Here is a 72,089-nt window from a genome sequence, read left to right as displayed (position 1 = left end):
TGCCTACCTGAAATGAATTGTTGATCCGTGCCCAGATATGAATAGGCTGTTAATTTAATTACCTTCTCCATGTATCCTACACCTAACTGTTGAATAGCCGCAACTTTATTCTGTGGTAGAGGAGGAGTAAACTGGACTATTCCATTCTTCAATACTGCTAAAGGCAGGGTCACAATGACCTAAATAGAAAATATTTTTACTTGTGAAATACAGTATTAGCATGTTAAAGTAGATAGGGTGTCTTCCTCCATCTTGAATTTACACATACAAGAAAACAAGGTGTAGATCTTTAATAGAATGTGCAAATTTTGAGAGTAGTAAGAAAATTCATGTGTAAGAAATTTCATTTCAATATAGAAAATGACATGTTTTATCATATTTGTGGTTGTATTTTACAAATAACAGAAAACTTTTGTTTGGTATATTTTTTTCCAACTTTGCCTCATAAGGGGAAGCAACTCAAATGCAAGGGCAGATAATTCAGATAAAGGTGCTTTTAAAATAGAATGTGTTAGGAATTTACCTATTTCATTATGTAGCAAGAAAACAGGTCTGGTGACCCCATTTTTTCTTTTTCTAAACTGAAAGCATACTATTAAAGCTCATATGTGATCTCAAAATTCTATGTTGTAGTTTACACTTTATTGCAGAAAATTGGGTTTACATGCATAATCTATACAAAATCTGTCAATTTTGAACACCGTCTGCATAGCATGAAAATAAGCCCTGTGACCCATCCTTTATTTTATATTTTTTTTAAAAGCATGATATAAACTACATTTTGGCCAATTATTAAAAAATTCTATGAATTATAATTTAGACACCCCATCTATCTTACTAATTAGATATTATCTTATCTATGTTGTGGTAAAAGTTTGAGTGTTTAAGAAATAATTGATGCAATTACATCATTCCTGATTTATAGGACAATAAAGGAAATTTCTATGTCTGATGTGTAGAGAGTTTGTGTACACTCTTCCATGGACCTCCCTTTTTTGCTTGTTTACAAGCTAACGACTTGCAATGTGTTTTTCCAGAGCAGGGGTTTTGAACAGCCAGCATGAGTGTTGTCGTATCTAGGTCAAATATGTCAATTGTAAATTGTAACACATTGTAGTCATAATATTACATGTCTGTATTAGTAATTACATGTGCATCATTTAAGAGTTTGAAAGTGTTTTAATGTATTGAAATATATTAAATGCATGCCAATTTGATGAATCATTTTTCTGCAGTAGTCAATACAGTGTAACTTGCCTAAAGTGACGGTACCCAAATTGCACCTATATTGACAGTTTTTTCAACTACGTTTTATTATGATAATGACAAAAAAAAAATCTTCAGATAATGTGTCTGGTTAAAGTTTTTGAAATTTTGATATTTTTGTCAAAGGGTCAAAGACAATATTTTGTAAATCTTTTTAAAATTAAATGAGTCGAAGTAATTTTAGTCAACGTTTTAGGTACCACCTTAAATGGTCTCTTATATCATATACAGCAGTATTTCATACCTACCTTATCCCCTGTCCAGCTTTGTCCATCTGATGATTTTACTACTACTTTATCACTGTAATCTATTGATGAGATCTACAAGATAAGAAGGGGATTTAGTTAATAGTAGTTTCATAGGATAATATTTCTTTTTTTAAAATTTACAATGACAACAGACACCAAGTCATGCAAGTGATGGAGGTAGCTGACTTGGTCAGCTAATTTTATATAATAACGTGAAAAAATACAAGCAACCAAGTCTGTTCTCTAGAAATCATGAAATTCTACTTCAGGAAAACACATTTTTGTTGGAAAAATTGGTTATATAGGGAATCACTGAAGCATGACTGGAGCTGGCCACCCCCCTTATAAAAGTTCTGGATCCGCTACTGATAAATAAAATCCTACCTCTGTGTTGTAAACAATGTCTAAATTTTCTGTTATTTTATCCAAAATGGTAGAAAATCCGTCTGCCATTAAAACATTCCTTCCTGAGAATTGTGGGTAATCTTCATTTTGATCCCAGTTCATGGATGATATATTAGATAAACTCGTACCACAAGCATATTCTAGATTTCCAAAATGAAAGTTAAGTAAAGTTTCTTGTTGTTTTGAGAAAGTTAATTGTGATTCGTCCATAAAGTGCTGATGTGTTTCACGAAATTTATCCATTAGATTTAAATCCTGAAGAATTTCTTTGTTTCGACGCCAGTCTGCAATAATGTCTAGAATAGCATTGAAATGAAAGTCCATCTGACTGTCAGTTTTTTCGTCCACTTTTTCTCCTCCTTTCTGTAGAAGACAACACTTCTCACTGAGCTCCTTGATATGCACACCAGTCTAAAATGGAAAAAAGTCTTACTGTAAATTCAAAAATTATTGCAAAGTTTAAATTATTAATGCAAATAACGTGACTGAGTGGGTATCACAAAAAAAAGAACTCACACTTTGGTATTTGTATGCAGATTTTTTTCTTAAATCGCAATAATTAATCTCGCATTTTGTCCATTTAAAAAAAATATCACAATAATAAATGCATGCAATAATTTCTGAATTAACAATTTATTGTAACCCTAATATATTCATTTTTTTCAAATATTTTTTGTGTTAAGTACCAGCTAGCTGACTCATTGAGATTTTGTAACTAGCTTTCATTATTTTATGTTAGAGCATTTTAATAGAACCTGTGAAGTATCAAAATATTCAACTTTGCAAGAATCCTATACAAGTTCTGCCTACAGGATAGCCAATGTATTATTGAGTTGCCTCCCTTAAAATTATTGTTTGTTTAAGCTCTAAATTCATTTAAAGTTTTGCCATATACTTCTGTGGATTATCACTATTTTCCTTTGATCTTGCTGACTGATAATTTCCTTTCTTCACGGAGTTGAGTGATAGGAAAAATTATTGCTAGAAACTAAGGGGGCACATGGCTAACTAATGAACTCTACTCGATTACTTTTCTCACTTTCACCATGTCGACTCAAGCGAGATAATCAATCTTGTTGAGTTGATCAACGATAATCTATAAAAAAAAATTTCATTGATACCAGTTTTGTTCATTGATATTTGTATTCATGATTTTGACAGGCTATATACATGATAAAGAAGCATAAAACAATTTGTACTACAATGAAAATTATAATCGTTGTATAAACGTACCTATAAAATATATACCCATAACATTATTAAAGGTGTACCCCTTTCTGCCCCAAAATATAGCAGTTTTACAAAATTGTTAAATGCAAATTGTCAGCTATTTATTGGAAAGTAATATACTTCTTTGTTAGTCATTATTTTAATTTTAGTTTCTTGTGTACAATTTAGAGTTTAGAATGGCGTTCATTATCACTGAACTAGTATATATTTGTTTTGGGGCCAGCTGAAGGTTGCCTCCGGGTGCGGGAATTTCTTGCTACATTGAAGACCTGTTGGTGACCTTCTGCTGTTGTTTTTTCTATGGTCGGGTTGTTGTCTCTTTGACACATTCCCCATTTCCATTCTCAATTTAATTCTGTTACATAAATATGTGTTGTTTTTGACATACAAATTTGTACATTGTATCAAGTACTAGCATTATTAATTCATGCTAAATTACTGAAATCTTTAAAATTTTAGAGGGTTTCCATCTCAAATGGAAGTGGCCGCATTTGAGTTCAGTCTAAATATTTAAATGTATGCTGCATTTGATGATAATACTTAACATATATATAAAGAATGAAACTATTTTCATTTTGACAAAAACATCTGAAAAAATGACATTATTTTATGGCATATTTGATAAATTTTTCATATTTAAGCTTGGTTTCTGTAATGACTAAATCAGTTCAAATCTTTGACATCAACTAATTGAATCGACTGAAGAAGACACTGAAGTGTTTTAAAAATAGTGTCCCAAATTGAGGTCAAACCTAAGGAACAGTTGTCATGGATTACAGTAAAACCTATTTACCTGATGACTGAGTACAATCAGTGGATTATTATCACAACCATTGATGATCTGGGCTCCTTTACCTACAGTCAAACCTAAAGAACAGTTGTCATGGATTACAGTAAAACCCATTTTCCTGATGACTGAGTACAATCAGTGGATTATTATCACAACCATTGATGGTCTGGGCTCCTTTACCTACAGTCAAACCTAAGGAACAGTCATCATGGATTACAGTAAAACCTATTTACCCGATGACTGAGTCCAATCAGTGGATTATTATCACAACCATTGATGATCTGAGCTCCTTTACCTAAGGTCAAACCTAAGGAACAGTCATCATGGATTACAGTAAAACCTATTTACCTGATGACTGAGTACTATCAGTGGATTATTATCACAACCATTGATGATCTGGGCTCCTTTACCTACAGTCAAACCTAAGGAACAGTCGTCATGGATTCTGCCCCCAATTCTGTCCTTAGCTTCTAATATTGTTGTCTGAAATATAACCAAGTTTCATAAGTTCACTTGACCACACACTTTATCTGAAAATTTTCCTTAGACATATAGTTGTTTGACTTTTTTGACCATTGAGAAGCTTAATATTTCTTTTACAATAGAAAGTAAATAAAACCTTCAGGTTGCATTTCTGTAAATATTGACAATGCAATTTCGCTTTTACGGCTAAAACTGTACCACTTTTACTATGAAGTTTTGAAAAAAAATCTTATCCTAGAATTGAAAGTTCATTTAATTTGTATCACAATTTTTTCCATAGGTCAAAATATAGGGCTTTGCAGCATATTTTCAACGATTATATGCCCTGAACTTCTCCGAGTTTAAACTAACACTAATTTTCTTAACTACCACTACCACGAATGAAAGGTTACCACAGATTTCAATGTAAACAATATGCACATGATTATTTACTGGTAACATTCCAAAGTTATGTCTCTGTGAGATGGAACACAGAGAGCATAACTAGGGCAGAATGTAAACAAAATTAATTTTCTATGAATATTCAAGATCTACCCAAAAGAGGCGTGTTTTGAGAAATAGCTGTATTTACAAAGTGCAACTTTCAACTGACTTTTACAGAGATATCCTATTGTAGTGTTATGTACCACATTTCAGGATTTAGAAATATTTAATTCATGTCATGCTCTGTGCACATTTAAACATGGGTAGGCATTATATTTGTCCATATTTTACATTAAGTGTTTATGTAAGCTGCTAAAATGTATATCTTTTATTGATATAAAAATGAAAATAACGAAAATATAAACAGTAAATTTGTGTCAAACATATTTTGTGCTAATTAGAATGTAGAACACGGCTTTGTTTAAAAAGCATACTAAGGACGGCATATTAGAATACAATTCATGAAATAAGAAAGAGCTTTCACCTCTGAATATTGATATCATATATAAAACCATTTATATTATCATAAAAGTACCTTTACACCAAAATGATTAAGTTGATGTGCCGCTGATAGACCAGAAACTCCTGCTCCTATAATTAATACATGATTGTCCTGAAAAATATAATGGTACATTTAGACTAGTCTAAAAATTAAGTGTACATAGAATGCTTATATCTTTTTATTAGGGCTATGCAATCAAAATGTATGTGGGAGGGTAGGAAAGGAAGTTTAATTAATGAATGTGGGGTCATGGGTCTTTTTTCAGTATGTATCTATTGTTACCATTTTTAAAAATTAAACTAAAAAATGATTCTTGGTTGTTGGGATGTTTTGAATGTCTCTTCCTTACCTCCCACATACATTTATAATGAACAAGTTAATCATTAGAAAACGTATATGTTTCAGATACCAACACTATGCATAAAACCAATGGCAGATCCAGGGGAGGTTGCTGCGGTTCCAACACACCTTTTTATTTTTTTGGACGATCAATGCATTTGAATGGGGACATATAGTTGGACCCTCCCCCTTTTTTTTCAATGGCTGGATTTGCCCCTAAAGACATGATTGTCAGAGGTTGTCATTTCTACTATTTTATGTTTTTTGTTGTTGTTTATAAAATTTACTGTTTTATTATGATCTGTGCTTGTCTCTTTAATCATTATTTTTTTTTAAAACTTTTTGACAAGAACTCAATTATAAATCAACATATTGCATAGAATCTTTGTATTGCTGAAGACCAAATTTCAGACTCCTGGATGTCTTTCGTTATATTTTATCAATTGGTTTCAGTCTTTTTGTTGATTGATGTATGTAAAACATTTACAGCTAACTGTTAATTCTAAAAATTTTGCCATGTTAACATCATTGCTAGATATGTGACAGGAAAAGTCTAGCAAAAATAGATTTACATTTTACATTAATTTGACATCATTGCCTGACACATTTCTTGATCAATCCTTAAATAATCAACTTGCATTTTTGTCAATTACTGTAAACCAACTTATTTTTGTGTTTTGACCTCTCTATACCATTTTGCTGTGATTTAATTTAGCGATTTTTCTCATTTATTTGATGCAGTTTAATTAAAAAAAAAGATCCAAGTTTTACATATTAGCGACGATTTATATTCGTGTTATTTTTCTACTCACCAAAGTAAATCGCTCATGAAAAATAAGGGGTTTACAGTATTCAACAATTCCAATTGAAATCAATACAAAAAGTCTGAATTTTTGGTAATACTATGATACGGCTTAAACCATTTTGCTTGTTTTTTAACAAAAGATCAGACAAAAGCATAAGAAAAAAGGCAAAATTATTATTTCAGTCTTATTTTGTAAACCAAACCTGAGGTAGTATATCTTTGGGCATAAAGTCTATTTCTCTTGGTAACGACAACAGACCAAAGTTGATGAGGCCTCGTCTTGTCAGATGCCATAATACGTTACTCAGGCTATTTATACACCAGATACGTGTCATCCCACGGCAAATGATAAAAGGTCCACATCTCTCATGCGATAACCATTTCTGTAAACATACAAAATATGTATTTTTAAAAGCAAGTGAGTGTTATTCCATTATATTTGTAGTAGCTAGGAAGGGAAACTAAATTTTTGGACATGTATAGTTGTATATGTCCATTTGATGTTTACAAAAAAAAAATCATAGATATTTTCCAGGATTGAAATTTTGTATTTGCGCAAGACGAGCGATTAGTCTACAAAAACTCATCATCAATATAACGCTCGATAAATTGAAATCCAAAAAAAGTATGAAGTTGAAGAGCATTGTGTAGGTTTTAGAGGGGGGGTCAGATTCCTTTCTACTCCCCCTCTACATCCACCCTAGGATATGTAACTGAAAAGTTTAACACACAAACTCCTCTAATATACCAAAGTTTGTAGGCAAACAAGGACATTTTTTATTCATCATCTGCTCAATAATCAAGAATTAAATTCAAGTTACTAAAAGCTTTATACCTTTATCTTTGGGTCGTTACATAAGCCAAAGGCTTCTACTGACCCCTCATCTTGGATTGTCGTATATGATTTCTTATCTATATAATATATTAAACTTATCAAAAATTACTTATTTAGGTGTGCGCAGCTGAAACACTTAACACGAACATATGAATTTATATGGGTTCCAATTTTCACAATTTAATGCAGACTTAAAATTATTCAGAGTCTTTGCCGTCACCGTTAAATCCGACAGGTTATTCCACTGATCCACTACTCTTATTGAAAAAGTATTTAGTCTATGTGTGGTCTTACACTGTTTTTTTAAAAAGATTTAATGAGTGACCTTTAGTATTGTTAGATGGTGCTAAAGTAAACAGGCTCATCCAGTCGATGTCATCTATACCATGCAACTCTTTGTAGACTTGTATCATATCATTCATATCCCTACGATATTCCAAGGTTGGCAAACCCAATGAACGTAGCCTGTCTTCATGATTAAGATGACAAATATGTTTTACCAGTTTTGTGGCCCTTCTTTGTACATATTCCAGTTTGCAGATGTCTTTTTTAAGATACGGTGACCATGCCCAGTCAAACACAAAATGTGACAAGCTTTTTGAATAAAACAAAATTCAAAAGCTGCTTTTGATGTAGTCTTTCCTACCTTATATAAGCCTACAAAACTATGAAATTGTTTCCATGAATATCACTAATGATTTTATAAATGTATAAAAGAAGTGTTATATCTTCATTTAAAGAAAAAAAATAGAACTTGTTATGTTTCTACCTTTGGATTCAAGTTCCACAAAGTCACACAAATATTTCTGATAGCTAAATAAAGTGTGGGAATTTTAGAAAACTCAGGAAACTCTGCTTGTTCTAATTCATCCATAGCTCCTGGCTGAAAACATCTGGCTGGTTCAGACTGGTCACTGGTTACAAAGGGAGATAAATAGGCTGGCATATCTGAAATTATACAAAAGTTACAAAGGGAGATAAATAGGCTGGCATATCTGAAATTATACAAAAGTTATAAAGGGAGATAAATAGGCTGGCATATCTGAAATTATGGGTGCTATAAACAGTTTCGTACTAAAAACTAGGGGTATTTCCCCAGTGAGATTTACATACTGATGGAATTCCCTGCTATTTATATACCACTAAATGAAAAAGTTGATTGTTTTTTATGTTCAATGTGAAAAACATATATTGAAGTTCAATTAAAATGCCACTTTTGTCAAGATTTAAAAAAAAAAAAATGTTTTTGTGACTTCCTACTATATGGGAGGCAACTCCATAAACAGCTGATTTTCACCTGTTGCAAAAAGCACTTTGATTTGTCAGGTAAGATAGCTCCTTTCGGAGCAGGCGAACGTAGGCTGAAACTACATTTTCTTAAATCAGCCGGATAAGCTCTTCGAAATTCATATTATAAGAAATCTCAAATATATGCACAGGTTACTGATCCGCGTGTCCAAAGGTGGTCTGTTTTTAAGGTTTTTTAGGGGGAAAATGCCTAATTTCCAGCTGATAACTTGTACCAATTTGCATGTTTAAACAAGAGATGTTGGATTTTTTTTTATTTATTCAGAAAGTTCATAGAATTATCTTTCCATTGATGTATAGATATCTATATAACTATGAATATCTGACTTCTGCATGATGGGTCCACTATTACATGCCCTGTTACAGAATGACGTCACGTAAAAAACTGTTGATTGCACCCTTAAACAAAAGTTATAAAGGGAGATAAATAGACTGGCATATCTGAAATTATACAAAAGTTATAAAGGGAGATAAATAAACTGGCATATCAGAAATTATACAAAAGTTATAAAGGGAGATAAATAGGCTGGCATATCTGAAATTATACAAAAGTTATAAAGGGAGATAAATAAACTGGCATATCAGAAATTATACAAAAGTTATAAAGGGAGATAAATAGGCTGGCATATCTGAAATTATACAAAAGTAACGAAGGGAGATAAATAGGCTGACATATCTGAAATTATACAAAAGTTATAAAGGGAGATAAATAGGCTGGCATATCTGAAATTATACAAAAGTTATAAAGGGAGATAAATAGACTGGCATATCTGAAATTACACAAAAGTTATAAAGGGAGATAAATAGGCTGGCATATCTGAAATTATACAAAAGTTACAAAGGGAGATAAATAGGCTGGCATATCTGAAATTATACAAAAGTTACAAAGGGAGATAAATAGGCCGACATATCTGAAATTATACAAAAGTTATAAAGGGAGATAAATAGGCTGGCATATCTGAAATTACACAAAAGTTATAAAGGGAGATAAATAGGCTGGCATATCTGAAATTATACAAAAGTTACAAAGGGAGATAAATAGGCTGGCATATCTGAAATTATACAAAAGTTACAAAGGGAGATAAATAGGCCGACATATCTGAAATTATACAAAAGTTACAAAGGGAGATAAATAGACTGGTATATCTGGAATTATACAAAAGTTACAGAGATAAATAGGCTTGCATATCTGGAATTATACAAAAGTTACAGAGATAAATAAGTTGGCATATCTGAAATTATACAAAAGTTACAAAGGGAGATAAAAAGGCTGGCATATCTGAAATTATACAAAAGTTACAGAGATAAATAAGTTGGCATATCTGAAATTATACAAAAGTTACAAAGGGAGATAAATAGGCTGGCATATCTGAAATTATACAAAAGTTACAAAGGGAGATATATAGGCTTGTAAATCTGAAATTATACAAAAGTTACAAAGGAAATTGAATAGGCTGGATTATCTGAAATTATACAAAAGTTACAAAGGGAGATAAATAGGCTGACATATCTGAAATTATACAAAAGTTACAAAGGGAGATAAATAGGCCGACATATCTGAAATTATACAAAAGTTACAAAGGGAGATAAAGTAGCTGGCATATCTGAAATTATACAAAAGTTAGAGATAAATAAGTTGGCATATCTGAAGTTATACAAAAGTTACAAAGGGAGATAAAAAGGCTTGCATATCTGGAATTATACAAAAGTTACAAAGGGAGATAAAAAGGCTTGCATATCTGGAATTATACAAAAGTTACAAAGGGAGATAAATAGTCTGGCATATCTGAAATTGTACAAAAGTTACAAAGGGAGATAAATAGGCTGGCATATCTGAAATTACACAAAAGTTACAAAGGGAGATAAATAGGCTGGCATATCTGAAATTATACAAAAGTTACAAAGGGAGATAAATAGGCTGGCATATCTGAAATTATAAAAAAGTTACAAAGGGAAATAAATAGGCTGGCATATCTGAAATTATACAAAAGTTATAAAGGGAGATAAATAGGCTGGCATATCTGAAATTATACAAAAGTTATAAAGGGAAATAAATAGGCTGGCATATCTAAAATTATACAAAAATTATGAAGGGAGATAAATAGGCTGGCATATCTGAAATTATACAAAAGTTACAAAGGGAGATAAATAGACTGGTATATCTGAAATTATACAAAAGTTATAAAGGGAGATAAATAGGCTGGCATATCTAAAATTATACAAAAGTTATGAAGGGAAATAAATAGGCTGGCATATCTAAAATTATACAAAAGTTATGAAGGGAGATAAATAGGCTGGCATATCTGAAATTATACAAAAGTTACAAAGGGAGATAAATAGACTGGCATATCTAAAATTATACAAAAGTTATGAAGGGAAATAAATAGGCTGGCATATCTAAAATTATACAAAAGTTATGAAGGGAGATAAATAGGCTGGCATATCTAAAATTATACAAAAGTTACAAAGGGAGATAAATAGACTGGCATATCTAAAATTATACAAAAGTTATGAAGGGGAATAAATAGGCTGGCATATCTAAAATTATACAAAAGTTATGAAGGGAGATAAATAGGCTGGCATATCTGAAATTATACAAAAGTTACAAAGGGAAATAAATAGACTGGTATATCTGAAATTATACAAAAGTTATAAAGGGAGATAAATAGGCTGGCATATCTAAAATTATACAAAAGTTATGAAGGGAAATAAATAGGCTGGCATATCTAAAATTATACAAAAGTTATGAAGGGAGATAAATAGGCTGGCATATCTGAAATTATACAACAGTTACAAAGGGAAATAAATAGGCTGGCATATCTAAAATTATACAAAAGTTATGAAGGGAGATAAATAGGCTGGCATATCTGAAATTATACAAAAGTTACAAAGGGAGATAAATAGGCTGGCATATCTGAAATTATACAAAAGTTACAAAGGGAGATAAAAAGGCTGGCATATCTGAAATTATACAAAAGTTACAAAGGGAGATAAATAGGCTGGCATATCTGAAATTATACAAAAGTTACAAAGGGAGATAAATAGGCTGGCATATCTGAAATTATAAAAAAGTTACAAAGGGAGATAAATAGGCCGACATATCTGAAATTATACAAAAGTTACAAAGGGAGATAAATAGGCTGGCATATCTGAAATTATACAAAAGTTACAAAGGGAGATAAATAGGCTGGCATATCTGAAATTATACAAAAGTTACAAAGGGAGATAAAAAGGCTGGCATATCTGAAATTATACAAAAGTTACAAAGGGAGATAAATAGGCCGACATATCTGAAATTATACAAAAGTTACAAAGGAAGATAAATAGGCTGGCATATCTGAAATTATACAAAAGTTACAAAGGGAGATAAATAGGCTGGCATATCTGAAATTATACAAAAGTTACAAAGGGAGATAAATAGGCCGACATATCTGAAATTATACAAAAGTTACAAAGGGAGATAAAGTAGCTGGCATATCTGAAATTATACAAAAGTTATAAAGGGAAATAAATAGGCTGGCATATCTAAAATTATACAAAAGTTATGAAGGGAAATAAATAGGCTGGCATATCTGAAATTATACAAAAGTTACAAAGGGAGATAAATAGACTGGCATATCTGAAATTATACAAAAGTTATAAAGGGAGATAAATAGACTAGCATATCTGAAATTATACAAAAGTTACAAAGGGAGATAAATAGGCTGGCATATCTGAAATTATACAAAAGTTACAAAGGGAGATAAATCTGCTGGCATATCTGAAATTATACAAAAGTTACAAAGAGAGATAAATAGACTAGCATATCTAAAATTATACAAAAGTTACAAAGGGAGATAAATAGACTGGCATATCTGAAATTATACAAAAGTTTTGAAGGGAAATAAATAGGCTGGCATATCTGAAATTATACAAAAGTTACAAAGGGAGATAAATAGGCTGGCATATCTGATATTATACAAAAGTTACAAAGGGAGATAAATAGGCTGGCATATCTGAAATTATACAAAAGTTACAAAGGGAGATAAATAGGCTAGCATATCTGAAATTACACAAAAGTTACAAAGGGAGATAAATAGGATGGCATATCTGAAATTATACAAAAGTTATAAAGGGAGATAAATAGGCTGGCATATCTAAAATTATACAAAAGTTACAAAGGGAGATAAATAGGCTGGCATATCTGAAATTATACAAAAGTTACAAAGGGAGATAAATAGACTGGCATATCTGAAATTATACAAAAGTTACAAAGGCAGATAAATAGGCTGGCATATCTGAAATTATACAAAAGTTATAAAGGGAGATAAATAGGCTGGCATATCTGAAATTAAACAAAAGTTATAAAGGGAGATAAATAGACAGACATATCTGAAATTATACAAAAGTTACAAAGGGGGATAAATAGGCTGACATATTTAAAACAAGTGAAACTGCGAGCTACTGCTCACTGATGATACCCCCGCCGCAAGTGGATAATATTAATAGTGTAAAAATATGCAAGTGTTCGGTAAACAGGAAGTAGTCGAGTGATGAATCTGAAAACGCATCACACGGTATAGCTGAGTTATATAAATCCTGAAACCAAATTTCAGAAATCCTTGTATTGTAGTTCCTGAGAAAAATGTGACGAAATTTTCAACTTGGCTATCATGTGTAGAATCATACAAGTGTTCGGTAAACAGGAAGTAGTCGAGTGATGAATCTGAAAACGCATCACACGGTATAGCTGACTTATATAAATCCTGAAACCAAATTTCAGAAATCCTTGTATTGTAGTTCCTGAGAAAAATGTGACGAAAATTTTCAACTTGGCTATCATGTGTAAAATCATACAAGTGATGAATCTGAAAACGCATCACACGGTATAGCTGACTTATAAAAATCCTGAAACCAAATTTCAGAAATCCTTGTATTGTAGTTCCTGAGAAAAATGTGACGAAAATTTTTAACTTGGTTATCATGTGTAGAATCATACAAGTGTTCGGTAAACAGGAAGTAGTCGAGTGATGAATCTGAAAACACATCACACGGTATAGCTGAGTTATATAAATCCTGAAACCAAATTTCAGAAATCCTTGTATTGTAGTTCCTGAGAAAAATATGACGAAATTTTCAACTTGGCTATCATGTGTAGAATCATACAAGTGTTCGGTAAACAGGAAGTAGTCGAGTGATGAATCTGAAAACGCATCACACGGTATAGCTGACTTATATAAATCCTGAAACCAAATTTCAGAAATCCTTGTATTGTAGTTCCTGAGAAAAATGTGACGAAAATTTTCAACTTGGCTATCATGTGTAAAATCATACAAGTGTTCGGTAAACAGGAAGTTGTCGAGTGATGAATCTGAAAACGCATCACACGGTATAGCTGACTTATATAAATCCTGAAACCAAATTTCAGAAATCCTTGTATTGTAGTTCCGTAGAAAAATGTGACGAAAATTTTCAACTTGGCTATCATGTGTAAAATCAGACAAGTGTTCGGTAAACAGGAAGTTGTCAAGTGATGAATCTGAAAACGCATCACACGGTGTGGCTGACATATATAAATGTTGATACCAAATTACAGAAAGGGTGGATGTGTAGTTCCTGAGAAAAATGTGACGAAAGTTTCATGGGACGGACTGACTGACGGACTGACTGACGGACTGACTGACGGACTGACTGACGGACGGACGGACTGACAGACAGAGGTAAAACAGTATACCCCCCTTTTTTAAAGCGGGGGTATAATTATACAAAAGTTACAAAGGGAGATAAATAGGCTGGCATATCTGAAATTATACAAAAGTTACAAAGGGAAATAAATAGGCTGGCATATCTGAAATTATACAAAAGTTACAAAGGGAGATAAATAGGCTGGCATATCTGAAATTATACAAAAGTTACAAAGGGAAATAAATAGGCAGGCATATCTGAAATTATACAAAAGTTACAAAGGGAGATAAATAGGCTGGCATATCTGAAATTATACAAAAGTTACAAAGGGAGATAAATAGGCTGACATATCTGAAATTATACAAAAGTTACAAAGGGAGATAAATAGACAGACATATCTGAAATTATACAAAAGTTACAAAGGGAGATAAATAGGCTGGCATATCTGAAATTATACAAAAGTTACAAAGGGAGATAAATAGGCTGGCATATCTGAAATTATACAAAAGTTACAAAGGGAGATAAATAGACAGACATATCTGAAATTATACAAAAGTTACAAAGGGAGATAAATAGACAGACATATCTGAAATTATACAAAAGTTACAAAGGGAGATAAATAGGCTGACATATTTAAAATTATACAAATGTTACAAAGGGAGATAAATAGGCTGGCATATTTAAAATTATACAAAAGTTACAAAGGGAGATAAATAGGCTGGCATATCTAAAATTATACAAAAGTTACAAAGGGAAATAAATAGGCTGGCATATCTAAAATTATATAAAAGTTACAAAGGGAGATAAATAGGCTGACATATCTAAAATTATACAAAAGTTACAAAGGGAGATAAATAGACTGGCATATCTGAAATTACACAAAAGTTATAAAGGGAGATAAATAGGCTGGCATATCTGAAATTAAACAAAAGTTACAAAGGGAGATAAATAGACTGGCATATCTGAAATTACACAAAAGTTATAAAGGGAGATAGATAGGCTGGCATATCTGAAATTAAACAAAAGTTATAAAGGGAGATAAATAGGCTGGCATATCTGAAATTATACAAAAGTTATAAAGGGAGATAAATAGGCTGGCATATCTGAAATTAAACAAAAGTTACAAAGGGAGATAAATAGGCTGGCATATCTTTAATAGAGGGTAGGTAGGGAAATAGGAAACCCAAATACTTTTTTTATTTGGCCTAACCTGGAGCTTTAGATTGGCTGAAGACTTCCATGTCAGTGGCAGACATTCCTACACAATCAGGGAAATAAGATGACAGGAACGGGAAAGCTGGGGAGTTCTTCAAGTATGGTGGTGCTATCAACTGTGATATCCAATTATAATCTTTGGTATACTCTATTCTCTACAAAAACAAATAGAATGTTAGCAAGATCAACCTTATCATATATAGTGTCCTTAGTCAGGAATCTGATGTACAGTAGTTGTCATTTGTTTATGTAATTTATACGTGTTTCTCGTTTCTCGTTTTTTTTTATATAGATTAGACCGTTGGTTTTCCCGTTTGATTGGTTTTACACTAGTAATTTTGAGGCCCTTTATAGCTTGTTGTTCGGTGTGAGCCAAGACTCTGTGTTGAAGGCTGTACATTGACCTATAATGGTTTACTTTTTCTAAAATTGTTATTTGGATTGAGAGTTGACACCACATCTTCCTATATCTATATACTCTACTCTCTAACAAAACCAAATAGAAAGTTAGCCAGATCAACCTAACAAAAACAAATAGAAAGAATTATCTAGTTAAAAAAATCTAATATTTTTATCTAGAAACAAAAAAAATATTTTTTATCTAGAAACAAAAAATTATATTGTTTATCTAAAACTGTGACATGTGTTCTCTTCATCTTGTTCATAGCTTTACTTGCTAGTGTATTGTGTTTTGGGTGACATGTGTTCCCTTCATAGCTTAAAATTTACTTACATAATCCTCTGGACTGTCACAGGAATTTGTCTGGCTGGATTTCTGTAGGAAAAAAATAAATTAGAAAAGAAAACTTTACATTTTGTTCAATGAATGTACTTTGTTTTATTGATTATTCATCATGGTACATGTTCATTATAATCAATTTTCATTTTAATGATTAACTTAAACATTTTAAAGATACTTCATTTTTTATTAAACATATTCAAAATAAATGGTACTCTTTTCACAATTATGTAGCTGTAGAAACTATTGTCAAAGAGCATTTTAGAGCTTTAAGTATGTATACAGTTAATTTTGTTTTTTTGGAGGTCTAGCAACGTTTAAGATGTTTAACTGTGTCATATTCTGTAAGGGCCTGTCAGAAGCTTGTATTTTAACAGTTATCATTTTTTGCTGATTATATTTATTTTTTTATTATTTCGTACATAAATCATGCCAATAGTTTTCTTGGTAATTTTTTTCATTTTTCAAGGCCTCTTAAACCTCACTATACGGTATTGGGTTTCTTCATTGTTGAAGGCTGTACACTGAACTGTGTATAAGATTCTACATGATTTGGTCTTGCGTGGAGAGTTAGCAATCATACCACATCTTATTTTTACAAAGGCAGTCGTTGATAATACTTAAATAGTTTATCTATATACTTGATATGTAACTAATATTTACTAGTAAAAATGTACATTACTGTTAACTTCAATAAGGCCACACTTAAATATATTTTGGTTTTCACTAACCCTACCCAAAGGTAGAGATATTAAGTAGGTAGGGAGACATTTTCTTTTTCTCTCCAGTAAAGAGAAATTGAAGTGTCAAATGTTTATTAGTCTTCATGCCTATCTGATTAAAAAAAGTTTTTCACATCAGGTCAATAAACAAGATAAAGGATTTTGAGTAGGCTGATATTTTCGCAGGTAGGTAGGGTTAGGGAAAACTAAAAATTCTATTTTTTAGGGCCTAATGTACCGTAATACCACTAGTAGACATGCCACAAACATATTTTTTAAGGAAGTCAGGTGATATGTTAGAATCTTTAGACATCTGTCTCCATTTCTGACACTGTGTACACTGAGCCCAGTAAGGTAACATAGTGTCCATCATGAAAGCCTTTATATTAGGGTCTGTCGTCCCGTACGTACTCCATTTTCTTTTCCATAGAGCAAACACAGCATATCCATCTTTGTGGCTGAAATGATAAAATGTGGAATAAACAACAATAAATCTGAAAACACATGAAAACAAGGAACTGCCATGAGATTTCTATTCCAGGGCTCACCCTACTTCAGATTTATAGGGAGAAGTGACTTCTCTTTTTGAAACTGATAGGGAGAAGTGGTGAGATTTGAAAGAGAAGTGCTCATTCAAGCGGTGCGCTACAATGTTTGGATTTTACAATAGTATAAAGGGCCATATGTAAATAATGTTCTTTTTATATTGTTCAATTCATATCTGAGTAAAAAAATTACAATAAAAAAAAAAATATCTAGCACTAAAAAAAAAAAAAAATTATTTTAAAAAAAGTAAAGAAATTATAATATTTCAAATACAATTTAATTAAAAATTATCTTGTGTCTGAAATTCAGTGTTTCTCATAAAAAAAATATAAAAGTTATTAAGCTGGGCCATAATATATTGATATTAGTATAATAGTCTCAGAGTTGAGCAATTTTAATCAAAAGTTTGAAACAATCCATAAAAAATATAGGGAATTATATACACCAATCAATAAGATGTAACCAAAAGTCTCTTAATGCGTGTGGAATGCGTAATTTTTCCCTTTGGGATCAATATTCTTCTGTCAGCTGTTCCATCCGTGCGTCCGTAGTAATTATTGTAAAAGAACGGATTTCGGTCATAGCTGGTCCGGTTCAGATCCGTAGTTTAGAAATCGGTCAATGGCAGACGAATGCAAGAAAATTTACAAAAATAAACGATGTTTGACAAGTTATTTGGAAAGGAACATGACGTTTTTAATGCAATAAATGGATTAAACATTTACTGGAAGCAACTTTTATCACGTTTAAATGAAGTAACAAACTTATTTTGCCGCCGAAATTTAGGTTGATGTACGTTTTCGAGTAACAAGCACCGGAACTTGCGGAAATGCACGAAGTGATAAAAAGTTGTGTTTTTTATCAAATAACCTGCTACTCACTGCAAAGACAATGCTTCAACCTCTTTTCTAAAGATAATGAATCCTTTATGTCTGAATTTCTTTAATTATCAATATAAAATTGATGCTTCATCAACTTGGTAAAAATTGAAAATGTCCGATGACGGAAGCGACTGAAAGCGAGTATCGCCAAGAACAGGGCGACTTGTTTTCCCTTTTAGGGGTCGGGGAAAGCGAAGTGACGGTTGGGAAGGCGACTTCTTTGCCCAAGTCGCCTGGTAGCATGAGCCCTGTATTCTATAATTTTGGTTGCAGCTGATCTTTAAATGATATTTTAGAATATTATCAACAAGAATGTGTCCCCAGTAATGCAGTACACAGATGCCCAACTATCATTTTCTATGTTCAGTGGACTGTGTTTGGCATTAAAATTAGAAAGATCATATCTTGTGGAACATGTGTACTAAGTTTGAAGTTGATTGGACTTCAACTTCATCAATAACTACCTTGACCATAAACTTTAACCTGAAGCAAACAGCCAGATTAATGGACGAAAGACAGACCCACAGATCAGAAAACATAACGCCCCTTTACTATATTGTAGGTGGGGCATAAACACATTTTTTCCCAAATTTTCATTTTGAGATGGGGATTATCGACCAATAGGGGATTTCAACAACATGGACAATTGAATTTAGAGACAAATAATACTTCATTTAAGGAAATATGGGGGTCTTTTGTCATCTTGGATTGTAAACTGGTAAATAACCTACAGTCCAGATTTTTAATCAAATAAGCAAAATTTTAAGAGGAATTCAAATAAAAATAGTGAATTTTCATTTAAAAGAATAAATTTATAAGATTAAAATATATTTTTTTATATCAATATTTAACAAGCAAAGTTTATTTTTGCTTGATTTTTAATTGTTTTAAATTGGCTTTTTAATGGGAGGTAACTCTGAAATAGTGTATGTTTTATATAAGATACCTTCTGTAGTGGTGATCAAAGCATTCATTACAGTAATGTTCTGACTGCGACATGTGATACCATCGTGAAGTGTAACCATTCCCAACACATCTGAAAACAAAAATATATATTAATGTTTATTGTTGTTTGAAGAATTTGGTGTTTAATAATATCAGAGTTTCTTAGTTTCATTTAAATTTCAAACTATGTTTTTGGACTAAGGTCAATTATTTTTTTATAAAGTAAGACTTTCTTTGAAGACAATTAATAATGATGCATTAATTGTCTGATTATTTCTTCACAAAAAATTGAATTATCACACCCAAACTTTAAAAAGGCTCATAATACAATATAGATAAAAATATAAAGTCATTTTTTCTTCTCCAGAATGTCCTGTCAGTAGTTTAAGAAAATAATATATGAAGAAAAACATTGCATGTGTTTGTGAAAGTTAAACGCACAAAAAAGAGAAAAATATATTAAACTTTTTCTTGCCCGCAGACCCTTTAAAATATTCATGTGTAAGCATAGTAAAGGAGAAGCAACTTTCAATTTCCATTGGCATTAAGGGTTATAAAATGTCTAGCTATCTGTTAACTACATAGAGCTCTAGTTATGTGCAATTTCTTTAAATCTCGTCTGAAAGACAAAAATAAGAACAATAAACATACCTTTCTGAAGATGAAGCAAAACATATTGGTGCTTTAGCCGGACATCCTGTACGCTCGCACTTCCTTACTTGTTTAGCTGATGAACTGTCAGCATCTCCTGGAGCTGTAGACTTTCTCTTGGAAGGCCTCCTAAACAAAGAGCACCATTTAAATCTTTTGGCTTAAATTGGCTTACTGATTAAGGGTTAACATATAAGGTTTTTTCATTGGTTTCTGTTCAATATATGAAACAATTTTTTAACATTTAAATTAAGTTGTAAAAAAAATAGGTAGGTAACTAGAACCACACATATATTTCTATTTGGCCTTACCATTGTAGTAATTATTCTGTATTGTTTTAAATAGATACCTTGAGGAATCAGAAGCCATAATCTGTTGTCAATTCAATAGCATTTCTGTCTGTTACTCTGTAATAAAACATATAAAAAGAGTTAGTCAATTATGAATTCACTTATCAGTCAGGGGACTTACTAAAATGAGTGATTTTTAAACTTATTTAAGTAGCAAATTAGAAATTTTGTCATAAATTGTGATTTTGTAGTTTTACTAAAATTTTGAGGCGTGACTGGAGGGGGGTATCGGGACCGTTCGCCCTAATAACATGTTCGCCCTAGATCCGTTCGCTCTGAGTTCGTTCGCCCTACTTTAAAAATATTAGTATTGAGGTCATTGAGGGCAGGGGCGGAACCAGCCATTTTAAAAAGGGGGGTGTTCCCGGGTGTTCCAACTATATGCTCCCATTCAAATACATTGATCGTCAAAACCCCCCGGACCCCCCTCTGGAGGGCATTTCATGAAGTTGAATGAACTTATTCAGATATTTCTATGGTAAATTATATCATGTATATTCTTGAAATTTATGGATTTGTTTAGGATCATAAATTGTTCAATGACAAAATAATTTGAATCCCTGGTTTTGTTTTGATAAAATATTCAGCTTGAAATTAATAAAAACAATGATGTAGTACGAACTGTAAATTATGAAACGGATAAAATTTACAAGTTCATTTATTTATACTCTAGTCTAAGACTAGTCATAGTGCATACATTCGTGATTGACTGAATACAATTATTTTGTTAACAAATATCAATAAAGATAAATACATTGTATTCCAGTATTCTACTCTGCAAATTAAAGGGAAAAATTAATGATAAATTAATTGCGGCAATATAAATATTCTGTTAATTTTTCAACAAACTTTAACATATTTTCTTCAAATACAGTACGGGTAGGGACTTATTTTTTATGGATGTCTTAATCCGTCTAGTCGGATATGAATAATCCGACATTTTTATGGTAGGTAGTATGGTCATTAATCAACAGATCCAGGTGTGAATGGTCCTTTCATCTTAATCCGTGTTGCTAGAATTACGGTTCACTGATTTCAGAATCAGATTACCTGTAATTTTAACCTCTCAGTCACTTTATTGATTATATTAGTTCTACATCGTATTTGACATAACATATTGTTACAGGTGAAGTACTGGAGAAAACTTTGTTTTAATAAAAATAGCCTATTTTTGTTAATTATGGTTTTTATATTTCAACTGCTATTTATTTTCTTTGTTCCTAAAAATTAGTTTTATTTTATGTTCCTTTTCGTTTTTTTTTTTTTTTTTTTTTTTTTTAATCTTTTTCTAATTTGTTTGCATACATTTTTTAATTAAATACATTTTTACATGTATTCTATTTCTTTAAGCTTACGGTTATTTTTGTTTTACTGATTTATTTTCCACGTAAATCCATTGATTAGCAGAATGCTGTCTCAAGTGCTGCTGCATACGTTTTAGTTTGACGCCGTCACATGCAAAATATTTCTATAATTGGTATTTTAATATTCAGTCTGTTTTGGGTCAGTTCCGAGATAAAAAATAATTTCAGTGAGCAATACTTGTATATTATTAGTAGCTTGATGATTCTTTGCAGTTTTTACTTTTTACTGTAAACAAATATTGTCCGAAAGTTGAACATGTATAACTAAAATAGAATGCAAATAATAACACTAGAAGAAAATATTGATTCTTCCCGGGCATAAGTTTATTTTAAGATTTCCGTGTTTGTTCATTATGCTAAATTAATATAATTTATCTGCATTTGGGGGTAGGGGGTAAAAGGGGTCCGGATCTCGAAATCCCGGTCTTAAAAACACGAAGTCCAAAGGTCCCGAATTCCCAGATCCCGAAAGTGTTAATCCCGAAATCCCAAACTTAATTGCATAATATTAATTTACGCAGAATCCATGTCAAAAAGGAAACTTATATGTTATATTTTTTATAGCAATCTAAAAGAAAAAATTGCCGTGAAAAGACAATTCCATGATACACATTTCAGTGATCAACAGCGTGTGCACGTGGTTGAACTTTAACTTGACTCCACTCACAATAATATTGAATGCTAATAAAAGATATTAAAGATCGATTTTGTCCACTGCACGAGATTGTTATATGGCGGGAAATGTCGTAACAGTAAACACAGGTGACCTTACTGAACGACCGTGGAAAAATCCATTCATGATTAAATTTGATGTGGAATGATTGACAGTATTAGTTTTGAGGCTCTTGGTCGATTTACCAGAATAGAAAATTAACCGATTTTTATACATGTATAATCAAAACAAGATTTAGTCTTCTTTAACTATTTTTTGTTTTATTTTTATCAGTCATTTCCCGGATTCCCGGAAATAATACAACATTGATTTAAAAAATCATACTGACTTGCGTGAGCTTTAGAATGACTAGAAGTACGACGAAAAAGTAAAGACAGCTGATCACGACTATTACGACTAGCCTTCAGTCTGCACGGTTAGCCACTAGTCCGATGCCCCAGACTAGTAAAATGTCATTCGGACTAGTAAGGTTTTGCAAAACTTTGTTTGGCCCAATAAGAAAAATGTCAGAATATTGGTCTTCGGACTAGTAGTTGAAAAAGTTTTTGGTGCAGACTGAGCCTTCAACCCCATTGGGGTATAAATGTGCATTTATTCAATAAACTATATACGGTTCAACTTTGATTTTCGTGTATCGATTTGATACAATTTGTAACATATATTTATAACACCGGCGATTTTCATAAAAAATTTCAGACATGAAAATAGAAAGGCATTATCTCGAGTGTCAACAATTTTAAAGAAAATAAAAAAAAATAGGAATCGAAATATGATCTCAGCGTTATAAATATTGTATTAAAAGAAACCAATTGTTTGACTTTCAAAGAGATTAACGGGAAATATGTCAAAATAGAAAGCACGAGTGATCTGACAAAAATTTTTCGCTTGCGAGAAATGATTGACAGGTGTGAATAGATGTAGAGGCTCCGACGGGAAAAGTTGTATCAAAAGGAAAATAACTTAATTCACAATGCCTATACATATTTTATAAATACGATATGTTGGCCTTATATTTAAAATTGAGTTTCTAATAATAACATATAAAGGAACAGGACGTTAAAAGGGGGAAATAATATAACCATCAACGAAAACTCGTATAATTTACGGGATTTAAGTCTCAACAATTTGATTTAAACTTCTATTGAAAACAGTCTTGGTTGTTATTAGGGCTTATTATTTTGAATTAGATGAAATATTTACGGATTACAAATACAAATACAAAATAGTTTATTGGCACAAAAAAAATCGTCTTTATTTCATTTTCAAATTATAAAAAAAATAAAATTATATTTAATTTTAATTTTAATTTTAATTTTAATTCTTATATTTAATTTTAATTTAAATTCTTAAATTTAATTTTAATTTTAATTCTTTCTCTTTGAATACAAAACAATATTTTACATTTATCTATCCTCCATAAATACTAATATCTGTACAGGTAAAATTTAATTCTAATCAAGCTGGTACAGATTGATTTACGACCTTCCACTTGGATATTGCACAGCAGGTGTTTATTACACTGGGACAACTGTCCGACCAGTCTGACATCTAGACGGATTAAGACATCCATAAAAATAAGTCCCTACCCCTACTGTACTTAAAATAATGCGACTAGACAACAATTAGAATAAAAATAAAAATCAGGGCAAATGGACCCTGGGCGAACAGGTATCAGGGCGAACAGGTACTAGGGCGAACATGAATCAGGGCGAACGGACCCGGATTCCTGGAGGGGGCCCCTCTTAGTCAGTCAGTGGGCCCCATTTATAAAAATTTCTGAGTCTGCCATTCTGTAGTATATTACATATCAATCATCATTTGTAAATTGAACCTGTATTAAAAGACCACCTGTCTTAAGAGACCGCTTTTTTGCTTTCCATAAAGTGGTCTCTTAAAACAAGTTTGACAGTCGATATTAAATGTTTAAGTAACTTTTGAGTTGAGCTTCAATGGTTTTTTTTTTTGTTGTTTCTCTTTATTGAAGTTGAGGTTATTAGTCTAATGGAACATTGTAAGGCAGCTTAAGAGAAGTACCAATAAACATGATAAAGATGTGCATATTGGTTTAATTTAGAATAAACAATAGAAAGTAGAAATTCATTTGCTGAGTAACCAAATGTCATAGTAACATTGATATCTTCGTGGCACGTGAATTGCTTTTAGTACACGTATATATGCCACAATGCATCAACTTTCATAGTATTGTACAATGTACATAAATTAGAGCATTATTGATGTAATAACATGTGTGCCTTGAATGGAGTACAAATGCATATATGTAGTATGGTGAAGGAACAGTTCCCTGTACGTGTATAATTCCTTTAATGATACTAGTGCCTAAAGTTTTTTATTGAGCACCAAGCTTGGATAGCATCATTAGCTTGTTATTGGATGAGACAACTGCTGTTTTGTTTTTCATCTCGCCTCTTGGTGGTGGGTACGCCAGGCAGTGTTGATATCCTTTGTTTCAGTATCTTTAACAATTGAGGTGAAATTATACTGGTTAGTCATGTTTATGCAGAGATTATATTCACAGTAAATTATTCCTGCTGTAAATCATTTTTAAGTTATCAAATAAACTTTTAATATAATATTATTTGATAATCAATGTATAAAAGTCACAAATATGTGCTAATGTTAAAATTTCAAGTGTTATTCGGTTATTACACGTGTTATTTGGACAATAACAGTGTTATTTGGTAATTTGTGTAACCCGTTATAATACATCTTTGTAAAATTGTGTGAAATATTTAGGCCTTAATATAGATAATTCTCTTTCTGGAGAAAAAATTTTAAACAATATTATTCAAAAGATAAATTCAAGATTGAAGTTCCTATACAGACAGGCAAAATGTTTATCAGAACAATCAAGAAAGACTTTAGTAACAGCTTTAATTCAATGTCATTTTGACTATGCCTGTTCTGCATGGTATGCTGGTGTCAGCAAAAAATATAAAGATAAGTTACAAGTATTACAAAACAAATGTGTTAGATTTATAAAAAACACTGGATATAGATCAAAAGTTGACCATAATGTATTGAATAGTATTGGTTATGTTAACATTGAAAATCGTGTTAAACAATTGAGATTAAACCATGTACATAATATTTATTACCACCATTATCCAAATTATATGTATTCAAATTTTACAAAGGTGAGACATTTACATCACTATTTCACACAAAATAGTGAATATAACTTCTGGGTTCCTCCAGTAAAAAGTCAACAAAAAGACACATTTTATTTTAATGGCTTACAAGATTGGAAGATAAGGTTAAAAAAATAAAGAAAATAAAAGATTTCAAAATTAGCGTCAAAGAGCACTTAACCAAAAGTTATAGTGTGGTTTCATCAGACTCCTTTTTATATTATTAATCATATTTTTATATAAATTTCTTTTTATATGAATTTTTATGTCATATTAATTTGTGTATTATCTTTTTTTGTATGCCGAACACTATAAGCCGTTTACATGAAGGGACCCCATTGGAAACAAGCTTTAGAGCTTTCATGGGTTATCCCTGATAAAATATCAGCAAATTGTTTCATACACTTAAAGACATACATGTGATGGACTGTAAAATTCAGATCAGGAGATTTGGAAATTTTGGTCAGGAGATTGGACCTCAGATCAGGAGGTTTTTTATCGACATATTTTTCGTCGTAAAACTAACCGTATGATGTTTTTTTTTCTTCAATCTTCCTTGTGAATGACATTAGTTAAAGTCTGCATATATTAAGGAATAATTGAGAAGAATCTTTTTTTCTTTTATTTTACGATGAGAATTTTTTTTCTTTTGTTTTACATTGTTGATTGCTGATGAGAATCTTTTTTTTTCTTTTGTTTTACATTGTTGATTGCTGATGAGAATCTTTTTTTATTTGTTTTTCATTGGCATTGGCTTGAGATATAAGAGAGATTTATGCTATACATTTATTACATAATAAATAAATAATAAATTAACAAACATTGTTGATCTTTGTCAAATATTTCTGTTGTTTTGAAACTGGTGTCTTTGAAGACGGAGATAACTGTCGTTTTGGCATTTTGAACACATAATGGTGTACAAAATAATGAATTTGCTTATATAATTTTTCAGTCAGCTTGTGTAGCAAACAGCTCACATTGAGCTGAAACCATTCCTTTTTCCAGTATTTTCATCTCGAGATTTTCATATACAATAAGTGTTTTTCTTGGCATCAAAAAACTTCCGATAAATTTTTGGACAACAACATTCCATTTTCCATCAATGCCGGTATTTATCGGTATTTGCCTTTAATCATCCTTGGCGTGTGCCATAAACAGAAGCCACATCGAGTAATTGATATACAAACACCTTATGATTGTTCAATCAAACTATTATCACTTGTTAATTAGCATGATTATTTAGCCTTTAGCGAGAAATAAAATCTCCACATGTTGCGTAATCAGGTAATGTCAGTTACACCGGATACGTTCGATAAACCTCCTGTTTTTACGACTTAAAAAATCTCGGGTTTTTACGATCTCAATGATAAATTTTGTAAACAAAATAGTAAAAATGGCGACTGAAAATTATCATTCATGAAATTTTTTCTACACGGGATTTTTTTCTCTTCGACGGGAGGACGGGAGGGGACCCCTGAAAACGGGAGTTTTGTACTCCCGTCGGGAGGTTCACATGTATGTAAAGATACTGGACTCATAAAATGCCAGTATATTTTACCATATTATGTGTTAGTATTGTCTATGTATCGTATATATATATATTGTGTATTGTAATTATAAATATGCTTGATATTTTATTGAATAAAATATAATTATTATTATTATTATTATCTTATCGCTATTTGTCCGACATTACTGGATATCACACAGGTTCCCGTAAAATCTTGATGTCATAAAACAAAATATCTGACGCCACAATGGAAAAGTGATTGTTGTATGCGTCAAAAGTTCAAGAGGCCGGGTCAGCCGGGATTAGCGATAAGGTGTATTTCAAGACCTGTCCAGTGGTGGAAAAAATAAAGAAGCAGAATGCTAAAAAATGAATGCTGAAATATTTCTAAATATAATTTAAAACAAAACAAATATGATAGACATGAACTAATGACAACCACTGAACTCCAGGCTCCTGAATATTGGGATAGACACACATGTTTATAATATGTCCGTTTGTTATGGATGTGCAGAGCAAATATCTACAAATAAAGATTTCTATAAATTTTCATTTTATCCTCGCACTATTTCGGACTGGAACTCACTACCTGAAGCAATAGGTATGTTTGACACCCTGGAATCCTTCAAAAGTGGCATATCCACTCTAACACTTGAAGGATCCACAACAACTTATTAAACTACAAAGCCACTGTACATAATGTATATATGTTATTGTTAATGATTTTTCTTTGTCATATTATTTTTAAATTAAGTCCATATGTACATAGCACACAAGTTCCGGGAAGTTTTACACTCCTACCTAGGAGTCTACTCCCGTATTCGGAAGAAGAAGAAGAAGAAACTTACAAAGTGTTGTATACCTGGAGATATAAAGGTAGTCTAACTAGTTGAGTTAGGGAAGATCTTCTTTGGCTCAATTTGTTAGAGCGCTGCCTTTAGATCCCGAGATTGAGGGTTCGAATCCCGCTGGTACCATCCAGGGATTTTCACAATAATGGCGCTGCGAGCATATGCTACTGTTACACAAATTTGTACATATAATAATGTCTGGCAGTGAGATGTTAGAATTGGTCATGAGGTTTGACCAGCCGGTCATAGGATACCATGACAATTCTAGGTGACATCTAAGGAACTGGCCAGAGGGTTTCCGAGTAGAAGTCTCGGGGTTGTACAGTAGTGGACCTGTGAGTTGCTCGGATGGATGGTACGCAGCCCGAAAAAAGAAAAGGGGGAAGAGTGTTGTATACCTGGAGATATAAAGGTAGTCTAACTAGTTGAGTTAGGGAAGATCTTCTTTGGCTCAATTTGTTAGAGCGCTGCCTTTAGATCCCGAGATTGAGGGTTCGAATCCCGCTGGTACCATCCAGGGATTTTCACAATAAAAATAATTTGAGACAAGTCTCTGTCTCTTGCTCGGTCAAAATAATTTGAAAGTAAATTTCCTACACCTTACACTTGAACTCAATTTAAGTGTAAAGATGTATTTGTATATCAGTGGAAGGAGAACGACAACGCTAACTCATTTTTTTAACATGATTTTTGCTCTGTTTACATTTTTCACGCTGTCCATTGCCTCATTTTCGCGGGGAATATTTACTTCCGGTTCATTTAAAAAACTAATAATTAGAACAAATCAGTTACAGATTTGACTATCCGTGATCAACTAAGATGGTTTCTTCTTTTCTTCTTTTGTCTTTTGTTACAGAAAATCATCAACGTACTGATGTTTACTTTCCGGCGCATGCCTGGTAAATGTTTTTAAAATAAATTTATCTGAATATTTTTTGTCAAAACATAAATTAACAAAATATTTCTTGTTCAAAGTTGTTTTTGGTCATATATTTTCGTATTTTCAATTTTTACAATTTTTTGTCAAAACTTAAATTAACAAAATATTTCTTGTTCAAAGTTGTTTTTGGTCATATATTTTCGTATTTTCAATTTTTCTTAGTTTTTAATTTATACAATTTTCTAAGCGATGGAATGGCTATATTTTCCGCGATTTACAATTTTGTGGAACATTATAAGCCTTGTTCGTAGTCGGGTAGTCTTGTAAGGTTTGCCATTTCATGGTGTCTAGCATCTCAGACACACTGCTGGTGTTGTGATGTCTATTGTACACGTACCTTGCTGCCCGTCTCTGTACTTGTTCTAGTGATTTTATATTTTCGTTTGTAAATGGGTCCCATACAGTACAAAAGTATTTTAACTTTGGTCTTATAAGTGTTTGGTACGCTCTTTCTTTAATTGTTTGCGATTGGAATAAGGTTTCTAAGCTTCTGATGAAACAAGGATTTATTTGCTTTTGCAGCGGTTTGTTGGATGTGGGTGTTCCATTTTAGGTCTGCTGAGATTGTGATAAGTATTTTGCATCATGTTTTACAGATTCTAAGATGTGTCCATAAAATGGATGGAATTTCTTTTTGTTGTTATATTCATAATGTTACACTTGTCTGGATGGAAAGTCTGGAAAGACATAAGCAAATCTTTTCCCCATTGTATGACAGCTTCAATGTCTTCATGAAGCTAGAGGCAGTCGTTTTGAGTTTTAATTTGTCGGTAGATTATACTGTCATCTGCAAAGAGTCTGATTTTGCAATGTTGGATGAATCTGGGAGGTCATTTATGTATTTTAAGAATAGTATTGTTCCTAGAACTGTACCCTGTGGGACTCCTGATGAGACTGGTATTTTTGAAGATGACATGTTTTCTAAAAGTACTGTTTGCGTTCTGTTTAAAAGAAAGAATACTACCCAGTTAATGATTTGAGCTGATATGCCAAAGTATTTCATTTTGTATATTAATCATTTGTGTGGTACCTTGTCGAAAGCTTTAGCAAAATCCATGATTATAAGATCTGTTTGTATGTTCTTGTCGTTGTTTTGGAATAGTTCATGTATCAGTGAGATGACTTGGGATTCACATGATCGTTTTGCCCTAAATTCACGTTGTAATTCATATAGAGTGTTGTTTTTTTCTAAGTGACTCATCATGCTGCTTGCAAAGATATGTTCGAGTAGTTTGCAAAAGAGGACGAAAGATACCAAAGGGACAGTCAAACTCATAAATCTAAGATAAACTGACAACGCCATGGCTAAAAATGAAAAAGACAAACAGACAAACAACAGTACACATGACACAACATAGAAAACTAAAGAATAAACAACACGAACCCCATGCAAGCTATGCATGTTAAAGATATATGCCTATAGTTGACTGGGTTGTGTTTATCCCCTTTTTTGATTACAGGTGTGACATTTGCATGGTTCCAGTCAGATGATACTTTGCCTGTTTGTAGTGATCTTGTAAATATTAAAGTGAGGATATCTTTACATATTTCGATGTTTTGTTTTAGTTCTTTGCCTGAGATGGTGTCAGGACCAGTTGCTTTATTCGGGTTTAGGTTTTTGATTAGTTTGTAAACACGGATGTCAAGTTGGTTCAATATTCAACGTTCAACATTCAACACTCAAATGTTTTTAATTTTTTTTTCTTGTATCCATTTTCAACATTCAACATTCGATTTCAACATTCAACATTCGATTACAATATTCAACATTCAACATTAAAAAAAATTTTTTTTTTCTTCTTGTATCGATTTTCAACATTCAACATTCGATTTTTAACATTCAACATTCGATTTCAATATTCAACATTGAACATTCAAAATTTATTTTTTCTTGTATCCATTTTTAATATTCAACATTCGATTTCAATATTCAACATTCGATTTCAACATTCAACATTCGATTTCAATATTCAAAATTCAACATTCAATTTTTTTTTCCTCCATTTTAACATTCAAAATTTGTTTTCAACATTCGATTTCAACTTTCAACATTCGTTTTTGTTGAATGTTGAAAAAGAATGTTGAAAGTTGAAAATCGAATGTTGAAAACGAATGTTGAAAGTTGAAAACGAATATTGAATATTGAAAACGAATGTTGAATGTTGAAAACGAATGTTTAATGTTGAAATCGAATGTTGAATGTTGAAAATGGATACAAAAAAAAACAAAAAAAAAACCAAACCAATTTGAAAGTTGAATGTTGAATATTGAATCAACTTGACATCCGTTTTGTAAACACCATCCCTAAATATTCTAATGGGTTCCATTAAGGGTGTTTACTAGGACCTTTGTCTGGAATGTTAGTGTTTGCTTCAGATATAAAAGCAGACTGAAATTGTTTGTTATCTATATTTGCCTTCTCAGATGAACTTGAGTGCAATGTACCTTTACCTCGCAGAGGAGCTATGCCGGTGTTTTCGTTTTTCTGGCTTTTAATGTAGATGTACAGTTTTGACAATAATTCTTTTTTGGTTAATTGTTCAACATCGAGTAACTGTGAATAAATATATACAGCTGCTTACATCCATGGCTTTTTGTATCTAGTGAAATTGTTATCCCGTTAAAACTACGTATGTTTATTTCTGTATAATTACATTGCATGTATGTTACATTATGAAACGTTATTTTGATTGGCTAACAGCAATCTCGTGTCCTTCTCAAATTTATCATTCATTACACCATGAAATGTAAAATTTATTATGACACGAGTTCTCTAAATAAGGTGCACAGGTAAATTAAAGAAAACTTTATAGAAATCGAGTTCTCATGATTCTAGCTAAAAATGTATTTATAAGTATTGAATAGATATAGGAAGATGTGGTGTGAGTGCCAATGAGACAACTCTCCATACAAATAACAATTTAAAAAGTAAACCATTATATGTTAAATGCTTCTTTTTGTAATTGCATAGGGTTGTAAAAGCGTTGATCGTGCGCACATTTTTAGAATGAAGCAGTATCGACTTACAACAAATGATCGACTTAAGAATGTACATGTTTTTTACGTTAATTTTACAGAGCTATTATAATTAACATATTTTGAATATGCTGACACACCTTGATTTGAATTGAATTGATAAAAAAAGGTAGATTGATCAAATGTTATATTTCAAAATAAATTGAAATTTGACATCATTTACTTAAAAACGAATATGAAATTATGACTTTACATTTCATAACTAATCTTTTAGAATGTTCTTTCTCATATATTGGTATCTGTTTTGTCTAATTTTTTAATTAATTAAAAATTCTTTTAAGAATAAAAAAGAAGGCGGTTCTCTCCTAAACGTAACTTGCCGTTGGTATATATCCGCTGATTTAAGATACTAATATTTTGTTTTGGAAATGGGAAAAATAATGAGAAAAATCACTAGTTGCATCCCTTCCTTTTTAAAATAGTTAAAAATTTACAAATGAACATAAGAACATACTGTACCAATAGCTATAGATATAAAAGAGGGAAGAAATAAACCAGAGGAATAGTCAAACTCATGGACTGAAAATAAACTGACATAAATAAGGCCGTTAGTTTTCTCGTTTGAATTGTTTTACATTTAATTTGGTCATTTCGGGGCCTTTTATTGCTGACTAAGCGGTAAAGGCTTGCTCATTGATGAAGGCCGTACGGTGACCTATAGTTGTTAATTTCTGTGTCATTTTGTTCTCTTGTGTAGAGTTGTCTCATTGGCAATCATACCACATCTTCATTTTTATATTGACAACGCCATGTCTAAAATAAAAAGACAAACAGACAAATAATAGTACAGAAGACAAAACGTAGAAACTAAAGACTAAGCAACACGAACGCCACCAAAAACTGGGGGTGATCTCAGGTGCTTCGGAAGGGTAAGCAGATCTTGCTCCATATGGTGCACCCGTTGTGTTGCTTATGTTATTACAAATCCAGTAAATAGTTCTGCTACTTGCAATCCAGCTCAAAGACACTTGTCTTTTGACACAGGTAAGTATATGTATTTTCTTAGAGACCCAGGTGACTTTTAATCAATCTTGGTTTTGTAGACACTTCTATAAAAGAGACGCGAAAGATACCAGAAGGACATTTAAACTCATAGATAGAAAATGAATTGACAACGCCATGACTAAAAAAGAAAAAAGACAGACTAACAAGAGTTCACAAGACTCAACATAGACCACCGAAGACTCAACATAGACCGCTAAAGACTAAACATAGACCGCTGAAGACTAAACATAGACCGCTAAAGACTCAACATAGACCGCTAAAGACTCAACATAGACCACTGAAGACTCAACATAGACCGCTAAAGACTAAACATAGACCGCTAAAGACTCAACATAGACCGCTAAAGACTAAACATAGACCGCTAAAGACTAAACATAGACCGCTGAAGACTAAACATAGACCGCTAAAGACTCAACATAGACCGCTAAAGACTCAACATAGACCACTGAAGACTCAACATAGACCGCTAAAGACTAAACATAGACCGCTAAAGACTAAACATAGACCGCTGAAGACTAAACATAGACCGCTAAAGACTCAACATAGACCGCTAAAGACTCAACATAGACCACTGAAGACTCAACATAGACCTCTAAAGACTAAACATAGACCGCTAAAGACTCAACATAGACCGCTAAAGACTAAACATAGACCGCTAAAGACTCAACATAGACCGCTGAAGACTAAACATAGACCACTGAAGACTCAACATAGACCGCTAAAGACTCAACATAGACCGCTTAAGACGAAACATAGACCGCTAAAGACTAAACATAGACCGCTAAAGACTCAACATAGACCGCTTAAGACTAAACATAGACCGCTAAAGACTCAACATAGACCGCTAAAGACTAAACATAGACCGCTAAAGACTCAACATAGACCGCTGAAGACTCAACATAGACCGCTAAAGACTCAACATAGACCGCTAAAGACTAAACATAGACCGCTAAAGACTCAACATAGACCGCTAAAGACTCAACATAGACCACTAAAGACTCAACATAGACCGCTAAAGACTCAACATAGACCGCTGAAGACTCAACATAGACCGCTAAAGACTCAACATAGACCGCTGAAGACTCAACATAGACCGCTAAAGACTCAACATAGACCGCTAAAGACTAAACATAGACCGCTAAAGACTCAACATAGACCGCTAAAGACTCAACATAGACCGCTAAAGACTCAACATAGACCGCTAAAGACTAAACATAGACCGCTAAAGACTCAACATAGACCGCTAAAGACTAAACATAGACCGCTAAAGACTCAACATAGACCGCTTAAGACGAAACATAGACCGCTAAAGACTCAACATAGACCGCTAAAGACTCAACATAGACCGCTAAAGACTCAACATAGACCGCTAAAGACTCAACATAGACCGCTTAAGACGAAACATAGACCGCTAAAGACTAAACATAGACCGCTAAAGACTCAACATAGACCGCTAAAGACTCAACATAGACCGCTAAAGACTAAACATAGACCGCTAAAGACTAAACATAGACCGCTAAAGACTCAACATAGACCACTGAAGACTAAACATAGACCGCTAAAGACTAAACATAGACCGCTAAAGACTCAACATAGACCGCTAAAGACTCAACATAGACCGCTAAAGACTCAACATAGACCGCTAAAGACTCAACATAGACCGCTAAAGACTCAACATAGACCACTGAAGACTAAACATAGACCGCTAAAGACTAAACATAGACCGCTAAAGACTCAACATAGACCGCTAAAGACTCAACATAGACCGCTAAAGACTCAACATAGACCACTGAAGACTAAACATAGACCGCTAAAGACTCAACATAGACCGCTAAAGACTAAACATAGACCGCTAAAGACTCAACATAGACCGCTAAAGACTAAACATAGACCGCTAAAGACTCAACATAGACCGCTAAAGACTCAACATAGACCACTGAAGACTCAACATAGACCGCTACAGACTAAACATAGACCGCTAAAGACTAAACATAGACCGCTAAAGACTAAACATAGACCGCTAAAGACTCAACATAGACCGCTAAAGACTAAACATAGACCGCTAAAGACTCAACAAAGACCGCTAAAGACTCAACATAGACCGCTAAAGACTCAACATAGACCGCTAAAGACTCAACATAGACCACTAAAGACTCAACATAGACCGCTAAAGACTAAACATAGACCGCTTAAGACGAAACATAGACCGCTAAAGACTCAACATAGACCGCTAAAGACTCAACATAGACCACTAAAGACTCAACATAGACCGCTAAAGACTAAACATAGACCGCTAAAGACTAAACATAGACCGCTAAAGACTCAACATAGACCGCTAAAGACTCAACATAGACCGCTAAAGACTAAACATAGACCGCTAAAGACTAAACATAGACCGCTAAAGACTCAACATAGACCGCTAAAGACTAAACATAGACCGCTAAAGACTAAACATAGACCGCTAAAGACTAAACATAGACCGCTAAAGACTCAACATAGACCGCTAAAGACTAAACATAGACCGCTAAAGACTCAACATAGACCGCTAAAGACTCAACATAGACCGCTAAAGACTCAACATAGACCGCTGAAGACTAAACATAGACCGCTGAAGACTCAACATAGACCGCTAAAGACTCAACATAGACCGCTAAAGACTCAACATAGACCGCTAAAGACTCAACATAGACCGCTAAAGACTCAACATAGACCGCTAAAGACTCAACATAGACCGCTAAAGACTAAACATAGACCGCTAAAGCTAAAGACTAAACATAGACCGCTAAAGACTAAACATAGACCGCTAAAGACTAAACATAGACCGCTAAAGACTAAACATAGACCGCTAAAGACTCAACATAGACCGCTAAAGACTCAACATAGACCGCTAAAGACTCAACATAGACCGCTGAAGACTCAACATAGACCGCTAAAGACTCAACATAGACCGCTAAAGACTCAACATAGACCGCTAAAGACTCAACATAGACCGCTAAAGACTCAACATAGACCGCTAAAGACTCAACATAGACCGCTAAAGACTAAACATAGACCGCTAAAGCTAAAGACTCAACGTAGACCGCTAAAGACTCAACATAGACCGCTTAAGACGAAACATAGACCGCTAAAGACTCAACATAGACCGCTAAAGACTCAACATAGACCGCTAAAGACTCAACATAGACCGCTAAAGACTAAACATAGACCGCTTAAGACTAAACATAGACCGCTTAAGACGAAACATAGACCGCTAAAGACTAAACATAGACCGCTAAAGACTCAACATAGACCGCTAAAGACTAAACATAGACCGCTAAAGACTAAACATAGACCGCTAAAGACTAAACATAGACCGCTAAAGACTCAACATAGACCACTGAAGACTAAACATAGACCGCTAAAGACTCAACATAGACCGCTAAAGACTCAACATAGACCGCTAAAGACTCAACATAGACCGCTAAAGACTCAACATAGACCGCTAAAGACTCAACATAGACCGCTAAAGACTCAACATAGACCGCTAAAGACTCAACATAGACCGCTAAAGACTCAACATAGACCGCTAAAGACTCAACATAGACCACTGAAGACTCAACATAGACCACTGAAGACTCAACATAGACCGCTTAAGACGAAACATAGACCGCTAAAGACTCAACATAGACCGCTAAAGACTCAACGTAGACCGCTAAAGACTCAACGTAGACCGCTAAAGACTCAACATAGACCGCTAAAGACTCAACGTAGACCGCTAAAGACTCAACATAGACCGCTAAAGACTCAACGTAGACCGCTAAAGACTCAACATAGACCGCTTAAGACGAAACATAGACCGCTAAAGACTCAACATAGACCGCTAAAGACTAAGCAACACGAATCCCACCAAAAACTGGGTGTGATCTTAGGTGCCCCTGAAATTATATCAGCTTTGATTTGCTTCTTTGTTTGGTCTGTATCTTTGTACACGTGCAAAAAATAGATTGATAGTTATGTTTTTTAAACTTGAAATATTTAATAGACACGATAACTGTAGTTGTATGGTTTTACATAACAAAAATGATAGACATGATAAATATATAGTTATAATGTATATTGATATCTATAGTCTCTCATAATTCTTTATAGAATGGCACTTGTATTTTAATTTATAAATTTATTGTTTTATTCAATGTATATATTATGACCATTGTATTATGTATTACAAGTGGTGAGACTCTAATAAAATATTGAATCTGAATCTGAATCTGCAAAAAAAAAGAGATGATAAATATTTTGACATTATATATATTTAACACAATAAATGAAATAAACAGCTTTTCTGTGATACAATTTCATCTGTATGTTTAAAATGAATTTATACTGTTGATTGGTCGTTAATAATTGCGAAGCATTCCATAATAATTTTCCCCCATATTTTTGGCAATAGGCTGCATCATTTACGACTGCATGTACTTAATGTAAACACATTCTATTCATAGAGTTCAAGTGTAAATTATATACACAAGTTAGCAGTGGTTTAAATATTAATACAATTGAATAATTAGCATGACACAGAAATAAGCTGCTTACATATATCTATCCTTTTCCTGCATGTGCTTACTACAATGTAGATGATCTTTAACTTACTCATAACTTCACAGTTGCAACTTATAAATGAGTTAAATAATTGATTGCTCCTTTCTTCTTTAAAGTATTATAGGGTTGTAAAGGCGTTGATCGTGATAACAGTTTCAGTTAAAAGTTAAAGCAAATTCCAAAACTTCGAGTTTTTATTTTTGTACGTGTTGTATTCTAAACACATATTTGACTATTTGAAACAATGAAAAGCTTTAATTAACATATATTCTGCTTTCAAAGTTTGATAAATTTAGACATATAAAAATATATACAAATATACGGATTTTCTGGCAAACTTATTCTTCTCATCAATTAATGCTTTTCCTCGTATTTCACAAGGCAAATTTACTCTCTTAAGTGCGAGTGTTCGCGCAATTCTTTGGCCATTTTATCTTTATAAGGGCCATCATTTGCGACATAATATGTTAGAGGAATACTATTGGGGTTTCCTCGTCTTCTATCATTACAACTCTCCTGTATTCCTTTTTTTAAGAGAAACTTTTAACCGAATTTCTAGTTCTATTAGAGTTTATATCATTATAGTTCAATGTGTGTACTTGATGATTTTTATACCATAGAACGTTAATGGAAACTGTGAACTTATTATTATATCCCCCCTTTTTATGACAGACAAAAATTATTATAGATCATTCGAAGTTTTTTCTTTTTTTATATTCCTTTAATGTTACTCGTGGGGGTTGACGAAAAAGAAAACAATTTACAACAGAGTAAAATGTAGCATCGTATGCATAAAATTTGAAACATTATTTCGTTATTAGATTATTTTTTTCTTGCGGAAATGCTGTAACGGAGTTGTATAGATTAGACCGTTGTTTCCCCGTTTGAACGGTTACACACTAGTAATGTTTGGGGCCCTTTAGATGTTCGGTGTGAAACAAGGCTCCATGTTGAAGGCCGTACATTGACCTATAATGGTTTACTTTTTTTAAATTGTTATTTGGATGGAGAGTTGTCTCATTGGCACTCATACTACATCTTCCTATATCTATTGTAACTTATTTTGATCGTTTCGCGAAAACAAACTAAATACATTTAAAACTTGAAAAAATACAAATATTGAAAGACAAAAATACACATTGTACATTAAAAAAAAACCAAATAATTCATAGATCTGTCCCCAATTCTTCTGCAAATTATCCAATGTCACCACTGCCTTCGTCGTTAAAGTCTATCAGCGGCTGATCTGCCATTAAAAATTGTTGGTTACGCATTCTATACATAGGTCTACCGATTTTCTGCTTAAAATGTAATATGCCATGCTTGATGTACTTTGGTTGACCAAATTTGTGATTTTTAGCAGTGATACCTTTTGTCTTCTGTTTAACTAAATATGTTTGTGGTTTCTCTTCCGTTCTTATTATTTCATTCTTTTGTTTTTTGGAGGACGTTATTTTCCTATGGAAATTTTGTTTGTTTTCAAGTTTTTTAATTTGATTAGATTTAACAGTATCTTCTCTGTTTTCACTTTCCTGTGCGTGGTGTTCGTCAAAAATTTTATTCGATTCCTCTTCATAAGTTTCAAAGCATTCAGCATCCTTTTTACAATCTGGGCCACAAATCAGCCAACCATAATCACAACATTTACACAGGGCGTCATGATAGTAGCAGACGGACGATGCCCACGTGCAGCAGCCATCATAGTTTCCACAGCAACCCCAATCAGAACCATATAAGAACCAACCATCTTTATTGTTACATTTCAAATTCCTGAAAGACAAGATTGAAATATCCATGTGTGTTAATGTCACCCTAAATGCATTGCAAGGAGCACTCATATTTGATATAAATATATAAATATCAACCTTTACTGTTTGGTCCAGATGTGGTAATAAACCTTTATACATTCATCCATTGTGTTATTGTGCTATGGTAATTTTGTGTATTCTTTTCTTTTATTTTTTACTAGTATATACTTTTTATAGAGTGTCTATACGCATTTTTTGTTGTTGAAATTTTTGTTTTGTTTTCATTGTGGTAAGATAATAACTCAATGTTGTTGACTGCTGTCCATTAAATATTGACAATTGTACATATTATGCTTGTTTGTTTTGCTCACACATTATTGTCAATATAATAGAATTCTTAGCGACTGTCGTACAAGTGTGAGGTTTATTTAGCTATAAACCCAGATTTAATCCCCATTTTCTACATATGGAAATGCCTGTACCAGATCAGGAATATGACGGTTGTTAATTCAATTCATTTGATGTGAAAGAGGGACGAAAGATACCAAAGGAACAGTCAAACTCAATAATCTCAAACAAACTGACAACATCATGGCTAAAAATGAAAAAGACAAACAAACAACAGCACACACGACACAACATAGAAAACTAAAGAATAGTCAGCAAGTTGATGTACACCACATTCAACTGAGCTGCTAGATTGCTTTGCTGCATGCTTAGTTTGACATTGTTTGAATACCTACATGAGTAATTAAGATTGCATTTGCTTTAGTTGTTATTCACCCCTTAGTTTTCAAATAAACTCATTATAGGTACCAAGATTACAATTTTATATTTACGCGCGTTTCGTCTACAAAAGACTAATCAGTGATGCTTGAATAAAACAATGTTAAAAAGGCCAAATAAAGTACGAAGTTGAAGAGCAGTGAGGACCAAAAATTCATAAAAGTTGTGCCAAATACAGCTAAGGTAGAAAAGACTTAGTATTTCAAAAATTCAAAAGTTTTGTTAACAGTTAATTTATAATTATGAACATATCAATAATAACTCAAATCATCCGGAAATATCTGACTTCTTAGCTGGTGATATCAACGGGGAATTAAAATTCCACCAGCAGTGGCATATCGACCCAATGGTTGTAAATAAATAAACTCATCATAGATACCAGGATTACAATTTTATATTACGCCAGATGCATGTTTCGTCTACAAAAGACTCATCAGTGACGCTCGAATGAAAAAATATTTAAAAGGCCAAACAGAGTACAAAGTTAAAGAGGATTGAGGACAAAAAAAAATCCTAAACATTTTGCCAAATACAGCTAAAGTAATCTATTCCTGGGGTAGAAAAGCCTTAGTTTTTCAAAAAATCAAAGTTAAGTTTACAGTTTATTTAAGAAATAATTCATGGAAGCCATAGATTGTTGGAAATTTACACATGGCCTGGGCCGTGATATTGGAATTTTATCCTGAGCGTTAGCGAGGGATAAAATTAACGAATATCACGGCCCAGGCCATGTGTAAATTTCCAACAATTTATGGCTTCCATGAATTATTTCGATTCTAATAGGACAAATACGGTCATTAAAAAACTGAAGCGATGGTAGGTATGCTGTGTGTGTGGCTGTTCTTTTTTTACTCCCGGTTCGATAAAGATCAAATATTCATAAAATCTGTAGCTTGCATGGATTGTTTAGTGAATAACCGCTAGAACAAAAAATCTGTTTAATTCTTAAAATTCACAAACCAAACATTTGCCATTTTTAATTTACATGTTTTTCTCGTAAGCTACCGTCAAATCCAAAGTTGACATTTTGTAACTAAGGAGCCGCCATGTTGACTTGCTGAAATCAGTAAATATGCGAAAAATGCAATAGAATAGAAAATAAATTATACAATATTATACGAATTTCGATGGTTCACTTTTCAGAAAACGTTCAACTGTAGCGTTTTCATTTGTATGACGTCATGTTTTGAAATGACTTAAATGCGTCAAAAACATTAAAAGACTTTCGCGGAATTTTATTTTATTTTTATTTTGTTGATTTCTCCGAGCTCTTGTGCATTACTTCTTTTTATTATGCATCCGAATTAGGTTCCAATACATGTGGATTTACGTGGGAAGTATATTGTAACAGCCATTATTATGTATATCTCTAAGTCTGCGCTAAGTATAGATATATGAAGAATTTTATCACGGTGTTGTTTACAAAGCGAAAGCAGCACGTCATATTAGAATTATAATTATGAACATATCAATGATAACTCAAGTCAACACAGAAGTGCTGACTACTGGGCTGGTGATACCCTCGGGGAAATAAATCTCCATCAGCAGTGGCATCGACCCAGTGGTTGCAAATAAACTCCTCATAGATACCAGGATTAAAAATTTATATTTAAGCCAGAGTTCATCATAGATACCATAATTACAATTTTATATTTAGGCCAGACTTCAAAATAGATACCAGGATTAAAATTTTATACTTACGCCAGACGTGCGTTTCGTCTACAAAAGACTCATCAGTGACGCTCGAATAAAAAAATGCCAAAAAGGCCAAATAGAGTACGAAGTTTAAGAGCAGAGAGGACCAAAAATTTCTAAAAGTCCTAAGCATGCTATCTATGTCATTTAGTTTCCGATGGAGAGTTGTCTCACAAGCACTAACATCATATTTTCTTATTTTTATACTAGTTATATTTGGTGGTAACTATTTTATTGGCCCTCACACTAGCCACTTCACGCTTTTTTAATTATGATAACCGATTGTTCTGTTAATGTAACTTATAGTGAGATTATCGTTTTCTTCATGACGGTAGGTGTTGGATTTCTAGCCAGATATTATTTATATTGCGTTTTTATTCCCCTAGGCCGAGTTCCATCCTGCGTCACTGATTTATCTTTTGTTTAAGGAAGGTGCTTCTATCGTAAAACATTTCAATCCTGGTATATATGATGAGTTTATTTATCTCCAATGCATAGATAATAACACAATGTTGACTGCTGTACCCCTATTTTTGACATTTTCACCAATTATGTCTGTTTTTGTTTGTTTACACATCGTTGTCAATATTATGGAATTTTATCAGACTGTCATAAAATGAGAGGCTTATTTAGCTACAAAACCAGGTTTAATTCCCAATTTTCTACATATGGAAACGCTTATCAGGATATGACTTGTATTGAATTTTCATTTTTCTTTCAAGATCTGTATTTTTTGCTAATTTGTTTTTGCACATAGTTCTTTTTCTTGGCCTGTTTTTATAATCAAGCCTTAGTTACACAGTGAGATGAGGTGAGAATTTTGCTCTATTTTCAAAGACGAATGGAATAAATGAATGAATGAATCGCACTAGTAGATGTAATGTTGCTTAGCTTGTGGGTGTTGTTTTTTGCGTAGTGAATTTGTGTTGTCAACTTTGTTAAAGATAGATACTTACTGACATGTGTGAACGCTACATGCTCTTTTGAAAGCTCTTTGTCTTACTGATCTTTTGTGCCGAATCTTTCTTGTACCTTTTAATATTGAACAAATTATCAAGATAAATAGAGCCTCAAGAAAATAATAATTCAAAAATAGATATATAGGAACATACGCAGGCAAGACCCTTTTACATATATTTTTTTGAATCAGATACAACTTTGTGAAAATAAAAGCATTAAAAGGCAGCAAATGGGTATTCAGACTGTGTGAGTTTATTATTCAATTTTCATGTATCATATATTAAAGACGGGCGAAAGATACAAGAGGGACAGTCAAACTTTCAGTTGAAAATAAACTGACAACGCCATTGTTAAAAAAAACAAACCAAACAGACAGACAGACAGACAGACATATAATAGTTCACAAGATACAACCTAGAAAATTAAAGACTAAGCAACACGAGCCCCATCAAAAACTAGTGATGATCTCCATGCGTTCCATAAGATACACATCGCTATCAATATAATAGAATTGTATGCTACTGTCATACAAGTGAGAGGTTAAGCTAGCTATAAAACCAGGTACGATCCACCATTTTCTAAATAAGAAAATGTCTGTACCAAGTCAGGAATATGACAGTTGTTATCCATTTGTTTCATGTGCTTGAGCTTTTTGCCATTTGATGAGGGACTTTCCTTTTTGAATTTTTCTCGTGTTCAATTTTTTATTTTTTTATTTTACCTTATACAATAATGCAAGGGGTTCTGTATCCTTGCTAATTTATGAGTAAAACATTGATAAAACAAGCAGATTTGTTACTGGAGAGAATTTAAAAAGTGTCTTAAGCATTTTGCATTATCATATATATCGATCTGAAGTGATGTCGACAGTTTCTGGTATAACATGTTTTCTTATACACTGTTATATCAGATTCTTTAAATTATATAGTTACGTCAAAAAAAGTAAAATCAGAAAAATACTGAACTTTGAGGAAAATTGGAAACGGAAAGTCCCTAATGAAATGGCAAAATCAAAAGCAACAGTTTGTTACAATCAGATACATTGCTTGGTAATGACGTCAGTAGTTTATAACATCTGATGCATTGATCGTACGTAAACCAAGTATAACGATGACATATTTTATTGTAATTGTCTTCTTACCCATTAATAAATTGGTATCTTCACATTCTACGAGATACAGGAACCAAAGTAGAAACAGCGTCTGCAATGTGGAAAATGGGATATAATCAATACAGGATTTGATTTTATCTTCAATATTTCGACCGTCAGCATCTCGATTTTCACTGTTAAATGGTAAATGTGTGAACAACAGACATTAATGGATATGTATATATTTCTTCTTTCTTATTCTAATAATTGTTTACATGTTCTCGTTCGTAAGGTCGTTGTCCTTTTGTCTCAATTATTCCGCCAAAGCATGCAATTAGGAGTTTACATACTGCAGTATGCATACATGTATATCTTCGACTAATTTGTGCTTATTATGTTTACAAAGAAGTACATACACACTCGAATATAAGAATTGGAGAGGCTTATTATGTTTACAAAGAAGTACATACACACTCGAATATAAGAATTGGAGAGGCTTATTATGTTTACAAAGAAGTACATACACACTCGAATATAAGAATTGGAGAGGTAATTTGAAATACCAACGTGCCTTTAGTATTTAAAAGGAATGATCATTTCGAATAACCCTTCACGGAATAACTAGCTGATGGATAACGAAGTAAGTTTCATTCTTTTTCTAAATTCAGTGCTATAATTGTAATATAAAATTGTATTCTATTTTGTAAATATACAATCATTAAATATTTGTGATGAATTCTAAGGTATATATATAGGACTCTAAAGTGCGATTATCTCGCTAAAGTGCGATGATCTACGCTAAAGTACGATGGTGTCTCACGTTTAAGTATGATGGTTGTTTGTCTGCTAGAGTACGATGGTATAGCACGCTAAAGTACGATGGTGTCTCACGTTTAAGTGCGATGGTTGTTTGTCTGCTAGAGTACGATGGTATAGCACGCTAAAGTGCGATGGTCTACGCTAAAGTACGATGGTGTCTCACGTTTAAGTGCGATGGTTGTTTGTCTGCTAGAGTACGATGGTATAGCACGCTAAAGTGCGATGGAACAATAGGGTAATGTTTAAGAGCAAACACATTAAAGTACATCGATGTTAAAAAGAAGTCTTTTTGCCAAAGTTAGTATTCTAATGTATAACGTATGATGTTATAGGCTTTATGATTTACCGGTATGCTTAATTGTATTTAGATTTAGAGGTTTGACCACACAATAAAGGTAAATAATGTAGGTGTCACAAAATACTATTGTTTCTGTTAATGAGTTTTTAACAATAAGGGAGTATTGGATAATTGGTGTAGCTTGCCGTTCACATAGTCTATCAAAAATGTGAATACTCCCCTAACAGTCGTCATTTTGAATTGCAAATACAAAATTCGATCATTGTCAGAATAATTATAAACATTTATTTGTACAAGAATTAATTCAAGTGCGAGAAACGGCGGTTTTTGCCGAGCTTTTTACCCTTTTTTCAAAGCGAGTACAAATACATGCTAAATAATTTCCTACAATGCACAAAATTATGTTTTGATCCACACACAGTTAATAATTTTACGCTTGAAAAATGTACCCTTATTAAACCGACGTTACTTTCAATAAAGGCGACAATAATTTAACGAGGAGTGCAAAGTAAACTGCACCACAAACAATAATTTTAATGTATTCGTTTGATTCCAATAAAAACAAAATACAGGATATTCATTCGAATACTAATTTGTATTTAAATATTAAAACGATCGACTACAGGATACAGGTTACAGGGAGGGTTTGGATCCCGCTAACATGTTTAACCCCACCACATTATTTATGTATGTGCCTGTCCCCAGTCAGAAGCCTGTAATTCAGTGGTTGTCGTTTGTTTATGTGTTACATATTTGTTTTTCGTTCATTTTTTTTTTTACATAAATAAGACGCGATTTTTCTCGTTTGAACTGTTTTACATTGTCTTATCGAGGCCTTTTATTTCTGACTATGCGGTATGGGCCTTTGCTCATTGTTGAAGGCCGTACGGTGACCCATAGTTGTTAATGTCTATGTCATTTTGGTCTTTAGTGGATAGTTGTCTCATTGGCAATCATACCACATCTTCTTTTTTATAAGTCCCTTTTCAAGCATGAAACAAACACGTTCGCTTCAGACGACAAATCATGGTTAGGTTTTAATTAATTCAGTCATTGGAATTTGGTTTATTTAAAAGTTTTTAATCAATTTTAATTAATCTTACGGAGCATTCATTTTAAGTTTGTATAAATGAATGTTAATTAACGTCATATCCAACTACGTTTCTTACGTCTATATACTTTCGCGGACCGTTGGACCGTATGGAGGCATCGCACTTAAGCGTATACCATCGAACTTGAGATAGACCATTGTTATAAAGCGTCCCCGTCGCACTTTAGTGTCCTACATATATATGTTTCTTTTATTGTTACATGTATATAATGTATGTGTAAGTCAATACATAATTGTGTAGCAATAACATGAATAATCTATATTAAAAGGAGAGCAATTATTGTTGTGTAAAATTGTATGTTATTTTGTTTATGTACAGTTTATAATTGTTTTTACATAGATTTTCAATATTATAAGGTATACAATCATTGTGAATTTGGGTTAAATTGTCGTCTTGTTTTTACTTACAAATTATTGAAACGTGTGAAACTTTAATTTTTTACGCTATTGATGAAGTGCAATGTAACTTTATATACAACACCACACACATGATTATATCAGGGAACAATGGCCACAAAATCGTATTTTGGGGCAAAAACCAGCTTAGATTAAATCATACGTTCTCCAAAAATAGATTGATCATATTAAACTCTTCTATAAACTTAAAAAAACTTGATTGTTCACAGAAAATAAGAAAATGTCAAAACAAGAAAACTATTTTGAGACTACAATTAACATTTTTATCACGAAATCTCAGAAAACAGGAAACCGCAAAAATTTGTCAAAATCGAAGTAATACGTTTTGTTGTCAATACTTACTAAATTATATACTGAATAAGTTGTAATACTTAACATCTCCCCTGTCACTCAATATATGATAAACATTTTAATTAAAGTTTCCTTTTTTATCAAACATATAATATAAAATGTATATTGTCATTCCGTTCAATCGTCTGTTGTCAAACGAGAACTATTTGTACCGTTGAAGAAGGAAATTAACAAAGTATTATATGCTAAAAGTAATTATAAAACTTACCGAAACAATTGCAATCTTCATTGAAGCAGTCATGTTAATTATCCAGAGTTAAGACATAAATATTGCAGAACACCACCTGTGTCTTATAAATAATTTCACTTTAGTTTTACAATGCACATTAGTTAATTACGTTTTTACATTATAACAAATGTAAGCTGGCAGACGACATCAAAAATATTGCTTCTCAGCTGTTCACGTGCATGCAACCTTTTCCTATAATGCTACAAATGAAATTTTACTTGTACACACAAATTATAACACATACTTTCCTATTGTTTTACGTAATTATTCAATATTTTACTCTAGTGAAGTTATTGCTGCAAATAAATATTACTTAAACAATGTTCTTTTCGAATAATTTGCCAGAACTGAGCAAAAACAAGTATATAGTTATATTGCATGTCAAGTTTTGATATTATATTTAATGCACACTGAACACTTATTTTCACTCCTAATTTACAAAATGAAATTATAAAAGTTATTTTGTTGATCTTCAAAAAAGAATCATATAGAATAAGTTTTTTTTTTGCATTACAAGCGTTGAAAAGGTCTCAATCCTTAACACGTCGTTTATTTCGTTTCCATTCAAATTTTAAATTAATTTTTACATAAACGCTCGCTGCAGTAGTTAATTGAAAACGCTCTAGAATTTCAATTTTCTCTATTTCCTTACGAATTATTATTTTTCATAATAGTTTCTGCTCAACTGTAGTTTAAATTTTATCTGAAATTGGCAATTAAATGTTTTGCGACGTTTCAATTTTCTCGATTCATATTTAAATTACTGTATTATTACAAATCCGACTGTGTAATATTAAGTCTTTATCCTATTTCTTAATATAGGTTTCAGCATTATTAGTCGTGTTACGCATCAACGTAGAGTATAAAATTCAGTTTTCAAATTAAATTGTCGTATTTCTACATTTGTAACAAAATGGTGATCATAAGAACAGTTTTTGTAATGTGTAATTTAAAGGATATTATCACAACGTACCACATGATTTAGTTATAGATTCCACTAGACAATCCTATGTTGTTTGTCCAAAGAGAAAAAATAACTCCCTGTTTGTAAAATTATTATCATATCGTCCATTCGTTTCTCTTTCTATAACATTCATTTGTAATTATGTTAAAAAAAACTATGTTGTACAATATACAATTGTTTCGAAGATACACCCAGCTGATTTCATAATTGGTTACCTTTTTCAAACTTAACTTCACAGCGGAAGTAGATATTAACACACACACTAATAATGATAATTAAAAAAATATCTCTTGACAGTAATTATAAAAGGTCACGTAATGATAATTAAAAAAATATCTCTTGACAGTAATTATAAAAGGTCACGTGGTATCTTTATAATTTCAGTGAAAAAATATGTAATTTTCTCGATATGATACATGTAACCACAAATTATATATACTTCCGTACAAACATGTGTAATGTAGATCAAACAGTATAACACAATTACTTAATGAGAACGCACCAATGAGGTCAATACTTATGAATGAACATCTGACGTCGGATTAGGGTAATGCTATTATACTAACATTCGGATACATTTAGCCATTCAGGTTCTAGTCATACGTGTCTTTGCATTACATTGGTTCAATGATAAGTGTAATGATAATATATGAAATACTACACTATTAAGTACAGTGGCATAGCGTACTTTTCACGTTTATGAGGTTGATACAGTTTGAAAATAAAAGAAGTCTAATCACAAAAATACTAAACACCGAAGTCAATTCAAAACGGAAAGTCCCTAATCAAATGGCAAAATCAAAAGATAAAACACATCAAACGAATATATAACAAATGTCATATTCCTGACTGAGTACAGACATTTTCTTAATGATGGATTGAACCTGGTTTTATAACGCGAAAACCTCTCACTTATATGACAGTCGCATAAAAAAAATTCCATTATATTGACAACGATGCGTGAACAAAATTAAACAGACATAATAGGTAAAATTGTCAAAATAGGGTACAGCAGTCATCACCGTGTCACAATCTCAATCAGAAAAAAAAACCAAACACACATTTATCAAAGCAGCATAAATTTAGTTCACTAACGAATGAAAATTTAAAAGAGGAAGAGCACCACTCCACCTACAAACTATCAAACATTCTTTTCGAAGTCGACATTATTATCACATGTGCGAAAAATTATTCTTTGATATGATCTGATTTCTGAAACAGGCAAAACTAGTTGCATCTAACACAGGAACGAAGATTAGCAAATCAAACCAGTCAAATCCAAATTTAAGATACATTCATTATAACTGTAATATATGTATTTGCGAATCTAAACAAGAAGTGTCAATTCGATGCAAATGAAGAATAAATCTAATGCAGGATATGAAGTATCTTGTATTTCATTTTTATAAGTACATCGGTTAAAGTCTTACTGTAAATTAACAAAAATATCGAACTACGAGAAAATTCAAAACAGAAAGAAACTCCTTTATCAATTGGCTAAATGACAAGGATAAACACATTATCCGACAGGCAGTATTTTATGTAGACAATGGTGGATTTAAAAGTAAAATCACAAAAATACTGAACTTAGAGGAAAATAAAATCGGTAAGTCCATAATCACATGGCAAAATCGAATGACAAAACACATCAAAAACGAATTGACTAACTGTCATATTACTGACTTGGTACAGGCATTTTCAAATGTATAAAATGATGGATTAAACCTGGTTTAATAGCGCTAAAATTCTCACTTTGTTGACAGTTTAATCAAATCCGTTATATTAACAATGATGCTTGAACTAAACAGACATAATAAATAAAATAGTCAAATATGGGTACAGCAGTCATCATCATGTAACAATTTTAAAAGGAACAATTTAACAGAACACAAAAAAATCTACAAACACATTCATTCGTTTCGCGTATCTGATGTCAGAAAATGTTATACGTGACATAATTTTGTCGTTCAATGTTTATACAAACAATTTTAAAATTTCACATGGGCAATGCTAGAACACAGGGTAAAAAAAATCAAAAGTATGAAAGAATTAATTTTACAAATAGACCGAGATTTAAAACAGTTCAAACGTTCTATAAAATTTATAAGAATCCACAAATAGTTCATTCCACTACGCAATTGAATAACTTTGACGTTAGTGGTTCAACGTATTTTCTAGTTCATAATATAAATATAGTATCCATATTATAGAACAATAACATACTGACAGGATCTTTTAAAGTACAAAGTCACGTTGTAAGAACCAAAGAAACACAAAAAGTCGCATATACAAAACACACCAGCAATAAAAAAAAAGATAATACAAACACATTGACGGGATGTTTAAGTAGCGGATGTTTAATTTATACCTGGAATTGTTTTCGATACTGACAATATGAGTCATAAGGTGTCAAATTTGTATGATAAGAAAACCATTTTTACCTTTAAACTTTCAATGAATATATAACAGCATATGAAGCAATTATAAGCAGCAAAATCAATACAATACGAATAAAGTTAATGCTTGAAAAGAAGAGAGATACTTTACCAAAAGCGTCTTCTAAGGTTAACGTTCAATATTGTAATTTAATCTTTGCAAATAATTATATTAATGTAAATATTGATTTTGATACCAATAGATAAAAACCCGACCAGACATGACTGTTACGTACATGTGAACATTCACTGCCCTGTACCAAGTCAGGAGTATAACAGTTGTTATCCATTCGTTTTCTGTGTTTGTGTATTTGAATTTGAACTTTCATAACTACCTAAGCGATATGGGATTTGCTATAATTGATAACCTTTTACGTAATCTGGTCTCTAGTGGATAGTTGTTTCAATGGCAATTGAAGCATAAAACTAAGTTTAGGCAACCATTTTCTATTTAGAAAATGCCGGTACTGAGTCATGAAATATGACAATTGTTTTTAAGTAAACAAAATCAAAAGCTTAAACTCATTAAACGAATGGATAACCGTTGTTATATTCCTGACTTGGTACCGGCATTTTCTAATATAGAAAATGGTGGTCAATTGTACTCTGCATCGTTACCTTGTTTTATATCTATATTGTTACTGGCAATAGATACTGTGATGATTCTGCTTTAAATTACTATAATTCTTTTGAATCGCCCTATAAACACATGCATTAATTGTCAAAAGTTCGTTCCACTCGGAAGTACAAGAAATACAACTAAGTAAGCTTTTCTTTTTTTCCTGTCATATTGTCAAAGCCTGTTTCTCATTTCTTAACAATAATATGTCGGAAGTTTGAAATATTTACAGTTTTCCTCAACATGAAACATGAAATGATATGATTGGAACTGGAAGCTACGTTACAGTACATTTAATGCAAATTATCTATTGATGAGTTTATATATAATTACAGATCAAAGCTTGGTTGCAAAAATGCACAACCCGTATACAAAAGCGATTTTACTTAGGAAACATTACTTTGTAGACAAAATTAATTGCATGGGTATAAATAGCCGACAAATTAAACGATTTTGTACAACATAATCATTTATGTTTGATATCTTAAGATAAGAGAAAAATCGCAAAGCCCGCAATATCAATCAAAGAGGTACACGGAAAATCAATCATTTTACAAAATTCAAAATATGAAACGTAGAAAACAATAGGGCACATGTTATATACAATTGATGGCCTGCAAGAAATTATTTAACGTGTTGTTTTCAATTATTATTTATTATTATTATTATTATTATTATTATTATTATTATTATTATTATTATTATTATTATTATTATTATTATTATTATTATTATTATTATTATTATTATTATTATTATTATTATTAATGATCATGATTACATTTTACGTTAAAAGTTTTAACGATAAAGATTTGTCATAACCTAAAAGACGACAGAAAGATACCAGAGGAACATTCAAATTCATAGTTCGAAAAATAAACTGACAAAGCCATGGCTAAAAAGAAAAAGACAAACAGAGTGAGACAAATAATAGTACACATGACACAACATAGGAAACTAAAAACTAAGCAAAATGAGGATGATATCAGGTGCTCCGGAATGGTAAGCAGATGCTGCTCTACATGTGGCACCCGTCGTAAATAGTCTAATTCGGTAGATCACATAAGTGAAAAGGGAACGGGATAGCAGTTACGACATACGGAACATATCTGATATCATCTGTGAAACGGATACAAGTATTACATAACGGCCAACCAACTCGTGATGGCGTCCATAACATTTACGAAGGGGTAATTTCAAGATCACCATTTGGAACGGTTACTTTAATAGCTTCCTTGTGAGCAGCAACCCTCTATGAAGTCAATCATTATAAGACATACAAGCCTGGGAATATCATATCAATTGGAACATAGATACTTCGTTTGCAGGCGCTGCGGGAATGTTGCTGCATAGAAATGGAAAGTTCACAATTGGGCAGCTGAAATCATCTCTTCTGTCCTACATTTATGTTTTTATTCTACCTTCATTGTCCATATCTAGATGTAAGTCGACAGTTATCTAAGGTACCAGGATTATGATTTAATACGCCAGACGCGCTTTTTGTCTACATAAGACTCATCAGTGACGCTCAGATCAAAATAATTATAAAGTCAAACAAGTAAAAAGTTGAAGAGCATTGAGGACGCAAAATTAAAAAAAGTCGTGCCAAATACGACTAAGGTAATCTATTCCTGGGATAAGAAAATCCTTAGTTTTTTGTGAAATTCAAAGTTTTGTAAACAGGAAATTTATAAAAATGACCATTCAATTGATATTCATGTCAACATCGAAGTGCTGACTACTGGGCTGGTGATACCCTCGGGGACGAAACGTCCACCAGCAGTGGCATCGACCCAGTGGTGTTAATAGTTATCTAAGGTACCAGGATTATAATTTAATACGCCAGACGCGCGTTTCGTCTACATAAGACTCATCAGTGACGCTCAGATCAAAATAATTATGAAGTCAAACAAGTAAAAAGTTGAAGAGCATTGAGGACCCAAAATTCAAAAATGTTGTGCCAAATACGGCTAAGGTAATCTATTCCTGGGATAAGAAAATCCTTAGATATGAGACAGACTTAACTGTATATTTTGTATCCTTTATCTCTAGTTTGATGGGATAGATGCGTTCAATATAGTCAGCAAATTTTGGAATTATTAAGGAAGAATAATAGTAAATCAGTTTTTTTACAAAGGTTAATTAAACCTTGTTAGATTGACATATACTGTAACACACAAGAATCATTACATTCACCGATTTTTTTTTCTATTTCACGTTCCGGTGTTTGAACTGTTTTAAAAAAGAAAGAGACAGTCCAAATTCAATTCAATTGAATATATGAATGGAAGCCATACTGTTATGATATTGTAATTATTATATTTATTGATGTTGGAATAATTTCTGTTTTGTGGCCTGCTAGTTGTTTACAGAATAATCTTAGAACTATGCAGTTCAGAAATCACTGGCACAATCATAGATACTGATGGAACGATTGGAACTTTCCATTTGACTTACATAACGATTCCAGAATGATCATAATAAAAAATGCGTTACTTAATCTTCTACATTTTTCCAGACACTTCCGTCGTATATTTCTAGAACTTTCCTTTTCCACAGTGTTCTATAAATTTCTGTGACAACTATATATATACAGACACTAAAGTTAAACTTTCAGACTTAGACATAGATAAACATTAGTATTCACAGCATTTTGATTGACACTTTAATTCTACAAACAACATCATACTAGATTGTGACCTAAGTAGTGGACGTAATATTCAGATTGAATTCCGAGAAGATTTCCGGATACAGATTAAGATAAAAGATTTGACTCATATTTTGACAGTAGTATTTGTGTGATACTTCTTGTAATCTTTTGTATAATAAATCTTGTTCAAGTTCATTATTGATTTGTGGTTTTTTATTGGCTACAGTTTGAAGGTGATTTCTGGTCGTAACAATACAAAGACCATATCGGACTCTTCGTAAGGGGTATCGTTGATATCCCAGAAAATAAAATCAAGGGTAAATTAATCTTGAGCTAACTTGCGATCGGTTTCTCTTACAAAGTCAAGTGAAATGTTAGAAACCAAAAAAAAAAATGAATTTTAGGGGAAAAGTAGTAGACCCGCATATTGTTGTCAAAAGGTCAGGTATGTTGGAAGAGACATTTATTGTTGAAATGCGCGTCGATCTGGTGCAGAACAATTGTAACTGCTGAAGTGCTGACTTCTGGGCTTATAATACCTCCGTGGAGTTAACTTCCACCACCAGTGTAAAAACGTATCATAGATAACAAGTCTAAAACATAATGTGGCGAGGTTTAATATGTATGCAAGAGCAAAATTGTAATTAGCCATGTTTATGAACATTATTATACGATAAGAGCCAGGCATGTAGACATAGTAAGCCTGTATTAAAAATTCAAGTTACTATTTACAAACGTTGAAATTTACACAGCTACACCAATAAATAGTTAAGACACTATAAATATAAAAGTGCAATCGTTTGAAAGTTATTGCGAGATTATACGTGTAAGTTGTTTACTAAAAGATGCATAGTTAATATCTTATCAGCATGTTAGTCTTCGAGAACATAAGTTAACAAATAAGATAAACACAAAGCTAATTAATCTGAGGTGAAACTTGCCATGAAGCCGTAACTTTTAACATGCAATTAAACAACATAAACTTCAGATAAACTACGAATTTGTTTACTTTGGTAAGTTAACGAAAACCATATTACCTTTTAATTGTTATTGACAACAAACAATTTAACAACCATTTAATTCTATTGTTAGCAGGTTCCTTGTGAAAATGTAAACATAACAGTTCATTGCTCTAGATAGTTATCAAAAGTACCAGGATTATAACCTAGTACGCCAGACGCGCGTTTCGTCTACATACGACTCATCAGTGGCGCTCATATCAAAATAGTTGTAAAGCCAAACAATAAAAAGTTGAAGAGCATAGAGGATCTAAAATTCCAAAAAGTTGTGCCAAATAAGGTAATCTATTCCTTTGACAAGAAAATCCTTAGTTTTTCTAGAACTATACGATGTAAAAATTATAAAGCTATTTCTAAATCATTAACCTTTTGTATCTATTCTCTATTATCGTTCTGGGTGTATTACGATGTGTATAATGATCAGAATATTACAAAGAGAAATATTATCACTTGGAGGTCATAGTTATCCGGAGTTTAAATGATTGATTTAAAATGACGTAACGTCCAGTGGTCAGTAATCGACGCGTATTCTGGGCGTCGAATATAATGCATTGACACCAAGTGACAGTTACAAGTAAAAATCCAAAGCAGAAAGTCAAATAGCGAAATAAATGGCTGAAACACATATTATGTTTGACTTTGAACAGGAATTATCTCATGTAGAAAATTGTAGTTTCAACCTGTTTTATTGCTAGCTTAACCTCTGACTTGTATAAAAGTTGCATAAAATTATTTTATATTGACACCGATGTGTGAACAAAACAAACAGACATAAAAGGTAACAATGTCAAAGATTGGGGTACAGCAGTCAATATTCTTTTATACTCTTAATTACTATAAAACAAACACATGTGTTACAAAGAAATACAAAAACTCATATAGACAAAACAAATAAGCAAAACGAAAGACAAGAATACAAAATTTACGATAGCCAGTAATATAATGACGGGTTGACAAATTAAAAAAATATATAACACGATATTATATTTATAAACAACTGTAATGTCAGTGTCCGATTATTGAGCTCTCACTAATATTTGGTTTGGTGTGACCCCTTGATATCTTAGTCCTGGTATTATATCATTTGGGTTATATCCCAAAGTCATGAATGTGACAGTTGGATGTGTTTGAGCTTTCGATTTAACTATTTGATGAGGGACTGTCCGTTGAAAGATTCCTCCGAGTTCAGTATTTTTGTGATTTTACTTTTTATGTTATTCAGAGCTTACCATATAAGGAGATTTTAGGGTACTTAATTGCAGTCGTCAATGAGACAATAACGCATCATAAAAGATATATGAAGTACCTGCGGAAACCAACATGAGACTTCAATAATGTCAGGTTGGTATGCAATATGGCAAGTCTGTGAAATAATTGAACAGAATACATCAGTGATATTCAACCTTCAAAAGATTAATTCTCTCAAAAACAAGAATATTCAATTATGGTAACAGATGTACCTGATCTGAGAAAGACACATTACCATATGGTGGTGTTAAACAATACTGTTTTATATATATCAGCTCGTATCTTACTATTTAATCCTAATCAAATAACTTGTAAGGGTTGCATGCAATAATGTGATTAACACGATATACGATATACACGGCATTTATCTACAAAATAACGATACAATAAGATACATTTTTATAAAAGTTGCAAAATTGAAGAACCCTCTGATATAAAAAGCTGTCGCCTTTAACATGTTTAACGAAGGTTTTGTTAAGGGAATTTCCTTTTTGAATTTTCCTCCTTCGGTACTTTTGGAGTTTCACTTTATGATCCTAGGGGTTAAACATTGAATTGCAATTACTGTTATATCACTGCATTCAGATTGACAGAAGACAATGTTATTGAACAAGTAAGATCTCGTGGTAGTATAGAAAACATAGTTAAAGATCACATTTAACGATCTAAGAACAAGACTTTTTTCAAAGAACTTGTTATAAGTATCGCTATAAATATATGAATTGTAAAATATATTTTATAACAAGTTTCCTACCGGTTGTAAGAGCACAAGTAAGACGCACCGGAACAATATCTGGATGGCGATACACACGTGTTCATGCTACAGTTAAATTTTGCATTTACCTTCCTGTACCTGTCATGTAAGGACCAAAAGCAAACCAATCAATAATGGAAGTATTAAATATAAGAAAAACCAAATCATATCATATCATAATTTGTCAAATTATTCGGTATTCCCACATTCAAATCCATAATTTTTTTGAGATGGATATCAAATTAGATATTGAATTAGAATTTTAGGTATTTATATATACAAAACGCAACACATGTAATTATGCATACTTCAGCGTCTTACTGCTATAACGTTTGTTTATACTATAAGTATGCGAATCCAACACTGATTGATTGAATGAATAATTTTTTTTTTGTAAAAGCGAAGACATGATACAGCAATGTTAACAACATACAAAATATACAATATGGATAGACAGCACAGAACAATAGTATAATACAATGACATCTAAATGTATAAGACTAAACGTTATGATGCGGTAAAAATACTTTAAAATAAGGTCTATAATTTTTTTAATATAAGACAAAGTGCAAAGAAATCGCATGGATCGATGATGAATTGTACACCAAGGACAAAAACAAGAATTACTGACACAGAAAATAAATCTATAACCGATTTAACTATTTTTTTATGGAAGGAAACAACATCAATTACCAGAACAGGAAAGAAACACTAATGCTATATCAAAACCTGGATCTATGATTTTAAAACATTGTCATCAAACAACTAAAACTCAATATTTATAAATAGTATCTTCCTGTTTATGAATTCATTTTATTAAATAATACGATTAAAACAGCCCTTATAATACCATAACGGTATAGTCATACTGGTGATGTCGTCCTGGTCATATTAATCCCGTGATCTATATTTGATTTTGGCCCGATCCAATATTTCCAATACGGACTGGCAATGAATTCTGAATTACATGTAATCAAATATTGTGCAAGTAATTCCGGATTCATTGCCAGTCTGTATTGGAAATATTGACCCTATATTCACATCATTGCCTGTCCGTATTGGAAATGTTGTCTAATGCTTAGTCCGTTTCTGTGTTTGTGTGTGTGTGTTACATTTTAATGTTGTGTCGATGTTCTCTTATATGTAATGCGTTTCCCTCAGTTTTAGTTTGTTACCCCGATTTTGTTTTTTGTCCATGGATTTATGAGTTTTGAACAGCGGTATACAACTGTTGCCTTTATGGTCCTATTTTCACATTTGATGTATATAATACACCATTCAGAACAAGTCTGTCTTGAAAAAGTTTGATACCTTAGTAACGTTGTTGTGAACTACGGATCTCAAGGCAAATACTGCAAACCTTGAATCTATACCAGTGCTAATACAGAAACAGCCAGTTAATAACACTGCAATATAATTTTGTTACATATTTCCATAAATACAGGCTGTCTGTGAAGTAGTTTTCTTATTTAAAGAATCTGACATTAATTTTAAAACACAATCATACGATTTCATAAAGAAGGCTATATTTGACTAGCGTCATGCATGATCAAGGTGATTGTTTGTATCGTTGTTACCCTTATAAATCTGACTAAGTTATATATATATACAAGTGAACCATAATGAAGAATCAACACCAACGCATCAAAACATGGAAATATATCTTTATACTTTGCACCCCTCGTATGCTACAATGAAAAAAAAGACTATTTCGATCATAATTACAGGAATGTAATAATTTAAAAATAACTGAATCATGTGAATACAGTACCAAAGTTTAAGGTCTAGTTGCTGAGTCTAAAGGTCTTGACATATTTAAAAGACATTTTAATATAATATAATATAGTGTTATATGTAGTTTAGACCAATTTTTACTAGACTTTTTATAAGTACTTCGCAGAAGGTTCCGCAATGAAGACCCTGTTGAGTACTGACACAGACATATCGACAGTCCTTATTCCTAATACTGTTTTAGTCGTCTTTGGACTATTGTTTTCGGTGCTTGGAAATATAATAGTGATGTACATTCAGTGGATGAAGCTGAAATCATCTTATAATTTTCGAATATTTATACCATATCTTGCACTGTCAGATTTGTGTTCTAGCATTGTGTGCTCGGCATTTTCCATTTATGGAAATTACCACTGGGTGGCCTGGGACAGCTTATATCTCTGTAAGATCGCATGGATTTGTGTATGTCTAGTGCAGTGGACATCTATATCGTTTCTTCTTGTTATAGCATTTCAAAGATATTTGAAAATCTGTCGCCCATATGAAACAGTCACGCCATACAAGAAAATAGTAACTGTTTTGATCGTTTTAGCCATTATTCTGTTTGAGTCTATCTCTACCGCCGTCATTTCTGGAATATCAGAAAAGCATATTTTGAATAACACAGAACACGAAAACAGTTCTCAACAGAATGAAGCTTTACAGCCAATTCACCAGTGTCATTTATATGCGGACTATGAAAAAGAATATTCTGTTTTCAGTTATATTGATAATTCAATTCGCACAATTCTTCTACTTTCGTTCATCTTCTTCTACTTTATGTGTGGATTACAAATACACAAACTGTCAAAAAAAGTTACAAAGTCCACAAGTAACATCAAGACAGCAATTTATGAAAATACTAATTTAGATGGAGATACAATACTTCCACGTGAAATAGTAAACGAAATAACTGAGACGCTTACGACAAAATCCGAGCCGATTCTATTCATGACCACATCTTTTCTAAGTTTGTCTAATTCGTCAAAGGATGTCAGGGAACACAATAAGTCAAAGGACCCACGAATGACTGATGTCAAGTGTCAGAAATACCGTAATATTAATCTGATGTTCTCCTTTATAACTATAATTGTAATTGTAACGTATACACCAAGACTTATCATCATGTTTTTAGACAATTCCGATATGCATTTCTTAGATAATATTTCGGGAGGTCGATTACTGCTCCTGACGTCATTATACAGACTGTATCTTATAACTTATTTTGTAAATCCGATAGTGTATAGTGTAATGGATAAGAAATTCAGGAGTGAATTGATTAAGTTATTTAGATGCGTTTGTTGTAAAATGTGTCGATTCTTTGCAAAGTGAGTGACTGGTAGTTTGAACACTTCTTACTTTAGATAAATAGTGGTTCATTGTTATTATTTTCAAATAGCTATACACACAAACTTTCTAACAAAACATGTATTATAACTTGCTGTTCGGTGTGAGCCAAGGCCCCGTGTTGAAACCGTACTTTGACCTATAATGATCCACTTTTATAAATTGTGGTTTGGATGGAGAGTTGTCTCATTGGCATTCAAACCACATCTTCTTATATCTATTATGATTTTGTTATACAGATTTCTTCTCCTTGTTTTGATATAAGGACTTTGTCCTTTTTTTCTTTAAAAAAGCAACAAAATATCAAAGGGCATTCGAATTATTCTTTAATAAAACAAACTATTTTTTATAAAAAAATAGGATTTTACAAACTGCTAATATAGCCTTTTTTGAAATAGCATGCTCATCTCTAATCTTTTTGGTAGGTTGTTTTGTCCCCTGATGATTACAAGAAAAACTAAGGATTTTGAAGGATATGATTAAGTTACACTTTCTTTTTGCAGTGTACATAAACTATACGTCATTTGAAAATATTAACCGAAACAAAACAAAAACAAAAAAATATTTTGGCGGGAAAATGGGATTGAGATGGTTAAGAAAAAAGTAAAATCACAAATATACTGATCTCCGAGGATAATCCCAAAAGGAAAACCCTAATACAATGGCATTATTTTTTAAAAGCATGAAACTATTATGAAAATTCTGTTATTAGTATCGACAAAAAAGGACGATTTTTCGTTCCCTTTTGTTAATTATCCCATTGCACCATATTACGGTGTTTATATTTCACAACTAGTTCTCTATGCCTGTGTCTGTTGTGACGTTTTGTGTTTAAGCGAACGTAATATATGCATTACTGGTAAATTATTAAACCAGGGATTGCGTTACCACAAATTACTTAAAACCTTTAATAAATTCTTCCATAAATATAAAGGTTTGATTTTGAAGATTGGTTGTAATTGTAGAAAACTTATTTCAAACGGAATAGCACATCCTCATTTTGATTTATTAGATTAATAATATAGTTGTGCGCAGACAAAAATTTTATTTTTTTAAAAGGATATGTGCCGACCTCATGTCAGACATTTGAGATCTTCATGTTTTTACTTATACTCAGGGACAGAGGGTATCAATCCTTTTACGAGTATGTCACGTTTTGCAATGTTTATAACTTTAGAATATACTTTTCTGTAAATACTTACTTTTTTGTGATGCTTGATCCTTTCACTCTGTTTCATCAAGGTCACTTTTAATTCAAAAGAACAACAATAAAAATGATTCAAAATTTCTATTTCCCTAATAATCCATCATTTTCAACATGTCCAAAGTCAATAATGATACAGTTGTTATCCATTCGTTTCATGTGTTTGAGCTTTTGATTTTGCCATTTTATCAGGGATTTTCCGTTTTGAATTTTCCTCGGCGTTTTTTTTTAATTAACTTCTTGCAATCTTATTGCCAATTAATTATTAATAAAATACATACTAAAATGCATTCTTGAATTTTTTTAGGCCAATACCCGACTGTCTTGCCTTTTTGGGTTCAACTCTAGAATGTGTATACTTCACATTGCGCATTTATTGCATAAATTTTAGAAAAGTTTTATAAAATTATTATATATTGAATCGTGTGCTTTTATTGGACTTGTCTATATATTCATCAATTCTGGATAATCCTAATACTTCCTTCGATTTTGTTTAATAAAAAAAGAACCAATCAGTCTCTAGTATATACATACCTATTTTAATAACTAGAATATTCCTTTGGAAAACTGTGTTAGAATAAGGTATCAGTGTTTATAGGATTTAACTCTAGTGACAAATAGTTCGTGTTGATGGCAAAAGTAAAAAAAAACAATTGATCAAAAATATCTCTTGTAAAAGGCATTCGATCGGGATTAGGGTGAAACATTTCTAATATCACTATAAATAAGGATTCATTTTGTATAGCAAAATGTTTGGCTTGTTGAAAGAATCACCAAACGTTGTTTCAATGGTTATTTATGTGCAGGGAACATTCCCTTTACAAGAAACATCGGATTAAACACTCCAAATATGACTGGGCGTGACTACTATGCGTCCCGTACTGATAAAATGACTTGATTTGACAACCGTTTGAACGTCGATCGAAGGAGACAAAACGATAACTATACTTTTTTTTTTTATACCAGACAAAATGTAAAATAATAAAAGAGGGACAAAAGATATCAGAGGGACAGTCAAACTCATAAATCGAAAATAAACTGACAACGCCATGGCCAAAAATGAAAAAAGACAAACAAACAAACAATAGTACACACGACACAACATAGAAAACTAAAGAATAAACAACAACACGAACCCCACCAAAAACTAGAGGTGATCTCATGTGCTCCGGAAGGGTAAGCAGATAAGAGAAGCACACATGAATGATACAATTTTATATTCTTTAAACAAAATAATTTCAATTGAAATGAAAAAAAAAAACTGGGAGTTATTTTAGTTTTACTTCTGATTTGGTACAGAGATGAATAACAATACATTCGTTGAATTTGGTTATTTGAATTTATATCAATGAATCTGAATTAACGATAACAACAGTAAAATCTAAATACCCTTCAGAAATTGACAACGAGGTTCGGTTAACATTTAAAACTTCTGAAAAATACTAAAATGTGATGATTTAAAGTTTTCCTGTGTAAATCTCCCGCTTGAACAGTGAAGTGACATTCAAAGTTCGTTATAAATAACAGGGAATATTAACATGGAAACACATGCAAAGTTTAAAATAAGTTGTTAAAAATATTTTTAAAACCACATGATAAATTATAAAAAGTGAATTGTATGACCAGCCCATTAGTTAGCACTTCAGTGTTGAAATGAATATCAATTAAATTGTTATTTTAATAAATTTAGTGTTTGCAAAATTATGGATTATTCGAAATATTAAGGATTTTGTTGTCCCAGGCATAGATTACATTAGCCGTATTTGACACAACGTTTAGGTTCTCCTCAATGCTTTTCATCTTCATATTTGTTTGGCTTTCTCACTTGTTTTTTCCTGAGTGTCACTGATGAGTAATAAAGACGGAACGCTCGTCTGGCGTATTAAATTATAAGCCTAGTACATTTGATAACAATAGAAATAGTATCCGATCAATGATAATGCAACTGTTGATTTCCTTTTCTGAAAGTGTGCAATACAGATTAAAAAGGTTTTAGCAAATAAATGACTGACAATAGAAAGAAGACAAAACTAAAATCAGAGAAAAGAGTTAAATTTTCTGTAAATGAGCAGCACTCTTTCTAAAATAATCGATTATATTCACACTGTATCTGCATGTAATAGTCTCAAATAGGTTGAACCGAAAGTATGACAAAAAAAAATTTCAAATTGTTAACAAGTTTTCATCCCGATATATATGATGAGTTTATCGGAAAGACACCCTATTATATAGGTATACAAAATATGTTTTAGAATATTTTATATAGAATACTAGAATACAGCTAGATTAAAACAAACATAAGAAAGCAATGATACTAGTTGAGTGTATTGAAGTATCTATGGTTGGTTAGTTGTCTGATTTCCAGGGCTAGTAGTTGATGATGCCTATTCATCTGCAATCTCTCGACGGGAATTTATAAAGTATGTCTTAGATCCTCTTTCCCCTTTCAGTCCATTAATTCCATTTTCTGTATATAACTGACATCGTTCTACTTTGTTAGGGCATTCATAAAATGTATAAGCAACACAATAAGCATCCTCAATGCAAATGTCTCTGCATACTGTTTGCACTTTTATTGATTGGGTTCTGTTAAATGATCGCGGGTTTCCTTTGATATTCGTACCTGTCAGTTCTAGTATTGTCGCTATTTTTGCTGGAAAAATAGCACTTTGATAGTCTACATCATGTCTTGCGTAAGCAGATTTTTCTTTTGAGTGTCGGAACATAAAGCACTCTAAGTAGCGACATGATTTACAGATTGCAATAGCTTCACATTTTATATTTTCTAAACAAATATTAACACATTCACTAAACGATGAAGCTGCCCGTCTTTTAAAATGACCAGACGATATGAAACTGTTGTCTAAAAGAACACCTGAAGTCAAACTTTCACAAGAATCAAGCTCACCCAGGTAATGCAAATAATTGCAATACTTATCTTGAAAAAATTTGATATTTTTAGCTATAGTTTCGTAATTGATGTTGATATCGATGTTTGTCATAAACTTTTCAGTAAACAAATGCCCAATATTTTGTAGTTTGTACTCCATTGGGACTGGACTTTCTTTCACTGTTGATGCCCATGTCAAAGGATCTCCGTTTAAAGGTGGCGGTGCGCCTACCGTTTTTGTTTCAGTCTCAACTGATTTTGAAAACGAGGTTGCTTTTTGTTGCTGTGACGAATCTAAGCTAAAACTTGCTCCAACAGTTACAAATAAAGCCGTAACACTAGCTTCAACCGCAACATTTACCCCAGAAGAACGTTTCGATTGATATTCCTTAGATTTCATCCGATGCTTGTATGTGAACCTAGCTCCAAACAATATATATGTCGGAAAGTGTGTCCCATTTGTTTCAAAGAAATCAAAATAATCCTGTTGAGCATCAGAGTTATGCAGCTTATACACCCAATTTAAAAAGGCATCTGTAAAGGGGGGGTGGGGTTTCTAGAATAAGTTTACTGAAATAGTACATGCATTTTGCTGTTGAAAATATAAAAACTGACTCTCCAGTTGAAACTTCAGATGTAGAAGATCTGTAGCCAGCACTTGCCGAAAAACTACCGGAAAATTGACCTATACCACCACTTGCTGGTACACTAGCTGAAGTAGACAGAGATTTTGAAAATTCATACTTATTTTGAACTATTGTGGAAGAGAATGAGGTTATGCACGAAACGTCGGGTATTACTATCAAACCATGAGGTACACTGAATCTACAATCACCACTCTGGCCCCCTTTACTGTAATCAATTTTAAAAATGGGAAAAGTAAAGCCTGGGTCATGACCGTCTGCAAGAGGGTAACCCCTTAGTATGTTGTATCCAAAAAATGCATAGTCTACATCAGGAAAAGTCTGTTTGAAATGAGAACTTTGGCATTCTTGAAGTCTGTAATCAGTTCTTAAACCTGCAATTTATTTAAGATTTCAATTAATTAATAGATATGTAATCTTAATAGTAAAAGGAAAGTACATACTTTGCTATCAATGAAAAATGAATGACAAATAAGATACTTATGGAATATAAATAGAACCACAGATAGTACAGTATTCGTTATGTTTACAAGTTTCGTAAGTTCAAATAAAAGTCTGTAGTGAGGTGCGAAACTGCGAAACTGATGGAGACCACTGAAATCGTACAGGGTTAGTAGATATAGGAAGCTGTGGTATGAGTGCCAATGAGACAACTCTCCATCCAAATAACAATTTTTAAAAGTAAACCATTATAGGTTTATTTTTTGTATACCTTGATAAATTAGTTTGTTAAGTAAGGGTATGTGATCCTACAAAATATGCATACAACATGCGTAATGAATGTTTTTTTTTCATTGAATCGGAGATATAACCTTGTCCGTTAATAAACCCAAATCCCTCTCTAACTCGATATCTTAAAATTCATTTAAAAACCTTATAAAAAGGTAATACTTCTATATAAATTAATAGTACGAACTCACCAACATTGAAGTTCATCTTTTGTATTTGGTTAGATATGTCATGATCTTGCAATTCATCGACTAAGGTATCTAACACGCCTTGAGGTTGTTTGATTCCAGAGTTTTTTATTGCTGCATTTTTAATCAATTGTTGTTGTTTACCTATCAAGTTCATCTTTATTTCACTACAATATATTTAAAGATGAAAGCGTTAATGAATACTTTTTTTAAAAATTCTTGGTAGAAAAAAACATGTTTCACTCTTGATTCAATCTTCAATTAAACTGACGTATTATGTTTGCTGAGTTTTGATAGAAAGACTGTGAAATCAAAAGCAGTTCACTCATACTTCATTCTCAAATATAGAGGGAGGAATGCATGTTTTCCATATTTTCACATAAAATGATTTTGTCAGTATATGGATGAACAATATTTTTACAAATTCAAATGACGTTATTTTTTTGTCATTTTTTACAATTTCAAATATGACGTCACTTGGCGTTGAGGTTTAAACTTATTCGGATGTGTCTACATTTTGTGTTGCAAATGTCTGGTTATGTAATGAACTTCAGTTATTTCCTGTAATTAGTTAATACTTCAGTTTCATCATGTACATCTTTTGTATAGTAATTTCATAAATTTACTGTTTGCAAAAGTATAAATTATTCTAAATAATAGGGATGCTCTGGTAACTTAAAACATTGGCCGTTTTTGGCACAACTTTTTTTTATCTTTTGGTCCTCGATGTTGTTCAACTTCGTGCTTGTTTCGGCTTTCAAACTTTTGTATCTGGGCGTCACTGTTAGATCTTGTGTGGACAAAATGCACTTCTGGCGTATTAAAATTTTGAATTTGTTGCCTTTGTTGGCTGTTGTTCGTGTGTTTCTTTGTCAATTGTGTTCTCCAATTTATTTATATTGTAGTCCTGTGGAGTTGTCTTTTTAATGTTATATTTCACATGGTTATAAAAGGGAAGGTTTGGCATACCACAAAACCAGGTTCAACCCACCATTTTTTCCTTTAAAAATGTCCTGTACCAAGTCAGGAATATGGCCATTGTTATATTAATGTTCGTTTCTGTGTGTGTAACAATTTAACGTTGCGTCGTTTGTTTTCTCTAATTTTTCAGTGTAAATTGACATTGCGATAAGACGTGTCATGGTACTTGTCTATCCAAAATTCATGTATTTGGTTTTGATGTTATATTTGTTATTCTCGTGGGATTTTGTCTGATGCTTGGTCCGTTTCTGTGTGTGTTACACTGTAGTGTTGTGTCGTTGTTCTCCTCTTATATTTAATGCGTCTCCCTCAGTTTTAGTTTGTTACCCCGATTTTGTTTTTTGTCCATGGATTTATGGGTTTGAACAGCGGTATACTACTGTTGCCTTTATTTACTAAGGAGAGCATTGGTGTTGTGGTTAAAGCATCAGACTACTAACACATAGATTTGTATAGATTTGACCGTTAGTTTTCCTATATGAATTGTTTTACCCTTGTCATTTTGGAACTTTCATTGCTTGTTGCTCGGTGTAAGTCATAGCTCAGTGTTGAAGGTCGTAATTGGACATTTAGTTGTTTACTATTTTCTCATTGTGACTTCGATGGATGTTTGACCGATTAACACTCAGACATCATCTACTTATTCGAATTCGACACATTAAAGCGCACATATAATCTTTCTTATTGAATTTGAATTATAACCGTATACAAGTAATTATTCGATATTTGCTTTCCAACTTTTATTAAAGTTTTAAAATTGAAAGCATCCCCTTTAAATTTTAAAGACGCCATCAGAGGTTGGTTTCAAGTTATTGAACATATGTTTGCCATGGCGTTATATAAATTCGCACGTGTATAAAAAAATTTATCAAATTTGTTACACTGCAGGTAGTAACTTTAAAATAATCACCAACTTACGAGCAGAAGTTACCATCAATATTAATATTAAGACAATTTTATGAAATTTTTTCCCCCGAAAAAGCAGCATTTAGTTTGTTCCTGTGTTATATATTTAGTTTTCGTAGATTATATTGAAAATTAGGACCTTTAGTTTTCGCCTTTGAATTTATTTACATTTGTCATTTCGGGACTTTTTACTGCTGATTATGTGGTATAGACTCCGCTCATTGTATTGTGACCTATAGTTGCTAATGTCGATGTCGTTTTGGTCTCTGAGTGTTTTCTTATTGGCAATCATACCACTTCTTCTTTTTAAAATTTTTTTAAAATACTGTTTTATTTGAGCGTCTTTCTTGAGTCTATTAAAAACAAGTTATTTTTATCACAACTGTATAGATGCCGATGTGGGCACAGTAAGGTCAACCTGGAATATGTAATAATTGCTGCTGGACTTTTTCAAATATAATCTATTGAAAAGTAACCATTACACCATACACCAACCACAATTGTCTTCTTTTAGTGCATAGTTTTATCTTTAAAATGATTACAAATTGCATGTTAAAGTTCAATGTCTCTTTCAATGAACACAAACTAGCGTAAACTCGAGTAGCATATGAATATATACAGAGATATGACTCTGGACAGTCTCGGCGGATTGCTAACAGGTATTGATTAACGAATCAAAATGAAACATACCGCTGAAATATAACAACTTATATCTAGATCAGAAGTTATCGTTGAAGAAAGAGTTTTAATTCAGAGTGTCTAAAATTCAATGAAAATATGTAATGATCAAATACAAAATTTGAATCCTGGTATCTATGATAGGTTATTTTATGCACACAAAATTACTTGTTTTATCTAGTCACGCATGGCATTGATCATCAAGGGCATAATGCTCATAAAAAAACTACTTTTTTAAAGAAATGTAACAATATCGGTAAAACTAGAAAGTTCATGTAAGACTAAATATTGAAATATTGACTTTTTGTTACTTCCTTTCAAATGTTTAAACACCTAGTTAAAACTGTGTTAAAGCCCTTGTTTATATCCTACGTGTGAACTCGTACGTTGGTCTTAGTTGTTACAATGACAGGAAAGTACAAATGTTAACATCTGCAAAAAGTACAAAGTTTAAAAACATATTGGACGGTAAAAAGTTACAAAAACCTCAAAATAATTTCATTGTTTAAAATTTTTTCCAGAGTGCTGTATATATAATACGTGCTATAAATGATACATTTAGATTTATTTCAAGAAAATTCAAAACGTTTTAGACATGAAGGTATTTTTAAGTAATGAGACAAATATATCGACAATCCTTTTTCCAAATACGATTTCTATCGTGGTTGGACTTATATGTGCAATAATTGGAAATGTTACCGTCATGTATATTCAGTGGGTCAAGCTAAAATCCTTTAACAGTTTCCGGCTATTCATTCCGTATATTGCTCTATCAGATTTGTGTTCTAGCATCGTCTGCTCGGCATTTTCAATATACAATAATTACCACTGGCAAACATGGGATAACCTAGTTCTATGTAAGGTCGGATGGTTTTTTGTATGTCTTATGCAATGGATATCAGTATCATTTCTACTTGTTATAGCATTTCAGAGATATCGGAAAATTTGTCTCCCACATCATACAATCACGTCATTGATGAAAACAGTAATTTTTGTGGGCGTTTTCATAGTTGTTCTTTTTGAACCTGTGTCTATATCTCTATTTGCCGGATTATCACAACTAGAAACAAGGAATAACACACAATTAGTAAATCTGTCTAATTCAAATGAAGGCACAAGGAGTAACAATCAATGTCGTCTGTTTGTGTATTATGAAGAAGGCCATTTAATTTTCACTTATATTGACAATAGCATCCGTTCTATACTTATAATTACCGTTGTGTTCCTGTATTTGAAATGTGGAATTAAGATACACAAACTGTCAAAAAATATTAAAAGATCGTTTTCAGATAAAAGATCAAGAATTAAACCAAATACCAATGGAAATACAAGTTTTCCTCGTGAGTTAGTTGATGATATAACAAACACACTTTCTACAAAACCAGAGTTCATCCACACCCTTTCGACATCGTTCCTGTCTTTTCTAAGTTTGTCGTATTCTACAAACGATGTCAGGGAACCAGGAGCGACAAAGGGAACATCAATGACAAATGTAAAGTGTCAGAAATACCGTAATATCAACCTTATGTTCGCTTTTATGACATTTATTGTTGTAATCGCATACACACCAAGGCTTGTTATCATTTTCTTAGACAATTCGGACATAGATTTCTTAAATAACATTTCCGGAAGTAGTTTTCTTTTGTTGATGTCGTTGTACAGGTTATATATGATAACTTATTTTGTAAATCCAATCGTATATAGTGTTATGGATACGAAATTCAGGAACGAGGTAAAAATACTGGTACGCTGTTTTTGCTGTAACATTTGTCGATTATGTTCAAGATGAACAACATGAATATAAAACAGTTATGTTATCTCTACATTCAAAGATTTTAATAGTAGGAAAGAGCAACTGATACTTCATCTATTTTTTGTTTTTTTAAAGAAAAAAGAAAAATACTGAAACCCGGAAAAAATGCAAAACGGAAAGTCATTAATAAAATGGCAAAATCAAAAGCTCAAACACATCTAACTAATAGATAACTGTCATATTCTTGATTTAGTTTCTTATTCTTGTATTTTATTTATGTATGCTAAATCCACCCATAAAGAATTGAAAGATTTAAAATAAAGGCAACAGTAGTATACCACTGTTTAAAACTCGTAAATCGATGGAGAAAAAATATAAAACTGAGGGAAACGCATTAAATATAAAGACGACCATTAGTCAAAATAAAATCTTCAACTGAAACAAACTGAAATGAAATTCACATGTAGATGTTCATAACGCTTCTATAAACTAAATAGCATTTCGATAACATCAATAACAAATACCAGGTTCAAAGTCAGAGTGACCATGTTTTCACTTCTAGGTTCGTATTTTATATGAGCATGTTTTTGAATAATGAACGATAAATTTGATAAAAGAAGAAAATATGACAACGGACCAGATGTGGTCAAACAATGTTTCTTTGTCAATATTCCATAACGGCATAGATTAAGTCATTACTCATTATAGTATTAAAAGAATAATATTATAAAAGCAATTGAACAATGGTCATTTAAGGGTTGTTATTTGTCTCGACGACATCTTTGAAAGATAGATTTTAAATGTTCAACGAATTCAACGTCCATCAAATTATAAAGTATCGGATTTGTAATATACGTTACGACATACAATTGTCTTAAGAGTTGATAGAATGATCTTGTGGAATCCTCGATATGTAACACCCAAGACGGTATAAAAATGTCAATCATATTCAAAACAATTTCCGGTATATAACCTATAATCATACTAATCATGATTAGGATTAGAACAGTATTAATCATTTTGTATTTATGGGATCGTTTTGCTGCCGCCATTTTTGTTTTCTTTTGCTTTCTATTGTAATCATTTATATTGAAGGTCGATTCATCCACGTCACTATTGAAGCTGTAACTTTGATTATTACTTCCCCTTGTCGCCTGTTCAGATAACTCGTGTATATTAATAGCACTGGCAAATCTTGTGACCTTCTCTACTTTTACATTAGAAATATCCTCAACTGAAAAAGACCTTTTTGATATCCGATTATTACCACTATAAGACTCTTCATTCTTCCTTGCAGTTACTTCTGAACCGTCTTTCAAGTTTAGCGCTGATGATGAAAACTTTACTTTATGTTTTTTATGAAAATCATTTTCGTACGTGATGTTTTTTATTGATTTTCTTTCCTTGTATGGTTTGCCCAGTTCTAAGTTTGATTTGGCGAAGGTCATTGTATCTTTTGATATTTCGTCGCACTTAAGAATGATTCCAAATGATTTCCCTACCGTGTAATAGTATAAATCGTTCTTTTTCCTTTTTCTTTTCGTTTTTTTAGCTGATAGAGGTGGTATTTTAGCAGATCGAGATTTGTGCTTCTTAGTGATGTGTTTTGAAACCTTTTCCGATCTTTTAAAAATGGCGACTATACACAATATGTAAATTAATAATATAGCAACAATCACCAAAAGCATCATAAAATTGTCGAAAATGATAAAAATAACTGATAATTTGTTCTTTTTCGAACTGTGCGTACACTCAAAACTTGTCAATCCAGACTTCCTGTCTGGGATTCTGGCTATGTCGGATAAAATAATTTCCGGGAACGATTTTATAATTAGAATGGTAAAACATCCAATCAGAACAAAGATTTTAATAGTTTTACTGAATCCATGTTTCAAAAAATGGCATATTTTTAAATACCTCTGAACTGCAACAAATAAAACAAAAAGTGCAGAAATACACTGTGTTACTTTTATAGCAAATGTACTCATTTTACAAAACAGTGGATGTTTCCATAAAACTACGTTGATATTTAAATATATGAAAATTATTCCCGATATTAAAGTTGAGATCATATCTAGTAAGGCTAGGTACGGTATATATTTACGTAAGTCTGTTGTTTCACTCATTTTTGTCCAACGAATCAACATAACTGTTATGTTAAATAGCAGTGAAACCGTTGTTATCAGAACCATCAAAAAGATGTTTGGCAACAGTGCCTGAATTTTTTCAGCATTTAACTCAGACAGTGACACATTATTCGCGATTGTACTCTTTTCCATGAAGAGCAACTGTCTTTAACGCATAAGCGTTTACTTTCTATGATAAATTCATTACAGGAACCTTTTTATATAGT

The 72,089-nt window shown here is 32.2% G+C and overlaps 2 protein-coding genes and 1 pseudogene across 3 annotated transcripts in view; all 3 read right to left on the bottom strand.

The window, feature by feature from the left end:
• LOC139499377 (lysine-specific histone demethylase 2-like) overlaps nucleotides 1-28,655 on the bottom strand; it is a 46,851-nt gene extending 18,196 nt beyond the window's left edge. Inside the window, exons 1-14 of the mRNA XM_071288060.1 lie at nucleotides 28,598-28,655; nucleotides 20,347-20,404; nucleotides 19,998-20,126; nucleotides 19,348-19,437; nucleotides 17,213-17,432; nucleotides 16,247-16,288; nucleotides 15,509-15,668; nucleotides 8,096-8,274; nucleotides 6,695-6,874; nucleotides 5,381-5,458; nucleotides 4,288-4,422; nucleotides 1,899-2,330; nucleotides 1,515-1,586; nucleotides 63-179 (exon numbers count right to left, since the gene is read on the bottom strand). Coding sequence (XP_071144161.1) covers nucleotides 63-179; nucleotides 1,515-1,586; nucleotides 1,899-2,330; nucleotides 4,288-4,422; nucleotides 5,381-5,458; nucleotides 6,695-6,874; nucleotides 8,096-8,274; nucleotides 15,509-15,668; nucleotides 16,247-16,288; nucleotides 17,213-17,432; nucleotides 19,348-19,437; nucleotides 19,998-20,126; nucleotides 20,347-20,366 — 1,854 coding nt within the window. The 5' untranslated portion in view covers nucleotides 20,367-20,404; nucleotides 28,598-28,655. The remainder of the gene's footprint in view (nucleotides 1-62; nucleotides 180-1,514; nucleotides 1,587-1,898; nucleotides 2,331-4,287; nucleotides 4,423-5,380; nucleotides 5,459-6,694; nucleotides 6,875-8,095; nucleotides 8,275-15,508; nucleotides 15,669-16,246; nucleotides 16,289-17,212; nucleotides 17,433-19,347; nucleotides 19,438-19,997; nucleotides 20,127-20,346; nucleotides 20,405-28,597) is intronic.
• Nucleotides 28,656-36,858: 8,203 nt separating this feature from the next.
• LOC139499367 (uncharacterized) lies at nucleotides 36,859-48,191 on the bottom strand. Of its 2 annotated transcripts, none has more exons than XM_071288051.1 (5): nucleotides 48,137-48,191; nucleotides 46,937-47,157; nucleotides 43,784-43,844; nucleotides 42,639-42,714; nucleotides 36,859-39,223 (listed from the first exon to the last, which is right to left on the bottom strand). In XM_071288051.1, exons 2-5 carry the CDS (start codon nucleotides 46,967-46,969, stop codon nucleotides 38,650-38,652), a joined length of 744 nt encoding a protein of 247 aa, XP_071144152.1. In that variant the 5' UTR covers nucleotides 46,970-47,157; nucleotides 48,137-48,191; the 3' UTR covers nucleotides 36,859-38,649. The 2 variants fall into 2 exon arrangements, with proteins under 2 accessions (XP_071144152.1, XP_071144151.1); XM_071288050.1 differs by having other exon boundaries at nucleotides 47,931-48,160.
• A 15,094-nt stretch (nucleotides 48,192-63,285) lies between these two features.
• Nucleotides 63,286-71,184, bottom strand: LOC139499299 (uncharacterized; annotated as a pseudogene).
• Between the last annotated feature and the right edge of the window lie 905 nt (nucleotides 71,185-72,089).

Source organism: Mytilus edulis, chromosome 12, assembly GCF_963676685.1.
Source record: "Mytilus edulis chromosome 12, xbMytEdul2.2, whole genome shotgun sequence".
NCBI classification, from domain to species: Eukaryota; Metazoa; Mollusca; class Bivalvia; order Mytilida; family Mytilidae; genus Mytilus; species Mytilus edulis.
This window is presented reverse-complemented; position numbering and strand designations above follow the sequence as displayed.

Bases quoted from the DNA above. Each gene is read 5' to 3' on its own strand.
- LOC139499367 (XM_071288051.1), bottom strand. From the start codon at position 46,969: ATGACTGCTTCAATGAAGATTGCAATTGTTTCG. The intron at 43,845-46,936 runs GTAAGTTTTATA...TCCACATTGCAG, and splicing joins TGAAGATTGCAATTGTTTCG to ACGCTGTTTCTACTTTGGTT. The intron at 39,224-42,638 runs GTAAGTATCTAT...CTTGTCTTTCAG, and splicing joins TGTAGCGTTCACACATGTCA to GAATTTGAAATGTAACAATA.